Source organism: Miscanthus floridulus, chromosome 8, assembly GCF_019320115.1.
Source record: "Miscanthus floridulus cultivar M001 chromosome 8, ASM1932011v1, whole genome shotgun sequence".
Lineage (NCBI taxonomy): Eukaryota > Viridiplantae > Streptophyta > Magnoliopsida > Poales > Poaceae > Miscanthus > Miscanthus floridulus.
The window spans coordinates 52,976,833-53,048,921 of record NC_089587.1 but is presented as its reverse complement, the minus strand read 5'-3'; the positions used below and the strand labels follow the sequence as shown (position 1 = coordinate 53,048,921).

Here is a 72,089-nt window from a genome sequence, read left to right as displayed (position 1 = left end):
TTTTATAGGCCAAGGAAAAGCACGGGTTACAGCAGGCGAAGAGAGGAGAACAAGAGACCGAGGAAGTCCCTCATGGTCGTCGGGCCTTTCTTTTTCTTTGTGCGGGTCCCACCGACACTGCAGGCGGTGACAGGGACGGCTCCTTGCCGGAGGCCTATCCGCCGACGATGCCACGCCCTGTCATTGTCAGTGGGTCGTGATGTCCCACTATCCGATACTAAAAAACATGATGTTCATCAAGTTACACACAACGGTTGCGTTTGACCAAATTGCTCATACAAAGTACTGACACCGGTTGTTCAAAAGACATATTATTGCTTTCTATACTACATGGCAACTACTACTAGAGAGAGACACTCACACGGTCACACTACAGTGACCCTTCAATCGGATGATCTTTACATGCAACACCCAGCCCAGTTCAGGAAGTAGGCTCGGTGATAGCATATTGGCTTGGCGGTCAGACTGGCAATTCATGACTTGAGGGAATGTTGTCGATTCAGGAATCGGTCGAGGTTCGATGTATGATTCCCGAGATCACGCTTGAGAAAATATACTCCAGATATTGGCAAGGATTGGAACTGAATTCTTTCGCTCTCCCGTTGGGTGCCTGCCTGCCCTTGTCTTCCTCTTCCCTGCCTGAATGTCCCTTTACATTTCTTTGTCCTGCTACATCTGGAGGCGCAATTGATAGCTGCTTTAAGTTATTCCCTGACGATAAAATTTTTGTGTGATGCCTTCGGGTGGTCAAAAGCTTGTGCTTGTGGTACTGCTACTACTAGTAGGGATTAATATTGCATTTTCAGCTCTCTCAAGGAATCGAATTTTTCCTTGCGGAGCCATCGGTTTGTGATAACTTTCACCCTTTCAGCTTACCCTATATTCGACTTGTTCAGCTTCTTTTTTCAGCCGGAACAGTATTTTCTCTCACAACAATTCAGTCAGAACAGTGTTTTTCAGCCAGTTTCAGCCAAAATTCTGCCAGCCAAACGAAGCCGCTTTTTTTCTATTTGTGTATGCTTCCTTATACCATATAGGGACATATAGGAAAGAATAAAAATGCTAGAATCAGGGGGAGTCATGCTCAAGCAAGCAAGGCATGCTAGTACTACCGACTATCTGTATTTCAACCGGTAAGGCATGCTAGTACTGCCGACAAGGTTAAGAAACCAAGATATTGTTTCAAGAAAAAGAAAAAAAAAACACCATTGAATTCACGGCTTAGCCGGCCTCCAGTCTGCTCGGCGCTCCGCTCCGCCTCCGCTCAACTTTGCCGGCTTGCCTCCGTACGACGAGATGGGAGATGGTGATGAGATAGGAGAAGAGTCGACACCCGACAGCCGCAGCACCAAGCAGCCAGCACGCCACGCGACTTAATGTGACTCTTCGTTTCCTCCTTGCGTGGGCCAGCGGGCCAGGATTACTATGTTTACTGGATTTTAGCAGAGGCTTAATTGACTGTCTTGGCCCCTGCCTAGCAAACCTCGTCAATTTCGCTAAAAACAAATCTTGTCAACGGAGAATGCGCACTGTTGCTTAAACTTATCATGACACGTTACTTTTCTCTCGCAACAAATCAGCTTCAGCCGGTTTATCAGCCACAGAAAGGCTTTCGTGCTAACTCCTTTCAGCCTGTTCGGCTGGTGCTGATACGATCGTATACGATCATAGATTATTAGGCTAGTTTGGTGTGAGAGAAAAATAATGTTCTAGCTGAAAATTTACGATCGTTTACGACCAAGCAAACAGACTATTTAGTTGTCAACTGAAGTTAAGGTACTGTTTAGTTGCACTTCATTTTGCAAAAATTTTCAAGATTCCCCGTCACATCAAATCTTTGGACGCATGCATGAAGCATTAAATATAAATATAAAATAAAACTAATTACACAGTTTAGACGAAATTCACGAGACGAATCTTTTAAGCCTAATTAGACTATGATTGGACACTAATTGCCAAATAACAACAAAAATGCTACAATACTATTTTCCAAAAAAATTCACCAACTAAACAAGGCCTAAGATATGTGGTCGCCAAGAGAAGAGGCCTACCTCACTTTAAATGGCAAAGTCATTTGATTCTGCAACTTTGGGAGAGAGGCCTTCTCCTTTTAGCTAATCACAGCACCACACATTTTACCCGTTCACAACTTTAAACATTCAAATAAGTATATCTCACAGATCACGGATCCATATGTGTAATTTGTCTATTCTATCATGTTGCAGACAACATTAGCACCAAAATGAACCTAGTATTAAGTCTGGTTGATGCCAAGACGAAAATATACTGCTACATTACATTACAATGCTGCCGTCTTTTATCAAACGGTCCAAGATTTACTCTACTTACAATCTGGCCCTTTGATTCTGTTCCTCATCGTTACAGCATGTAGCAAGCATATATATATATATATATATATATATATATATATATATATATATATATATATATATATATATATATATATATATATATATATATATATATAGGGAGAGGCTATTCAGTAGCCGGCTACAAAATAAGTTATTCTGTAGCCACCTCCATTTACTATAATTTTATATACTAATTTACCATAATATAAATACATATTTACGATAGTTGGGTTACTATAATACATGGGGATATTTACCATAACGTTATATTAAACCACTTAGTAAGGAGTTACTATAATCTCGTAAAATAACATAGTAATTATCGTAACTCAAAGTGGCTACAGAATAAGTTATTCTGTAGCCAGCTACAGGATAGTAGTTCTATATATATATATATATATATATATATATATATATATATATATATATAGAACTATTAGTCTATAGCCGGCTACATAATACCGTATTTTGTAGCCAGACCAAAACTATCACCAGCGAACCATGGTCACCGGCGCGTGGCTTTGGCTTGGTCGTCCGTGGTCCCCTTCTAATCAATGCTTGCATGGAGTCATGCCGTGATTCAATCCCTTACTCCGTCCATTCATCCACCGCATGGGTCCCTTCTAATCACGTTGCTTCCTTTTTTTCCGGATCAATCACATTGCTTCATTTTCGGCCTGCAACAGACATTCCGTCCGCCGTCCTTCGGCCTGCAGTGCGCTGCTCTTCGCTGCATATGCCGATTCATCCACCAGTGTCGCAGCTGGTGCCGGTCTGGCTCCTGTTCTGGATCTGCCGCCGATTCATGCTCTGGCGACTCCGCCATTCCGGTCTGCTCTTGTTCGTCCGTCTTCATGAGGTGAGCTCCCGGCACCTCCGACGAGCTTCCCCGCGGCGAGTGGCGAGCAGCTGCGTTTGGGGCTGCGGTGTCGTCCCTTGCTTGCCCCTGCACGACGGAACCTGGAGCATGGAGCACCCATGGGGACACCGGCACTTTGAGCAGATCGTCACCGGCCGGCAGCGGTACGTGTTGGGTCTGGGCTCTGGTGAAAAAGGAGCGCCTCGCCATGTTTCCGGCTCTGTGGCACCTTCTGATTTTTCGTTGTTTGTCGTCCCAGAACTTCAGAAGCAGTCCCAGCAATGAGCGCTCATGGATTTGGCATCTGCAGCTAGTTTCTTCCGCTCGTGGATCTGCTGCTCGGTTCATGAAGGCCACGGCCTACATGCTACGTGTGGCCAACGACGAGCTGCACCAGAACGACGGTGTACTATCGCAAGCTTTGATATAAAATTGTTGTAACTATCCATTCTAATTACTGTTCCATACTATTTGAATTATCATGATTAATTTATGGTAAATTTGTTTATTTGTTATGGTAACTGCTCCCTGTATCATCATCATATCGAAACATGGTAACTCCCGATGCTAAGTATGGTAACAATATATTGAGATTACGGTAAATTAATCTAATTGCTAATAAAGCTTTCTTTTTCCTGTATTCGATGTTATAGTAACTAGTTATTAGAAACCATCTGACGTCAATTTGTGCTAAATTGCCGTGCTAATTATCGTAACAAGATCATTTGTGTGAGCCTCGAACATTGGCGCACTAATTATAGTAACTAGAAATTCATCGTAACAAGATCATTTGCGTGCGACTCGAACGTTTGCGTGCTAATTATAGTAACTAGAATATATTTTTCTACTATTTTTTGTGGACAAGGTATATTCTAATATTATCGTAACACGAACATTTGTGTGCGCCTAGTAGACAAATTAAAGCTCATAATCTATTCTCGTAAACTTGCATGCATGGTACATTTTCTATGCCATTACAGTAACAGGCTCGTCTGAATATCATGACGTCAAATCATGCTGACTTGCATTGCGGTAATGGGTAACTTGACCATTCAATTATAGTAAATAAATATATACATTCCTGTACTTGCTGTCGCCTACAGCCATGGACCTGTAATTATCGAAGCAGTTTGGTACCATCTTGTGACGTTGAGATATATGATTCGCCCGGTACAAGCTGGTGCTATATATACCGTATGTACCATTTAAAATATCGTAACCGTCTTATGGTAAAATGGTCTTAATACTATAGTAACTATTTATCATGAACCATTTGACTCTCATGTAATTCTCGTATCAAGAAACTCGAATTCTCGTAATTATTTCATGGTAAACCATTGTCTCAGTTACAATATAGTATAGTTCTAGACTTCATTCATTCTCGTAACTGGCCAACTAGTTACATGGAACAACCAGAACCTAAACAAAGTAACTCATCATGTAATGGTCATATGAAGCCAACTCGAATTCTCGTAATTATTTCGGTTCTCGTAATTCACATTCAAGGTTCATTCTCGTAAATTACACTAAATTCTCGTAAATCATAGTTGTTAAATTCACAAGGATAGCAAAGCATATACTCTAGTAAATCACAATCAATGGTATATATTTTCTAGTAAATCATTTACTTTTTTTTTAACATAGTAAATCATTTACTGAATACGATAGGTTTGTATTTGCTTTTAGTATTCTCGTAATACTTGCATGCATGGCACCAGCTGTACTAGTACACCAGCTTTGCGTATTCTCGTAACACGTCTGTACACGCTTTGCATGCATGGCAATGGCACCGTGTGAAGGCGTGAAAATAATTATTCCAAATATCCAGCGTCATTAATTACTGCAATTACCTGCAGTGTTGATCCCGCATGCATGCAGCTGGAAAGGAAAGCAGTAACGCTTTGGGGCTGGCCGGCTGGATCGGATGGGCATCTGGTGCGCTCGGTTGGCCTGGCTACAGAATAACAAACTCTATAGCCGGCTACAGAATAGCCTCTCCATATATATATACTCCTATTAGTCTTTTGGTTGGGTCGCTTTCCACTATTTTCCACAGATCTATTTTTTAGTTTTTCTAGTCTGTCACATTTAAGATGACAGGAGCAACAGAATGAGTCCAATAATGGCTATGTTTAATGATGTTTATTAGGGTAACAAGACTTCAGTGAACAATTATGGCAGTATACCCGATCTTATATCAAGAAGGAAACAAACAACAAATTTTAGCAGAATGAAAATACAAAACCATATTCTTCGCTGACTGGTAGATTTTGACACGACAAATTCGACCAAACATGACGCCCGGACACTGAACAAGCGAAGCAACAGACTCCATATCCAGAAGCCCAACACAGCACACATGCCGCATTATTCCCCAATAAATCTAAGCGCAGCTCGTAATCAGATAAGATAATGATACTCCATCAGTCTTCGGCTGCTTCGGAGCCTACACACGGAGCACGTGCAGGATAACCAGAAACAGACCACCCAAAAGCAGCATGAAGAGCTGAAAGGCAACCGCCGGCGAGCCCGAGCCAGCGGCAAGCCCATTGACAGCCACGGAGGAGGCGCCGATTCCAACGAACGGAAGGAGACGACGCAGGTGATCGGCCACCATGCCGCGGTTGTCGTACCCTACGCCGAGGTCGTAAGCTAGGGCCACGGAGCCGTCGTACCCTGCGCCGAGGTTGGCGACGCGGAGCGCGCCAGCGATTCCGTCGGCGCGCCCGGTGCCCGCGAGAGTCTGCGGCGCGAAGCTGCCTGAGTTGACGAACACCGCGCCGACGCCGTCGGGGAGCGGGCCAATAAACACCTCGCCGCTTCCGACGCCCGGGCGGGGCTGCCACTGCCACGGGTAGTAGCCGTAGTCGTGCACCGCGCCACCGCCGCCGGGTAGGAGGCCGACGAACACCTCGCCATGTCCGGTGCCGTCGGGGAGCAGATCGACAAGCACCTGGCCATGTCCTGCACCCGGAAGGGGCTGCAGTGCGTAGTAGCCGTAGTCGCCATACGCCGCGACACCGCCGCCGCCTGGGAGCTGGCCGACAAACGCCTCGCCATGTCCGACGCCGTCGGGAACGGGGAGCAGGTCGACAAGCACCTCGCCATGTCCGCCATCCGGACGAGGCTGCAGCGCGTAGTCTCCGTTGTACACCGCGCGGCCGCCTCCGGGGAGCAGGTCGACAAGCACGACGCCACGTCCGGCGCGCGGGCGAGGCTGCAGAAAAGAGTAACCATAGTTGTGGAGCACCTGGACGACTTCGTCGGGGAGATGCGGGCCCAGTAGCGCCACATCGACCAGGCCCATTAGCTGCCGCCAGAACTCGCCGATGTTGGGGTACGCCACGCCGGGTACGGGCTCATGGTGGAGGTGGAACGACACGTCGACAGGCACCACGACATGGCGCGCGAGGTCAGCGAAGTCGTGGAACGCCGCCGCGCTTGGTTCGAAGCCGTCGACGATGGCGCGGCGAGCGGCAGCAGCGCCGCGCTGGACGTGGATCGTGCCGGTGCTCATGTGTGAGTGTGCCTCGACCGCGCCAGCCATGACGAGCTCGGTGAACTCCACCACCGTCGTTGGGCTGGCCGCGTCGCCTCCGTGGTCCATGTTCTCCGGTTCCGTCTCCCGCAATGCGCGAACGCCCTAGGCCCCCGAGCAAGTGGTTGGCTTCCGGCCGGCTTTGGTTGCTTGGAGTGGTTGTTGAGTGGATGGATTGCTTGGCCTCTGCCTGCTCCGCTTATATAGAAAAAGGTCCGTGGAATGGGCCCTTGTTTAGTTCCCTTGGATTTTAGAATTGGGCACTATGTAAAAAGAATATTCCCCATCACATTAAACTTGCGGTACATGTATGGAGTACTAAATGTTGACGAAATCAAAAACTAATTACACAGTTTAGTTGTACTTTACGAGACGAACGTTTTGAGCCTAATTAGTCAACGATTGGATAATTATTATCAAATAAAAACAAAACGCTACAGTAGCTTCAGTGTATGCCGAATTTTGGCGGCGCCGATTCAGCGGGTGAACTAAACAGGCCCTGGGATGGAATCATGGAACTGAGCCCTCGACCCGGATTGGATCTTCTAGACGCGCGCGAGGCGAGGCAGCCGCAGAGAGAGCGCCTTGCCGTGATGGTGATCGATGGGCCCACCCCGGTCGCGATGAGTGAGCCCGAACCCGAGCCCGGTGATTAATACGTACTCCTACGGAGTACTAGCACATCTCCGTGTCTGTTGGTTGTTGTGGCAGCAGAGTGCATAGCTCTGCGTGCGTTGTTCTTGTTCCTCGTCGTGCGCTCCATCCAGACTTGCACCTGGAAAAGGAGGATGTAAAATGTCCTGGACGGAGGAATCGATGCATCAATCCATCTCAGAATAATAATCTGAACTGGGCGGCATCTGCTCTGACGCCAGCGAATACGACCCGTTTCGCACTACGAACGTTTTCCGTGGCCTTGCCGCAGTCAGCCACGCGGGTGGAGTGCACACGGAGGCACGCAAGCTGCTGTCGGCATACGGGCATTGGAGTCTCTCGACCAATGAAAGTGATAAGCTGACGTGCCGATGGTGACAGGAGTGAGAAAATCGCATGGCCCAGGAGGCTGCTACGGATCGGAGTACTGCTTGACGGTGTGCATGTCAAGCCTCGCCTCGCCTCGCCTCCTTGTCCTCGGTTACAAAATGGAAGGGAACTAAATAGGCACCGGAACCATAAGCAGTGATACCTACATACTCCTGTCAGTTCGAATTTTCGGCCAAATGTAGAGACAGATTGCTCGACTCATACTTCCTACTTTGCTCCGAAAATAATAACGCCTTGTTTAGATGCAAAAAATTTTGCAAAATGGCTACTGTAGCATTTTCGTTGTTATTTGACAAATAGTGTCCAATCATAGTCTAATTAGGCTTAAAAGATTCGTCTCGTGGATTTTGTCTGAACTGTGTAATTAGTTTTATTTTTTATTTATATTTAATGCTTCATGCATGCGTCCAAAGATTCGATGTGACGGGGAATGTGAAAAATTTTGCAAAATTTTTTTGCAAACTAAACTGGACCTAAAACAAAAACAACAGGGGGAAAAAAGACATTGCTAGGCGCTGCAGAAAGAAGCTGACAGGGGCAAACAGCTGAGTTGAATCATACAGCTGTCACTGTTAATCAAAAGGTAGCCGCAATCAACGCAGAACTTTCAATCGATGCTGGTGTCAGTGGTATTTCCAACGAATGGCTGCCAAATCGACCGCTAATAGTTGCCCTCTGTGTGTTGGGATTGGACTGCACGCTATGAGTAAAGTGATTCACAAACACACCAGCAGCCATTAACAGGATTTGAACTTTGCCACTACTCTCTTCAGCTAGCTACTGATACCCAAAACATGCTGAGCAACACAAAATGCTCTGCTAGACACTGTGATATCTAAATCTAGGACATTTACTAACAGATACTCAAAAACATGATGTTCATCAAGTTACACACAACGGTTGCGTTTGACCAAATTGCTCATACAAAGTACTGACACCGGTTGTTCAAAAGACATATTATTGCTTTCTATACTACATGGCAACTACTACTAGAGAGAGACACTCACACGGTCACACTACAGTGACCCTTCAATCGGATGATCTTTACATGCAACACCCAGCCCAGTTCAGGAAGTAGGCTCGGTGATAGCATATTGGCTTGGCGGTCAGACTGGCAATTCATGACTTGAGGGAATGTTGTCGATTCAGGAATCGGTCGAGGTTCGATGTATGATTCCCGAGATCACGCTTGAGAAAATATACTCCAGATATTGGCAAGGATTGGAACTGAATTCTTTCGCTCTCCCGTTGGGTGCCTGCCTGCCCTTGTCTTCCTCTTCCCTGCCTGAATGTCCCTTTACATTTCTTTGTCCTGCTACATCTGGAGGCGCAATTGATAGCTGCTTTAAGTTATTCCCTGACGATAAAATTTTTGTGTGATGCCTTCGGGTCGTCAAAAGCTTGTGGTACTGCTACTACTAGTAGGGATTAATATTGCATTTTCAGCTCTCTCAAGGAATCGAATTTTTCCTTGCGGAGCAATCCGTTTGTGATAACTTTCACCCTTTCAGCTTATCTTGACTGAAAAATCTGAGACGAATTTCGGCCCCGTTCGGCTTACCCCATATTCGACTTGTTCGGCTTCTTTTTTCAGCCGGAACAGTGTTTTCTCTCACAACAATTCAGTCAGAACAGTGTTTTTCAGCCAGTTTCAGCCAAAATTCTGCCAGCCGAACGAAGCCGCTTTTTTTCTATTTGTGTATGCTTCCTTATACCATATAGGGACATATAGGAAAGAATAAAAATGCTAGAATCAGGGGGAGTCATGCTCAAGCAAGCAAGGCATGCTAGTACTACCGACTAACTGTATTTCAACCGGTAAGGCATGCTAGTACTGCCGACAAGGTTAAGAAACCAAGATATTGTTTCAAGAAAAAGAAAAAAAACACCATTGAATTCACGGCTTAGCCGGCCTCCAGTCTGCTCGGCGCTCCGCTCCGCCTCCGCTCAACTTTGCCGGCTTGCCTCCGTACGACGAGATGGGAGATGGAGATGAGATAGGAGAAGAGTCGACACCCGACAGCCGCAGCACCAAGCAGCCAGCACGCCACGCGAGTTAATGTGACTCTTCGTTTCCTCCTTGCGTGGGCCGTGGGCCAGCGGGCCAGGATTACTATGTTTACTGGATTTTAGCAGAGGCTTAATTGACTGTCTTGGCCCCTGCCTAGCAAACCTCGTCAATTTGCCTAGCAAACCTCGTCAATTTCGCTAAAAACAAATCTTGTCAACGGAGAATGCGCACTGTTGCTTAAACTTATCATGACACGTTACTTTTCTCTCGCAACAAATCAGCTTCAGCCGGTTTATCAGCTGCAGAAAGGCTTTCGTGCTAACTCCTTTCAGCCTGTTCGGCTGGTGCTGATACAATCATATACGATCGTAGATTATTACTGCTGGCTAGTTTGAAATAATGTTCTAACTGAAAATTTACGATCGTTTACGACCAAGCGAACAGACTATTTAGTTGTCAACTGAAGTTAAGGTACCGTTTAGTTGCACTTCATTTTGCAAAAATTTTCAAGATTCCCCATCACATCGAATCTTTGGACGCATGCATGAAGCATTAAATATAAATATAAAATAAAACTAATTACACAGTTTAGACGAAATTCACGAGACGAATCTTTTAAGCCTAATTAGACTATGATTGAACACTAATTGCCAAATAACAACGAAAATGCTACAGTACCATTTCCCAAAAAATTTCGTCAACTAAACAAGGCTAAGATCTGTGGTCGCCAAGAGAAGAGGCCTACCTCGCTTTAAATGGCAAAGTCATTTGATTCTGCAACTTTGGGAGAGAGGCCTTCTCCTTTTAGCTAATCACAGCACCACACATTTTACCCGTTCACAACTTTAAACATTCAAATAAGTATATCTCACAGATCACGGATCCATATGTGTAATTTGTCTATTCTATCATGTTGCAGACAACATTAGCACCAAAATGAACCTAGTATTAAGTCTGGTTGATGCCAAGACGAAAATATACTGCTACATTACATTACAATCTTTTATCAAACGGTCCAAGATTTACTCTACTTACAATCTGGCCCTTTGATTCTGTTCCTCATCGTTACAGCATGTAGCAAGCATATATATATATATATATATATATATATATATATACACACACACACACACACACACTACTCCTATTAGTCTTTTGGTTGGGTCGCTTTCCACTATTTTCCACAGATCTAATTTTTAGTTTTTCTAGTCTGTCACATTTGAGATGACAGGAGCAACAGAATGAGTCCAATAATGGCTATGTTTAATGATGTTTATTAGGGTAACAAGACTTCAGTGAACAATTATGGCAGTATACCCGATCTTATATCAAGAAGTAAACAAACAACAAATTTTAGCAGAATGAAAATACAAAGACCATATTCTTCGCTGACTGGTAGATTTTGACACGACAAATTCGACCAAACATGATGCCCGGACACTGAACAAGCGAAGCAAGAGACTCCATATCCAGAAGCCCAACACAGCACACATGCCGGATTATTCCCCACTAAATCTAAGCGCAGCTCGTAATCAGATAAGATAATCATACTCCATCAGTCTTCGGCTGCTTCGGAGCCTACACACGGAGCACGTGCAGGATAACCAGAAACAGACCACCCAAAAGCAGCATGAAGAGGTGGAAGGCAACCGCCGGCGAGCCCGGGCCAGCGGCAAGCCCATTGACAGCCACGGAGGAGGCGCCGATTCCAACGAACGGAAGGAGACGACGCAGGTGATCGGCCACCATGCCGCAGTTGTCGTACCCTGCACCGAGGTCGTGAGCTAGGGCCACGGAGCCGTCGTACCCTGCGCCGAGGTTGGCGACGCGGAGGGCGCCAGCGATTCCGTCTGCGCGCCCGGTGCCCGGGAGAGTCTGCGGCGCGAACCTGCCTGAGTTGACGAACACCGCGCCGACGCCGTCGGGGAGCAGGCCAATAAACACCTCGCCACTTCCGACGCCCGGGCGGGGCTGCCACTGCCACGGGTAGTAGCCGTAGTCGTGCACCACGCCGCCGCCGCCGGGTAGGAGGCCGACGAACACCTCGCCATGTCCGGTGCCGTCGGGGAGCAGGTCGACAGGCACCTGTCCATGTCCGGCACCCGGAAGGGGCTGCAGCGCGTAGTAGCCGTAGTCGCTATACGCCGCGCCGCCGCCGCCGCCTGGGAGCTGGCCGACAAACGCCTCGCCGTGTCCGACGCCGTCGGGAACGGGGAGCAGGTCGACAAGCACCTCGCCATGTCCGGCATCCGGACGAGGCTGCAGCGCGTAGTCCCCGTTGTACACCGCGCGGCCGCCTCCGGGGAGCAGGTCGACAAGCACGACGCCACGTCCGGCGCGCGGGCGAGGCTGCAGAAAAGAGTACCCATAGTTGTGGAGCACCTGGACGACTTCGTCGGGGAGATGCGGGCCCAGTAGCGCCACATCGACCAGGCCCAGTAGCTGCCGCCAGAACTCGCCGATGTTGGGGTACGCCACGCCGGGTACGGGCTCATGGTGGAGGTGGAACGACACGTCGACAGGCACCACGACATGGCGCGCGAGGTCAGCGAAGTCGTGGAACGCCGCCGCGCTTGGTTCGAAGCCGTCGACGATGGCGCGGCGAGCGGCAGCAGCGCCGCGCTGGACGTGGATCGTGCGGGTGCTCATGTGTGAGTGTGCCTCGACCGCGCCAGCCATGACGAGCTCGGTGAACTCCACCACCGTCGTCGGGCTGGCGGCGTCGCCTCCGTGGTCCGTGTTCCCCAGCTCCGTCTCCCGCAATGCGCGAACGCCCGAGGCCCCGAGCAAGTGGTTGGCTTCCGGACGGCTTTGGTTGCTTGGAGTGGTTGTTGAGTGGATGGATTGCTTGGCCTCCCCCGGCTCCGCTTATATAGCAAAAGGTCCGTGGAATGGGATGGAATCATGGAACTGAGCCCGACCCTGATTGGATCTTCTAGACGCGCGCGAGGCGAGGCAGGGAGAGCGCCTTGCCGTGATGGTGATCGATGGGCCCACCCCGGTGGGGTCGCGATGAGCCCGATCCTTCCCACTGCAGTCTGCAATCGCAAACCCGGCCGGGACGACGCCCGGCCCGACGAGCGACGAGTGGAATTTCGTGGCTGTTTACGCACGCCGTGGGCGGGCGTTCTTGTTGCTGTCACGCCCTGATACCGATAGTCTAATGATATACTAGTCTAAATGAACTCACAAGCTGCCACAGCACTTGTTGGACGACTATTAGGTCGCTGACACGCTGGCCCGTCGTCACTTCGTTTGGACTCGCTTTCTGGGCGCCTCCTCCTCATGTTCGGGCCCGCACCCGCCCCGGCGCACAGGCACAGCACGCCACCCGTTGTGTGCGCGCCCGCCGTGCGTGCAGGCAGCCACCGCGCACTGGTGTGGCACGCCGGGATGAGGACTCGACGCGGTCGGGGTTGAGGTTGACATTGACACCTCCCCGTCCCTCGCGCGCGAAGAAAGCCGCAGCAGCGCGCAGGCACAGCACGCCACCCGTTGTGTGTGCGCCCGCCGTGCGTGCAGGCAGCCACCGCGCACTGGTGTGGCACGCCGGGATGAGGACTCGACGCGGTCGGAGTACTACTGGTTGAGGTTGACATTGACACCTCCCCGTCCCTCGCGCCCGAAGGAAGCCGCAGCGGCGCGCAGGCACCGCGCCACCGTGTTGCTGCTCTCGACCTTGTCTCCTTTCCTCCCACTTTCCCGTATCTGGGGGCCATCAAATCCGTAGACCGGTAGCCCCGTCGTCCAGAATTCATGTCCATGCAACACTACGACCTCTCGCTAGCTATTTGCTCGGTGATTGACAGCCACGAAATTCCACTCGTGTCTGTCCGTAGGGGGCCGTTCGATTAAATAACAATCATGACAAAATACATGTACAGTCAAAGTGTATATATAACAACCAAATAAATATTTTGTGTTATAACACAAAACAAAACTAAAAACTAGAAAAAGAACGCAAAATATTTTAGAGAAAAAAAGAAACGAAATTAATTAGCCCAAGGTCTCTCATATGACGATCAATCTAATTCTTGGGCAAGAAAAAAAATCACGGTAATAACAGGAAGACTAATTCCCAATGATTTAGGTGTTAATGGAGATCAATTTAAAAGGTCAGTAAACAAGAAAGCACTAATTATATTTACATTTAACTATCTGATTAAAGGGTTATTGTGGGAGCAAATGAGATGGAGAAAAATAATAGAAAGTGTCGGGTTTATAAACCCGGGGTACCCAATAGACCCGCTTCCCTGCAAAAAACTTGGTCCAGCAAACGGCGTTGGGACAATGCGCGCCTCACAGGCCGGCCCAGATACATAATGATAGGCCAGGGCAACGATCTGATCCCCAACCGAAAAGCCTGGCCAAGGTGGGGACACAGTCCAACTTCGACCTCCTTTTCCAACCGGGAATACGTCGGACCTCTGCTTGTGATTCTTCCCCGACCGACACGGTCGGGGCCAACTGGGAACGACCGACCAGGGACGCCCGCTCGGTGAGGGCCCAGGGATAAGGTAAGACGCTCAAGTCAACCGCAATACCGAGGACCGTACCCTACCATGCCCTGCGCACCTTCAGGACGGTGCCACCAGGACATGCCAGACGGGCACTATGCAACCTTCCAGACGTGTCATAGCACAAACATTATTGTAGGCGCCGACGTTTGCGTACCAGGGCCCTGTTTAGTTGCACCCCAAAATGCCAAATTTTTCAAGATTCCACGTCACATCGAATCTTTGGACGCATGCATGAAGCATTAAATATAAATAAAAAATAAAACTAATTACACAGTTTAGACGAAATCCACGAGACGAATCTTTTAAGCATAATTAGACTATGATTGGACACTAATTATCAAATAACAACAAAAACGCTACAGTAGCGTTTTGCCAAAAAATTGGCATCCAAACTGGCCCCAGGCGAACACGGTAGAGTCTGCCACATGCGTCTGACATAAACAGTATTGTGGGCGTCGACGACCGTCTCATCGGGAGTCTGGACTTCGTTGCCGACCGGCTTGGCGTACTGTGCCTCCGTGAGGAGGCGCTCGTCCCAGCGTCCATTGGAGGAGGAGCGCTCTCCACCGGCCTCAGGCCGCTCGACGACTCCAGCGTCGAGACACTCTCGCTTCCCCTCGAGCCCATGCTGGGCTCAAATCCCACGACCGGCAAGCCAAAGGAAGGGAAACGCAAGGAGGAGGCGGCCAAGAAAGGAGACACGGTGAGCAAGGATGACGACGACTTCCCTGACACCGAGGAATACCTCGTGATCTTTGGGGGATCCGGCACCATCCACTCCAAGCGCCAGCACAAGGTACGCTACAGAGAGGCATGCGCCGCCGAGTCGGCCGTCCCCTCTTTCCTTAGCTTGTCGGACTCCCCGATCACTTTTGATCGGAGAGACCATCCTTCCCACGTCGCCCGACCGGGTCGCTACCCGCTCATCGTCGACCCCATCGTCCGCAAGAAGCGCCTCACCAAGGTGCTGATGGACGAAGGCAGAGCCCTCAACATTCTCTACGTCTACACCCTCGACGCCATGCGCATCCCCCGGTCGGAGCTCCACCCAGTGAGCTCTCCCTTCCACGGCGTAATCCCTAGGACACAGGCGACCCGCTCAGGCAGATCGACCTGCCCGTCACGTTTGGCGACCGAGCCAACTTCCGCTCGGATGTCCTGACCTTCGAGGTGGTGGACTTCCTAGGATCCTACCACGCCATCTTGGGGCGGCCATGCTACGCTAAGTTCATGGCGATCCCCAACTACACCTACCTCAAGTTGAAGATGTCGGGACCGAACGACGTCATCACCATGGGTAGCACCATTTCGCATGCCTACACGTGCACCGTGAGCATTACGAGCTTGCCACTGCCGTCATCAACTCCACTGAGCTCCCGGAGCTTGGGAATTCGTCGACTCCAGCAGTCCTAGACTGCAATGAGCCGACATCCTCGAGTGCCTTCCACCCGACTGAGGAAACCAAGGCGGTGGGGATCGACCCCATCGACCCGACCAAGACGGTGCGGATCAGGACCAAGCTCCAGGCCAAATAGGAGAGCGAGCTCGCCGACTTCCTACGCGCCAATCATGATGTCTTCACGTGGAAACCTTCTGACATGCCGGGCATACCAAGGGAGGTCGCCGAGCACGCACTACGCCTCATCCTGGGCTCAAAGCCCACCAAGCAACGCATGCGTCACTTTGACAATGAGAGGCGCAGGGCTATAGGCGAGGAGATCACCAAACTCCTAGCAGCCGGATTCATCAAAGAGGTATACCACTCCGATTGGCTAGCCAATCCTGTTCTTGTTAAAAAGAAGACTGAGAAATGTAGAATGTGTGTTGATTATACATGTTGGCCCTTGGTATCTACCACGCATCTAATGGTTCTAATTGTGTCCAAAGGACCATTTTCCTTTGCCACGCATAGACCAGATAACCGACTTCACCTCAGGATGCGAAATCCTCTCCTTTCTGGATGCCTACTCTGGCTACCACTAGTGATTCGGTCGACGCACCCGGTGATCAGGAGAGTCTGCTGCGCGAAGTTGCCTAAGCCATCCAACACCACGCCGACGCCATCGAGGAGCGGGCCAATAAACAACTCGTCGCTTTCGACGCCTGGACGGGGCTGCCATGGGTTGTAGCAGTAGTCGTCGTGCATCGCGTCGCACTGCCGTCGCCAGAGAGTAGGCCGATGAACACCTTGCCATGTCCGGCGTCGTCGAGGAGCATGTCGACAAGCACCTCGCCATGTCCGACAACCGGATAGGGATGTAGCGCGTAGTAAACGTACTCGTCATATGCCCCGCCGCCGCCGCCTGGGAGCTGGCCGACGAACAGCTCGCCATGTCCGGCGTCGTCGGGGAGTAGGTCGACAAGCACCACGCCATGTGCGGCATCGGACGGGGCTGCATCGTGTAGTTGATGTTGTCGTCATACTTCGCGCCGCCGCCGTCTGGGAGCAGGCTGACGAACACCTTGCCATGTCCGGTGCCGTCGGGGAGCAGGTCAACAAGCACCTCACCACGTCCGGCACCCAAACGTGACTACAGCGCCTAGTCTCCATAGTACACCACGCCGCCTCCGCTGGGGAGCAGGACGACAAGCACCTCGTCGTGTCCGACACCCGAACATGACTGCAACGTGTAGTCCCCGTTGTACACCGTGCCGCCACCACCGGGGAGCAGGTCCACAAGCACCACGCTAGGTCCGACGCCTGGGCGAGGCTACAACACAGAGTAGCCATAGTAGTTGTCGTGCACTGGCATGACTCCGCCGAGGCGCTTGAAAGCTCTAGTTTGGTTTTGGTGAATTGATGAAACCCTAAGTGCTAACCTAATTTATCAAGTGATCATGACATAGGTAGCACATTCCAAGTGGCGAAGCAAATGAAGATTATGACATGATGATGGTGATGCCATGGTGATGATCAAGTGCTTAGACTTGAAAAGAAGAAAGAGAAAAACAAAAGGCTCAAGGCAAAGGTATAAATGATAGGAGCCATTTTATTTTGGTGATCAAGACACTTAGTGAGTGTGATCACATTTAGGTTCGATAGCCGTACTATTAAGAGGGGTGAAACTCGTATCGAAATGTGGTTATCAAAGTGCCACTAGATGCTCTAACTCATTGCATATGCATTTAGATCTAGTGGAGTGCTAACACCCTTGAAAACATTTTGTGAAAATATGCTAACACACGTGCACAAGATGATACACTTGGTGGTTGGCACATTTGAACAAGGGTAAGAAACCTCACCGGCGGAGTGTTTGCCCGTAGAGTGCAAACAGTCCGATGGTGCCATCGGCGCCCTTTACTGAAAAGACGGAGGTCACTGTAAGTGACCGGACGCTGGTCTCGGTAAGACCGACGCGTCCGGTCAGTTGAAGCAGCGAAGACGCTGGCGTCGGTCTCTAACCGGACACTGGGTCACTTAGTGACTGGACGATGGAGGGGTGTGTCCGGTCCTGCTAACATGGCAGCACACAGAAGAGATGCCGAGTGACCGGACGCTGGGTGAGTCCGGTCGAGCATGATCGGACGCGTCCGGTCGTGATTTCTCGCATCTGGATGCTTACTAGAAATGATCGGACGCTGAGGTCCAGCGTCCGGTCACTTCACAGCAGCGCGTCCGGTCATCACTTGACCGTTGGGATCAGGCGCTCAGTATTTGAAGAGAGGGGACACGTGGCATGCATCGCACGACCGAACGCTGGGGTCCTGCGTCCGGTCGATATGACCGGAGCGTCCAGTCACCCCGTGTTGTGCCCAGTGAAGGGGTATAATGGCTCTATTTCGTGGGGGCTTCTATTTAAGCCCCATGATCGGCTCAAGCTCACTCTCTTGGCCATTTGCATTGACATAGCAACCTTGTGAGCTTAGCCAAAGCCCTCCCACTCATCTCCATCATTGATTCATCATCTTTGTGAGATTGGAAGTAAATCCAAGTGCATTGCTTGAGTGTTTACATCTAGAGGCACTTGGTGTTCGTGTTTCGCTGCGGGATTCGCTTGTTACTCTTGGTGGTTGCTGCCACCTAGATGGCTTGGAGTAGCAAGGATCGTTGAGCGGAGGTTGGTGATTGTCTCCGGCTCCGATCGTGGTGATTGTGAGGGGTTCTTGACCTTTCCCCGGCAGAGAGCCAAAAGATACTCTAGTGAATTGCTCGTGGCTTGTGTGATCCTCATCTTGTGTTGGTTGTGCGGCACCCTATTGAGGGTTTGACGTGTGATGCCAATTAGCGCGTGAACCTCCAAGTGAGTGAATCGCCACAACGAGGAGTAGCTTGTCGACAAGCAAGTGAACCTCGGTAAAAAATCATTGTGTTCATCATTTGATTCCGAGGTGATTGGTCTTCATTAATATTGATTCTTGTGATTGATTGGTTCACTCCTCAACACGACGGTATAACTATCTTGCTCTCTCTCTTTACATTACCGCAAACTAGTTATCGAGCTCTTTAGTGTAGCTAGTTGTGAGAGCTTATTAGTTTGGTTAGTGTGGCTCTTTAGTTAGTCTTTGAGAGCACACTAACTTAGTGTAGTGCCATAGCTATTGTGTGGTTAGAGACAATAGAAACTAAAATTGTGGTAGGTGGCTTGCATTTTTAGTAGGCTAGTGCAACACTTGCTTCGCGTCATAATTGTCTAATCGGTTTGTTAAGTGTTGTTATAGAAATTTTATTAGGCTATTCACCCCCCTCTAGCCATTAGGACCTTTCAGCGTTGCGCGCTGACAAGCACCACATCGACCGGGCCTGGCTGCCGCCATGACGCGACGACGTTGGCATACGCCACGTCGGGTCCGGGTTGATGGTGGAACACGGCGACAGGGACCTCGCCACGTCCCACGGCGGCGTGGGCATGACACGCGAACTCGTCGAAGCCTGCGCGACAAGCCACAGCAGCGCCGAGCTGGCCGTGGAACGTGCTGGTGCTCATGTGTGCCTCACCTCCCTGGATCGCACAGTCCGTGCCGCGGTCGGCGGACCCCCACCGTCGTCGGCCTCGCCGCCTCGCGCTCCGTGGTCCATGTTCTCCGGTTCCGTCTCCGGCAATGCGCGAACGCCCGAGACCCCGAGCAAGTGGTTGGCTTCCGGCCGGCTTTGGTTGCTTGGAGTTGTTGTTGAGTGGATGTATTGCTTGGCCTCCGCCGGCTCCACATGGCACGCTACTTATACAGCAAAACGTTAGTGGAATGGGATGGAATCATGGAACTGAGCCCGACGCCGATGGCCCGACCCGGATTAGATCTTCTAGACGCGCGCGAGGCGAGGCAGACAGAGCGCCTTGCCATGATGGTGAAGTCGTAGTGGTCTTCCTCTGCTGAATCCATAATTGTTTAGCTTTCTGTAAGCTTATGTCTGTACAAAAGATTTCTAAGTTTGGATGCATCCAATGTTAATGTGCTAATTTGATATTGGTCGAAAGGGTTGCATGGATTACCTTGGTTTTGGAGGCATTTCTAATAACGCCTCCATCAATGTTTGAAGGCAAATTTCAGAGTGCCTCTAAAAAGTATTGTAGGCAACCAGAAAATGCCTTTAAATGTTGATATTAAAAGGCATTATGGAAAAACGCCTCAAAAGATCTTTTACTTCAATGTTTTAGCCGGCGTTTTAATAAATGCCTCCAAAGGTCTTTGAGGGCGTTTTGACCATTTTTAGAGACATTTGTAAACGTCTTGTACAATGAGTCATGTTGTAGTGCAGATTGCTCGACTCATACTTCCTACTACGGCAGCACAACTCTATTATTTTGAAGCTCAATGAACATTGGAGCACACATGACATGACATGACAGATACTCAAAACACGCCTAGAATGGCGCTGTTCGGCAGGACTGAAAAATAAGTCAAAATACTATTTCGGCTGATTGTTTTGAGAGGAAATATTGTTCTATCTGAAAATACTGTGCAGGTGAACAATGTTTTTGTGTGTGGGCTGGCCAGCCCAGCCTTAGCCGGCCAGCCAGCCGAACACTCGGAATGTCAACCTAGGCCTTGTTTAGATTGCAAGTTTTTTCACTCTTTCTCCATTACATCAAATCTTTGGACATATGCATGGAGTATTAAATGTAGATAAAAAAATAACTAATTACACAGTTTCATTGTAAATTACGAGACGAATCTTTTGAGCCTAGTTAGGCCATAATTAGACAATAATTATCAAATACAAACGAAAGTGCTACACTGCCAAATACTGATTCCTAACCTCAATGTAAACAAGGCCCTAACAAACCTTGTCAATGGACCATGAATGACTAGTCTGTCGTAGTCTCGTAGAAAGGCTTGCGTGCTAACGGCTTTACTTGTCCCACTTTGCAACTGAAGTTAAGATCTGTGGTCGCCAAGAGAAGAGGCCTGGCCTGCCTCGCTTTAAATGGCAAAGTCATTTGATTCTGTAGCTTTGGGAGAGAGGTCCTTTTAGCTAATCGCAGCACCACATTACCCGTTGACGACTTTAAACCTTCAAATAAGTGTATCTCACAGATCACGGATCCATATGTGTAATTTGTATATTTTATGACATGAAGATCTTCAAATAACTGTATCTCACGAACCACAGATCTAATTTTTAGTTTTTCTAGTCTGTCGCATTTGAGATGGCACGAGCAACAAAATGAGTCCAATAATGGATATGTTTAATGAAGTTTATTAGGGTGATAGTTCAGTTAACAAGACTCAATAATAGCTCGATCAAAAAGTTAACAAACAGCAAAGGTGTAACATAATGACAATACAAAGACCATATTCTTCGCTGACTGGTTGATTTTGACACGACAAATTCGACCAAACCTGATGCCGGGACACTGAACAAGCGAAGCAACAGACTCCAGATCCAGAAGCCCAACACAGCACACATGCCGGATTATTCCCCACTAAATCTAAGCGCAGCTCGTAATCAGATAAGATAATCATACTCCATCAGTCTTCGGCTGCTTCGGAGCCTACACACCCAAAAGCAGCATGAAGAGGTGAAAGGCAACCGCCGGCGAGCCCGGGCCGGCGGCAAGCCCATTGACAGCCACGGAAGAGGCGCCGATTCCAACGAACGGAAGGAGACGACGCAGGTGATCGGCCACCATGCCGCGGTTGTCGTACCCTGCGCCGAGGTCGTGAGCTAGGGCCACGAAGCCGTCGTACCCAGCGATTCCGTCGGCGCGCCCGGTGCCCGCGAGAGTCTGCGGCGCAAAGTTGCCTGAGTTGACGAACACCGCGCCGACGCCGTCGGGGAGCGGGCCAATAAACACCTCGCCGCTTCCGACGCCCGGGCGGGGCTGCCACTGCCACGGGTAGTAGCCGTAGTCGTGCACCGCGCCACCGCCGCCGGGTAGGAGTCCGACGAACACCTGGCCATGTCCGGTGCCGTCGGGGAGCAGGTCGACAAGCACCTGGCCATGTCCGGCACCCGGAAGGGGCTGCAGCGCGTAGTAGCCGTAGTCGCCATACGCCGCGACGCCGCCGGCGCCTGGGAGCTGGCCGACAAACGCCTCGCCATGTCCGACGCCGTCGGGAACGGGGAGCAGGCCGACAATCACCTCGCCATGTCCGGCATCCGGACGAGGCTGCAGCGCGTAGTCCCCGTTGTACACCGCGCGGCCGCCTCCGGGGAGCAGGTCGACAAGCACGACGCCACGTCCGGCGCGCGGGCGAGGCTGCAGAAAAGAGTACCCATAGTTGTGGAGCACCTGGACGACTTCGTCGGGGAGATGCGGGCCCAGTAGCGCCACATCGACCAGGCCCATTAGCTGCCGCCAGAACTCGCCGATGTTGGGGTACGCCACGCCGGGTTCGGGCTGATGGTGGAGGTGGAACGACACGTCGACAGGCACCACGACATGGCGCGCGAGGTCAGCGAAGTCGTGGAACGCCGCCGCGCTTGGTTCGAAGCCGTCGACGATGGCGCGGCGAGCGGCAGCATGGCCGCGCTGGACGTGGAACGTGCTGGTGCTCATGTGTGAGTGTGCCTCGACCGCGCCAGCCATGACGAGCTCGGTGAACTCCACCACCGTCGTCGGGCTGGCCGCGTCGCCTCCGTGGTCCATGTTGTTCCCCAGCTCCGTCTCCGGCAATGCGCGAACGCCCGAGTCCCCGAGCAAGTGGTTGGCTCCCGACCGGCTTTGGTTGCTTCGAGTGGTTCTTGAGTGGAGGATTGGTTGCTTGGCCTCCGCCGGCTCCGCATGGCGCGCTACTTACATAGCAAAAAGTCAGTGGAATGGGATGGAATCATGGAACTGAGCCCGACGCCGACGGCCCGACCCGGATTGGATTTAGGATTGAATCATAGTCCCAAACGGTCGGGGAAGCTGCCAGGAAGCCCGCCACAGCTATTTTGAGGCGGTGGTTTTCATTCCGTTTATGAAGGCATCGAGCCGTTTCCCATGATACAAGGTATAACCGCAAGGATGTTGGTTCAACTTCAAGGGGAAGCAGCTGGAAGCTGCAGGGAAAGTTCTAACTCTAATAAAGCTTTGTGAATTGTGAAGGAGCGAGATAATTGTGAATTGTGAATTGTGAATTGTCAACTTCAAGGGCGTTCTTGTTGCTGTCATCACCCTGAGACTGATAGTCTGATACTCTAATGAACTTCACAAGCTGCCGCGGCACTTGTTGGACTGTTATTACGTCGCTGACACGTCACTTCGTTTGGAGTTTGGACTCGCCACATTGTTCATGTAATGTAGCACTAGGACCTCTCGCTAGCTAGCTAGCTATTTGCTCGGTGATTAATACGTACGGAGTACTAGCACATCTCCGTGTCTGTTCGTTGTTGTGGCAGCAGAGTGCATAGCTCTGCATCAGCTGTCAATCAGCCTCCACCGTGTCCTGCAAGCTGAAGGCTATGCATGTTTTGTTTTCAGCGGGTCGGTCCAGAGAGGTGCAGTCAACGCGCGTACACGAGAATCGGCACACCAGTGCTCGATGGGTTGGGTTCCGATTCCGACGCAGCAGGCGTACGTGTCCGGTCTCGCGCGCGGTGCAGCCCGATCCGTTGCTCCTTTGATTAGAGGTTATAGGCTATGATTGTGTTTTCTGCCCTAGGGCTTGGAGGCTGCATGCATATTTATACGTGTTCCTGATATAGCATAGGTTTCTCTTAATCGCATATATGCTCCTAGGAAATATGAAGCATCCATAAAGTTTTGGTAAAGAAAAATATTTCTTCTGAAAAGGTCGCACGAGGGAGATATGCAGCCTGTTCGCTTGTTGGTTTCAGCCAGCCCAAACCAGCCAGCCAACAGTGTTTTCCTCTCACAATAAATCAGCACCAGCCAGCCCAAACCAGCCCAGAAACCAACCAGCGAACAGGCCGATGAACAATTGTCATTCATTACTGAAAAGCTCACAGTTTGTCGACCTATGCATGTGGATATAATTTGCAGCAACTTTCTCAAAATTTATTTATCCCTTCATCCTCTCATGATTGAATTTTTTGTTTGATTTCTCGAGAAGTATTTATTCTCGGCTGTGATTATTTGCCTGCGGCTGCAGCTTATTGCAGTATGTCACGATATTCTGCCCGCACCCGCAATATGAAGCAAATCCTGTAGCTGCACGTCAAAAGACCATCCGTCCATTGGTACGACGAACCTGAGTAACTTGCGTCAATATGTGTTTTTTTTATGAAAATGGCAACAGCATGCGTTTTCATCCAAACACATCAGAAATTATGTGAGTCGCAGCTGTACAAAAATGAGCTCGTGTGGTATGGAATTAGAGGTATGGTTAAGTAAATAGGAACAGTTGAGCAATGTTAGTAAAAGGCAGTGGAGCTGAACGCCAGAGCGTATATTCTTTGCCTGACAGATGAACCTGAAAACGGCTACTCCACTGTATCCAAGACGCAGAAGAAAACAAATCGTGACGCCGATTTGAACATAGGGGGCCGTTCAATCCAATAACAATCATACATGCATGACAAAATACATGTACAGTCAAAGTACACATAAAAGCCAAATAAATATTTTGTGTTATAATACAAAACTAAACTAAAAACTAGAAAAAAAAGAACGCAAAACATTTTAGAGAAAAAAAAACAAAATTAATTAGCCCATGGTCTCTGACACTCATATGACGATCAAACTAATTCTTAAGCTAGAAAAAAAAATCCACGGTAATAACAAAAGACTAATTTTCAATAATATAGGTGCTAATGGAGATCAATTCAGAAGGACAGTAAACAAGAAAGCACTAATTATATTTAACTAACTAATCAAAGGGTTGTTGTGGGAACAAAAGAGATGAAGAAAAATAATAGAAACACTATTATTTAATTATATAAGATGCTATAAGAGATTAATATGGAAGAGGACAAGAAATCGAAGTACAAATAACATCATTAACTAGTTAATTAAAATATTCACATAGACAATAAATATATATGGTAAAATTGTATTATTTATTTTATAAGTATTGAGTAAAAAGATATGTTTTTGTTATTAGGGGCCCCTGCTAGGCCCCTGGCTTCCCCTCCCCCCCAAGGCAGAAAAATTATCAACCCTCCTATCTCCATAGGTTTTGAAGGACGGCTCATTCTCAAGGCATAACAAAGCTACCTTTATATAGTGTAGGGCTTCTTTCAAATCCTCAGAATCTGTGATGCTAAGAAGTCCACAATCAAGAACATCCGCGGCCGTGTTCAACTTAAAAAGGGACCATAACTGTTCACGGAAGCATTAAAAGGTCAGAAATAATGGTGTCATGGCCCTCTGGAAACAAATGACATAATGTGACACATAAACGCTGCACGCATCACGTAATCACTTACATGGCCAATCAGGTCGGTGCAACCATAATGTTGAATTTACTGATAGCATAACCAGTTAAGATCTCCAACGACACCATATCTATAGATATCACTTTTTGTTGAAAACTCCCCGTGTTGAGACAATTCAGGAGCAAGATAGCCACTTAAACAAAACAAAAAAAAAAAAACAGAAACCGTCCAAGCACACAGTGACACATAAGAACCAAGAAAGGGAGAGATAAAAAGTAGATGGCTTACACTGTGCCAACCCGTGTTTTCGTGAGTATGTGCCCGATTGTAAACATTAGCCAAGTCAAAATCGGCTATTTTGGCATTGAATACTGAGTCGAGAAGAATGCTGTAAGGCTTCAGATCTCTGTGCAGAATGTCTTTTGAAAGGGCTAAAGCCAGGATTTAGATATACGAGTAGAGGGCAGTCTGCAAGTTTCGTACAATTTTTGTTTAGGTATCACTGTCAAACATTAATATCAGCTTAAAAAATTATTGATCTTAATGTTGGCTTTAAGAAAACTATTTATTTTTAATCTTTCTTTTTCGTCATCTCGGACAAGTACTAATTTGTTTAAATTGAAGATAAAAAAGAGACATTAGTGCTAATTTTGTACCTATAAATCTATAATCTCTAGGATTAGTACAACCAATTATTCCCAATTTATCCATCGACTTCAACTCCGAGCTGAAGAAATGCAAACTGTGCACTGCGAACTGAATAAACTGATGACACCACCGTTACATGTGGCGCGGCTCGGAACATCCTTGTTCTCTTGTGGGGCTTTTGCCGCGTCTACGGCCGCCACATGCCGGCAGATCAGTAGTTCAGAACGGTGCTGCGCACGGTGGGTTTCCGAGCCTCGGACACGCCCGGGGCTGGCCAACCTACTTTGCAGGTCCCGCAGTTGGGGACACACTCCTTGTGTACTTGTGTGTGTGGGTGTGGCGTGCAATGATCTCTCCTCTCGGCTCTCACGTTGTGGACATGTGGGTGCGTCAACCGTGCGTCCAGGCAGCCACCGCCTACTGGTGTGGCACGCCGGGATACGGACTCGACGTGGTCAGGGTACTGGTTCACACCACACCTTCCTAGCGTTCGCACCCGCGCCCGCCCACAGGCACACCACGCGCACCGTGTCGGTGCTCTCGGCCTCGTCTCCTTCGTCCCACTTGCTATCTAGGCGCCGTCAAATCCGTAGACCTACCTCCAACCGGTAGCCCAGTCATCCAAAATTCACTAGCTAGCATCGGCATACCAGATCTCGATGGATTGAGATTCCTTCGATTGCACCGAGCGACAGCAAGAGTTAGATAAGGCCACGTCTCCTATGATCTTATGGGAGCACGCTTCCTCTGACGGAAGTAATGGTGATGGAAGGACATTAAAAATTGAGCGAAGAAATTAACTCGACCACGCCGCTCGACCCCTCTAGCGTTAATAACCATGCCGCAGGAGGAGGAAGTGCTCAATTACACCTATGTTTTTCACCTACTCGCCGATAATAAAACTGCTGAGCACCGTGAAGGCCGGCTCTGTTACGTGTGCGCAACAGACAGTGGCAAACAAAAAATTTCACCCACGAAGAATTGAACCTGGAACCTCAAGTCTCAGGAGTTGCTGCACTAACCAATCAAGCTACGTGAGGTTGTTATCTACAAAGGACCCGCAACCGTATTTAATAGGGGTAGACAGGGAAAACTCTACCCTAATTAATCACTCCTTGGTATGCTAAATGCTGTCCTAAATGACTTTCTTTACCAGTATGGAGGGAGTACTCCCTCCGTATAGGAAAAGGAAGGCGTTCTGGGACTTCTGCTCATTTGCGTAAAGGATGTCGTCGAGCGCTTGCATGCGTGATTTGGGACGGCTTTGCCCCTGCCGCTTCGCACGCCGCGTCGCCCGTTTATCGCTCATTTAATCACCGCGTACTAATAATAGCGCAGCCTCGCTTCGCATGCCGCGCCGCCCACTCGCCTCCCTTTGTCCTCAACCGCTCGTCTATCCTGGCCTGGCCACTTCCTTGCCAACGCTTCCTCACCGACACTGCGCTCGCTGCTTCCTCGCCTACGCCGTGCTCGCCGCTTCCTCACCGACGCTGCGCTCTGCCGCTTCCTCGCTCCATGGATGCAGCGGCGGACTCTGTGATGTTCGGAGGAGTTAGCGCTGGCGGACTCCATGGAGATAACGACAGAGGATGACCTCGAGCAGGAACCCACGATCGTTGCTGGCGCCATGGAGATGACTTCGGAGTCCTTCGTGCCATACTCCTTGCTGCCGGAGTCCAAGCCTTCTCTCTGTGTTCGCTGCGGCACGACCCACGATGACAATGACGAAACGCGAGCGAATGTGTGACTCTAAGCTAGCAAATGAACTCGCTCGTTCCTGTCCAAGCGAGTTGCACGGGGCGTTTAAATAGCGAAACGCGAGCGAGCGCCAGCGCCAACGCGCCTTGCAACGAAAACAAGACACGCGAAAGAAGGAAAAACAAGCGACGGAATGCCAGCGCGCGCGATGCAACGAAAACACACCCACGCGCGCGCAACAGACAGAGGCAAACGCTAAAATCGCACGCGGCAAAAATCGAAGTGCACAGCTAAAACTTACGCCCACGAAGAATCGAACCTGGAACCTCAAGTCTCGGGAGTTGCTGCGCTAACCAATCAAGCTGCGTGAGGTTATTGTCTACGAAGGACCTGCAAGCGTATTTAATAGGGGTAGGCAGGAAAAACTCTACCCTAATTAATCACTCTTTGGTATGCTAAATGTTGTCCTAAACGACTTTCTTTACCAGTATGGAGGGAGTACTCCCTCCGCCCCTAAATGTTAGTCGCCACGATTTGCGTGCCGATAACTTTGACTCGATTTATAAAAAATACGTACAACATTTCTATCTCCAAATAAATTTATTAAAATACTATATTCAAATATCTATCCAATTATACTAATTATGTATTATAAATATTAATATTTTTTAATATATATTTAGTCAAAGTTGTTTCTCAGAAACGAAACGACAGACATTAAGAGGACGGAGGGAGTACCTGCCACTATCTAATCTTTTAGTTTTAAATTATATTTAGCTTGGTAAACTTGTTAAATGAAGGTCAGACCTGGTGCAGTCGTGAGACCTGTCTCACTGAGTCACCAGGTCATGGGTTCGAAGCAGCCTCTCCGTAGATTTTGCGGGAGAAGTTTTTGCCTCGGTTTTTCCCTTCCCCAAACCCCACTCATGTGGGAGCCTCCGGCACTGGGTCTGTTCCTTTTTTTTTTTGGTAAACTTGTTAAACACTTCAACATAGCAACTCTTTTGTAGAAGTGGAATACTGACAGTTCATGTATTGCTTTTGATCTGATTTCAGTGGAACAATCAGTGGCTGTCTTAAGTCCAATTCATGGGTGTTGAGCACCCTAATAACGCATGGCCAGCCGAAGGGAAAGCAAACACGACTCCAGAAGGGCACGAGTAAGCAAGTGGTCAATCCGTCAATGCAATTGATTCCCTATGCTATGCATGCAACCCTGCAGAAACCTCACCATTTTGCGACCTATGTGCGAGTACCATGACGTTTATTGTGTTGCATTCGATGACCTGGATTCTGGACTGAGCGGCTGTGATGATGGTGGATGACTCAGGTGGTAGGGACGCACTGGCATGGTATTGGCCTGAGCAAATCAGGATATGTGGAGTATAGATGAAAGCAAACGTTGGAGAGAAGGCATATATATTACTGAGCTCGGGATATATATCACACATGCATCGGCTTAGATAACCTGTACACATTGATGTTGCAAGGTAAAAGTGATGATCCGCTACAAAAGGCTTGCTGCAAGATCAAAGTCAAAGCATTTTTTTTTGCTATAGTACAACATGTATATAAATTTAAATTGTTAGTTTTTTTTCTCCCGTTACAACTCACGGGCATTAACCTAGTAGATGAAACATTTGGAACATCTGAAAAACACTTGAATATACGTGTATAGATAGTATACCATGTGCAACAGCCAGATATACTTTTGCAACATCTATATATAACACTTGCAACATATCTCTGAAACATCTAAAACACTTTAAACATACTATTGCAACATGCGCTTTCAGCGTACCATCTGCTTGGTGCTTGGATGAATGGAGGCTCATTGATGCGGAGCTCGATGCCACGGAGTGGAGGTGGCCAGTGTGGAGCTCGGCGGCGGCACGAACCTCGACAAGGGCAGGGGCAGGGGCAGGGATAGGCGGATGGAGCGTAGCGGTGACCGGAGGCGTGACTCCAGGCGGGGACACGAGGTGTAGGAGGGTGGTGGGGGCGTAGGCGGGGCCGCACGGCGCGAGCGGAGGTGACGCGGACGAGGTCGGGTCTATCCCGGAGCATAGGCGCGCAGCGCGCTGAGCGAGCAGGCGACGTGGGTGGGGGTGGCGCGTACGAGGCGCAAAGCAAGCGAGCGACTTATACAGCGTTCGTCCAGTGTAAGCAGCATCACTGTAAAGATTGTCTTATTATCATCGTGTTACACTTGCTGTCCTGTTTATTTTTTGATGCAAGATCTAGGATAAAGCATGTATTAACTGGATTGGATAAATAAAGAGGGTCAATTCATATTGCTTAGCACTAATTGATCCATGAACGCATTTGGCAGATGAGATCGAGACCTACACTTGTGTTCGAAGGGATTTGTAGAATTACTCAGGGACGGGTAAAAAGGATTCAGAATATTCAGCGTGCATACACCGCGGATTGCTATTTTCTTCGTTCCTGATCGAGGTCATTTTCTTGGCTCCTTCATTGTTATTCTCTAGCTTCAAAGTGGTTGCATGCTAAGGCATATAGACACCACCAATCCACAAGATTCTGGACTTCTGGTGTATGGAGCGTGCCATGTTTGCTTTAAGATCTTCTCCCTATGCGGACATGAGTAACTAGTGATTGGCAAACACAACTGCATTTACTGTATACAATATGCGGTTAGTTCAGTGCTATGGGCATTTGCGGTTGCCAGTAGCACATATGCAGTAGTCCTGAACAGGATTTGAACTTCGCCACTACTCTCTTCAGCTAGCAACTCGTGGCCAAAATATACTCAGCAACACAGAGTGCTCTGATAATATCTCGTAATGGATGCTTAGTTCAGTGACATTTCACTCAACAAATCTAGGACATGATAAAAAAAGAACAGATACTCAAAACATGATGTTCAAGTTACAGACACGATTGCTTTTGACCAAATGCTCACAGACGTTTTACTGACTTACATCGTCGTTCAAAAAGGAACAGTATAGCAATATGCATGTAAGTACGTAGGAAAGAAAAACGCTTACACTACAGTTGCACAAGGTTTTTTTTTTTTATGGAACCAGCAGCACAAGTTTATTACAACTACAAAAGCACATAACATGATTACATGACAGAGATTCTTCAGCAATAGTACAAGGTTTAAGACAGATGCGGCGTGGTGGGTTTTCAATTGGTAATCTCTACCTGCAACGCCAAGCCCAATTCAGAAGTAGGCTCGGCAGCAGGGGCAGTGGCAACAGCAACGGCGGCGGCAATGGCTAATTTCCGATCATAGTGGCAATTCAGGGCTTCAGAGAACGGTGTGGCTTCAGGATCAATGCATTCAAGAACTGAAAACCAGTTATTCACCCCGAGCTCCCATGTTGATCAGGGAGACTCCGAGCAGGAGCAACGCCAACATGTCAAAGCCTCGCCAGAGACCGCCGTGAAGGCGGAGGAAGCCATGATGAGACGAACGACGGCAGTGTTGCGGCGCATGAGCGCTGCGAGAGCACGTGCACCGTCGAACACCACCGGGACGGTGCAGACGCCGATGGTGAGGTTGGCGCCGGCGAGAACCCCCGTGAAGCCCACGCTGACAGAAAGCAGCACGATGGTGAAGCCGATGGCCATCGTCCTGCTGCTTCCCGGAGTGCTCATCGGCAGGCAGCGTCGTGGCACCGTAGGCGTAGTCCCCTGTTTAATTGAGAAGCAACAAACCAACAAGAGCATTCATGTGACGGAAAGGGGAAATTTTGGAACGCGACATTGCCGGCCCCGTCCAGTGAATTACAACCGAGACCAATCGATCAACCGGCACGGTGACATGGTGAGATCACACAACCAAAAAAATTGATCTGTGCACAGAGAAGACCCGCTCTTTTCCGGCCAAAACTAGGGCCGAATATAAACCGGTACGGATCTGTGCACATAAAAGACCAATACTAGGAGTATGTGGAGTACTATGTTGAACGGCGGGGGAACCACCTGCGGCAAGGTGTACGTGGAGTCGAAGGACTGCATGTTGAAGTGTGCAGAATTAGGAGCGCTTTTTAGCTGAGACCTGCTACTTCTTTGTGCAGTAGCATATGTGGCTTTGGCAAAGGCTACAGATTTTGTAAAGTCTCCATTTATGCCAATTTGCAATATGTTGTAGTTGTGCCATTAGTAGAGTACTCAATGTGTTGTAATGTTGTGGTATTTGAGAGGTTGTATGCAACTGTATGTGTTGTGTGGTTTAAGGACCTGTAATGGCAGCCAATGTGGTACTTTAAGTCACTGTAATGTAATGAACTGTAGGTTGTAATGGACTGCCATGTCTTATGGCTGTAATTAATTATTAGTTTAAGGCAAGTATGAAATGATATTTGGTATGGTGGGAGTGTTGCATTCCCGCCAAGTTTGAAATGGAAATGGACTCTGCAGCATGTTTGAATGGCAGTAAATGGTAGTTTGAATGTGAATGTGTTGATGCTGGGCTGCTGGTGGCTGATTTGGATGTGCGGCTGATTCTGACTGATTCATGTTACTATAGAATCAGCCAAAATCAGCTGGAAACTATACCAGCCGAACACACTCGTTATCTTATCTCCCAGCTCGCTGCCGGCGATTTCTCTGCCTCTGTTGGGGACTCTAGATGACTAGAAAATTATGATGGTCTGAATTTTGGCATATATATGCTGCCCAAATTTTGCTCAAATTTATAATACCAAAATGAATGCATAAATTTGTATCTAATTTGTTGTCAACATCCCTACAAAAATTTGTCAAAACTTTAATCTTTAAATAGGGACAAAATCACAAGTTCTCTAACAAAAAAGGGGTTAAATCACATGGGCAATCTTATACATGCGTCCAAAAGTTAACACTGTTAACTAGACTTCAGGGAGTAGGGGCGGACTCTTCTTTCAGTTCACAAATGCAGGAGTATAATCACAAAGTTTAAAAAATGAGGGCATAGCTAGGATTTCGCATCAAATTGGGCATGAACGCTTAAGCTCCTTGTTATAAAACAAAAAAATGAGGGCACAAGCACTATTACAATTCAAAACTAGGAGCAAAAACGCTTAAGCTCCTTATTATAAAACAAAAAATTGAGGGTACGAGCACTATTTCGCTTCAAAACGGGGGCATAAACGCTTAAGCTTCTTATTATAAAACAAAAAATGAGGACACGAGCACACTTTCACTTCAATATGGGGGCATAAACGCTTAGCTCCTTATTATAAAACCAAAAGTAAGGGCATGAGCACTATTTCGCTTCAAAACGGGGACATAAATGCTTAAACTCCTTATTAAAAAACCAAAAATTGAGGGCACGAGCACTATTTTGCTTCAAAACGAGGGCAAAAATGCTTAAGCTCCTTATTATAAAACAAAAAAAGAGGGCGTGGTCACAATTTCGCTTTAATACGGTGGCATAAACACATAATCTCATTATTGTAAAACAAAAAATGAGGGCAGAAGCACTATTTTGCTTCAAAACGGGGACATAAACGCTTAAGCTCCTTATTATTAAAAAAATAAGGGCACGGACACTATTTCGCTTCAAAATAAGGGCATCAACGCTTAAACTCCTTATTATAAAACAAAAAATGAGAGCACATGCGCTATTTCGCATCAAAACAAGGGCATAAACACTTAAGCTCCTTATCATAAAATAAAAACGAGGGCATGAGCACTTCAATACGGGGGGGTGTTTCATAAACGCTTAAGCTCCTTATTGAAAAACCAAAAATGAGGGCACATGCACTATTTCGCTTCGAAACGAGGACATAAACAGTTAAGCTCCTTATTATAAAACCAAAAAAGAGGGCGCGGTCACTATTTCGCTTTAATACGGTGGCATAAACGCTTAAGCTCCTAATTATAAAACAATAAATGAGGGCACAAGCACTATTTTGCTTCAAAACGGGGACATAAAACGCTTAAGCTCCTTATAAAACAAAAAAGAGACAAAGAACACTATTTTGCTTCAAAGCGAGGGCGTAAACGCTTAAACTCCTTATTATAAAACAAAAAAAAGAGCACGGGCACTATTTCGCTTCAAAACGAGGGCATAAAAGCTTAACTCCTTACTCAAATAAAAAATGAGGGCACGAGCACTTCAATACAGGGGGGCGTAAACGCTTATGCTCATTATAAAACAAAAATTGAGGGCACAAGCACTATTTTGCTTCAATATGGGAGCATAAACGCTTAAGTTCCTTATTATAAAACAAAAAAATGAGGGCACAAGTACTATTTTCGCTTCAAAGCGTGGACATAAACGCTTAAGCTCCTTATTATAAAACAAAAAATGAGCGCACAGGCACTATTTTGCTTCAAAACGAGGGCATAAACGCTTAAGCTCCTTATTATAAAACCAAAAATGAGGGCACGGGCAGTATTTCACTTCAAAACAAGGGCATAAATGCTTAAGCTCCTTATTATAAAATAAATAAATTAGGACACGGGCACTATTTCGCTTCGAAACGAGGGCTTAAACGCTTAAGCTCCTTATTATAAAACAAAAAGTGAGGGCACAGGCTCTATTTCACTCTAATACAGGAGCATAAACGCTTAAGCTCCTTATTATAAAGCCAAAAATGAGGGCATGAGCACTGTTTCGCTTTAAAACGGGAAATCAAAAAATGAGGGCACATGCACTATTTAGCTTCAAAACATGGAGATAAACGCTTAAGCTCCTTATTATAAATCCATAAATGGGGGGCATGAGCACTATTTTGCTTCAAAAGAAGGGCATAAACGCTTAAACGCCTTATTATAAAAACCAAAAATGAGGACACGGTCATTATTTCGCTTGGAAATGAGGGCTTAAACGCTTAAGCTCCTTATTATAAAACCTCTTGTCTCGCTCTGTCATTCGCACCACCTGCCAGATCCCTCTCGTGTAGTGCCGCGTTCTTCCCGACGTGAGGTTCGTGCTAGTGACCGGAGCCCCGTGAGCAGAGCAGCCACTGGATACGGGGAACTGCGAAGTTCCTCTGGCTCTGAATCATCAGCAACCAGCACCGCGCGTCCTCACCGCCGCCGAGATCGGTAACGTTCCTTCTCCTCCGCCTTGCCAATTTATTTTGACTCTAAATTTGGACGGAAAAGATCGCATGATTTCTGTGAAAAGAGACTGAGGTTGTAGCGTGTGAACACGGCGCGCGTGCGCCGGTGGCGGACGACCGGCCGGTTCCGGCCGCCGGAATAACTTCTTTAACGGATTATGTACTTTCTTTCCGTTGCACGAACGCACCATCCATGTTCCGTTATTCTTGCAAAATTTGAAAGAGAAAATCTTCTGCCTTCTTGATGTCGTTTAACAGAGGACTACGGTGCCATGCCGCCGGCGATGAGCACTCCGGGTTGCAGGGCCATGACCATCGGCCTCATCATCATGCTGCTTTCTGTCAGCGCGGGCATGCACTTTGGCGGCTTCGGCTTACTCATCTGCTTTGTGGGGGTCCTCGTTAGCGCTAACCTCGTCGCCGTCGGCGTCCGCATGGGCGACGGACCTGCGCCCAATCCCATCGTTCCAATGGTGTTTGGAGGTGCACGAGCTCTTGCGGCGTTCATGCGCCGCAACACCGCCGCCGTGGGGCTCGTCATGGCCTCTTGTGGCTTCACGTCGGTCTCCGGCGTGGAAGAGCCGGTGCTCTGTTTCGGCATGTTCGCTCTGTCCTGCTCGGGCTCACCCTCGTCAACATCGGAGCCCGTGGTAAATAATCGCTTTTCAGTTCTTGGATGCATTGATTCCTGATCCTGACTCGACAGCGTTACCCTGAAGCCCCTGAATTGTCACTTCTGAGTTCTGACCGCAGTCACTGCCACCACCGCCGCCTCTGCCACTGTCCCTGAATCCTGAATTGGGCTGGGTGTTGCAGGTAAAGATCACCGATTCAAGTGCCACCACCAATGGCTTGTTGAAGAATCTCTGTCATGTCGTGTTCGTGTGCTTTTGTTGTAGTAAAAAAGTTGTGCCACCAGTGTGTAAGTGTTTTTTCTGAAAGACACGTAAGTATTTGCCATGCATGTCTGTCTTTGAGCATTTTGGTTAAATGTAATCATGTTTGTAACTTCAACATCATTGTTGAGTATCTGTTTAGAAATGCCCTACATTGTGCAATGAAATGGTACTCAATTAAGCATGGATTTCGAGATATATTATAGGGCCTATCAGAGTTCGGTACATTTTGGCCATGAGTTGATAGCCGGAGAGATTAGCGGGCTAGTGGCTAAATCTCTATTCCCTCTTCAGGGCCGCTGCATATGTGCTACCCGCAACTGCAAATGCTCGTGGCAGTTCCATGTTCCTCAAACGAATATACGTAGTTTTAGGGGCTCCGGCCCCTCCAGTTTCATAAAAAAAAAATCAAATATATATACGTAGTTTAGAAGTGTAACTGCAGCTCTGTGTGTCGATCACTAGTTTACTCATAGCGTGCAGGTCAAACCCAACACACAAAGTGCTCTGATTGCCTCTTCGTTTCAGGCATAAGTAGGCTGCAACTATGAGATATCGATTTGGCGGTAATTAGTTGGAAATACTAGCACTGATGAAAATGCCTGCGTTGATTGGATCTTCTTTTGACTAACAGCTGTAAGCTTCGGCTCAGCTACGGGCTGCTCCTTTCCGTCATCCATCGGCCTGTGCCTGCAGACTACAGTGCCTAGTACAGCCATTTCGTTTTTTTCCCCCTAATGAAAGTAGGAAGCAGAGATTACTAATCTTGCTCAAACGAATAACGGTAATACCGTACCTGTTCCTGCTTATGCTCCTATTTTTTAAGTTTGGGAAGGCCGTGTTAATGTAATCCCTGAACTGAAGGCAATTGGTAGTCGGTGCGTTCAGCTGCGGACAAAGTATCGCAGCACAAGTTGACGAAAGCTTCGTTTACGGCTTGGATTGTGTTAGGCCATTTGCGTATATAGTTGGTCTTTGATTGTGTGTCGGCCATAGTGCTTGGAGGCTGCATATTCATATCTTTCTCTTATAGCATATAGCATAGGTTCCTCCTGATTGCAGCATAGGTTCTTCGCGTCGAGCGCCGCAAGGAAGGCCGCGGCTCGGCGCCGGTCTGCTCTGCGTCACGCACCGCCAGGGCGACATCACTCGCCCACTAGCCTATGGGTGCGACCTAGGAGAACATGTGCTCCTAGGTTCCTCCTGATATGCTATAATAAGGAACTTATATGCTCCTAGGTTCCTCCTGATATGCTATGATAAGGAACTTATATGCTCCTAGGTTCCTCCTAGGTTCCTCCTGATATGCTATAACAAGGAACTTAAATGCTCCTAGTTCCTCCTGACATTGCACATGTGCTCCTACGTCGCACCCATAGGCTAGTGGGCGAGTGATGTCGCCCTGGCGGTGCGTGACGCAGAGCAGACCGGCGCCGCCGCTCGACGCGAAGCGGACCGGCGATGAGCGCGAGCTTGGTTTGGCGGGCACACCACCACCGGTGACTTCATGGATCTGGAAACTGGAATGCGGGATATAGGATTGTAGGGCTATTATAGTCTTTTTTCTATTCTTCTCGGTTGCTGAACGATATTATTCATCCTGTTCGTTTGGCTGATAAATCATAGCTGAAAGTATTATTATTAATTTACTATGAGAAAAAAATACTATTTATTGACATCAGCTAAGCGAACACAATTACTTCTTCGACGGAGGGAGGAGTATGCTGGGCCGTCAGTCAGTGGAAGCGAGTCCCCTCGGGACTCGGGACAAATGCCGTTTTTTTAAGTTAGTGCTGGTTTAGTTCCAAAAAGTTTTTAAAAAAGTGCTACAGTAGATATTACATCGAATCTTACGATACATGCATAGAGTATTAAGTATAGACGAAAAAAAATAATTACACAATTTGGTTAGAAATCGTGAGACGAACATTTTGAGCCTAATTAGTCCATGATTGAACACTAATTGCCAAATAAAAACAAAAATGCTACGGTAGCCAAATTCCCAAATTTCGCGAAGTAACAGAGCCTTTCTTTTTAGGAACCGTTTGGCCAGGCTCCTGCCGGCTCCGGCTCCGGCACTGTAGCAGGGTGTCGGCCGTTGGGCGGCCGACAGGAGGCTGCGGGAGTCGGAGCCAGCGGAGCTCGAATTTCTGGCTCCGGCTGCTGCGACCGCGTCTGTGAGTGGGGAGGAGAGAGGAAAAAAAAAGGCTTAGATGAACAGTGAAATACGTATAGATGAACAGTAGTTTCAGTTCAGGAGCCGGAGCCGCCCGCAGCCAGCCAAACGGGTCCTTAATCGTCGCTATCGCGCACCATAGCTTCACACTCTCTTTTGGATACGATACGACCCCACAGGTACCGCTGCTGCAGTGCAGGCTCTCTTCACACTCGGCGGACTCGATGCCACGGAACGCGTGGCAACTTTATTTGTGTTGTGTCCCACTTGTGCTGCCGTCGCCACACTGCCATATCCGATCTAGTATTGGTCTTTTCTGTGCACAGATCCGTACCGGTTTATATTCGGCTCTAGTTTTGGCCGGAAAAGAGCGGGTCTTCTCTGTGCACAGATCAATTTTTTTGGTTGTGTGATCTCACCATGTCACCGTGCCGGTTGATCGATTGGTCTCGGTTGTAATTCACTGGACGGGGCCGGCAATGTCGCGTTCCAAAATTTCCCCTTTCCGTCACATGAATGCTCTTGTTGGTTTGTTGCTTCTCAATTAAACAGGGGACTACGCCTACAGTGCCACGACGCTGCCGCCGATGAGCACTCCGGGAAGCAGCAGGACGATGGCCATCGGCTTCACCATCGTGCTGCTTTCTGTCAGCGTGGGCTTCACGGGGGTTCTCGCCGGCGCCAACCTCACCATCGGCGTCTGCACCGTCCCGGTGGTGTTCGACGGTGCACGTGCTCTCGCAGCGCTCATGCGCCGCAACACTGCCTTCACGGCGGTCTCCGGCGAGGCTTTGCCATGTTGGCGTTGCTCCTGCTCGGAGTCTCCCTGATCAACATGGGAGCTCGGGGTGAATAACTGGTTTTTCAGTTCTTGAATGCATTGATCCTGAAGCCACACCGTTCTCTGAAGCCCTGAATTGCCACTATGATCGGAAATTAGCCATTGCCGCCGCCGTTGCTGTTCCCACTGCCCCTGCTGCCGAGCCTACTTCTGAATTGGGCTTGGCGTTGCAGGTAAAGATTACCGATTGAAAACCCACCACGCCGCATCTGTCTTAAACCTTGTACTATTGCTGAAGAATCTCTGTCATGTAATCATGTTATGTGCTTTTGTTGGTGTAATAAACTTGTGCTACTGGTTCCATAAAAAAAAAACTTGTGCTACTGTAGTGTAAGCGTTTTTCTTTCCTACGTACTTACACTGTTCCTTTTTGAACGACGAAGTAAGTCAGTAAACTGTCTGTGAGCATTTGGTCAAAAGCAATCGTGTCTGTAACTTGAACATCATGTTTTGAGTATCTGTTCTTTTTTTTTATCATGTCCTAGATTTGTTGAATGAAATGTCACTGAACTAAGCATCCATTACGAGATATTATCAGAGCACTCTGTGTTGCTGAGTTAATATTTTGGCCACGAGTTGCTAGCTGAAGAGAGTAGTGGCGAAGTTCAAATCCTGTTCAGGACTACTGCATATGTGCTACTGGCAACCGCAAATGCCCATAGCACTGAACTAACCGCATATTGTATACAGTTTTGGGCGCACACGTAAGAAAACTAAAATGATAGGCATGACAATTAAGCAAATTTTCAATGTCATAATAATTAACATAACATTAATTATATAATTACATGTCTGCTACTCAGACTCCCTTCTTGTGTCACCACCTGCTTGGAGCCGGCCTTCAGGGTGCTTGGCAGTTTTATTATCGGCGAGTAGGTGAAAAACATAGGTGTAATTGGGCACTTCCTCCTCCTGCGGCGTGGTTATTAACGCTAGAGGGGCCAAGCGGCGTGGTCGAGTCAATTTTCTCCGCTCAATTTCCCATGCCGTTCCATCACCATTACTTCCGCCGGAGAAAGCGTGCTCCACTAAGATCGTGGGAGACGTGGTCTTGTCGAAGGGAACTCAATCCATCAAGATCTGGTGTGCTGATGCTAGCCAGTGAATTTTGGATGACTGGGCTACCGGTTGGAGGTAGGTTTACGGATTTAGCTTGTTCGCTTGCTCGTATACGATTGTGAATTATAAGCTGGAATAGTATTTTTCTCTCATACCAAACCAGCCAGCAGTAAATAATCCACGATCGTTTACGACGAAACAAACAGGCTGTTGATGGCGCCTAGATAGCAAGTGGGACGAAGGAGACGAGGCCGAGAGCAGCAACACCGTGCGTGTGGTGTGCCTGTGGGCGGGCGCGGGTGCGAACGCTAGGAAGGTGTGGTGTGAACCAGTACCCTGACCACGTCGAGTCCGTATCCCGGCGTGCCACACCAGTAGGCGGTGGCTGCCTGGACGCACGGTTGACGCACCCACAAGTCCACAACGTGAGAGCCGAGAGGAGAGGAGATCATTGCACGCCACACCCACACACACACAAGTACACAAGGAGTGTGTCCCCAACTGCGGGACCTGCAAAGTAGGTTGGCCAGCCCCGGGCGTGTCCGAGGCTCGGAAACCCACCGTGCGCAGCACCGTTCTGAACTTCTGATCTGCCGGCATGTGGCGGCCGTAGACGCGGCAAAAGCCCCACAAGAGAACAAGGATGTTCCGAGCCGCGCCACATGTAACTGTGGTGTCATTAGTTTATTCAGTTCGCAGTGCACAGTTTGCAGTTCTTCAGCTCGGAGTTCGAGAGTGCTCGGCTGACATTAAAACGGTACTGTAGCAACAGAAAAACATTGTAGCAACTTAAAAATAGTGGGAGAAAATACTATTTCAGCTGAAAAAAAAAAGCGACGTCAACCAGCCAGAGCCGGCCAGTCGAACAAGCTCGAAGTTGATGGATAAATTGGGAATAATTGGTTGTACTAATCCTAGAGATTATAGATTTATAGGTACAAAATTAGCACTAATGTCTCTTTTTATCTTCAATTTAAACAAATTAGTACTTGTCCGAGATGAAGAAAAAGAAAGATTAAAAATAAATAGTTTTCTTAAAGCCAACATTAAGATCAATAAATTTTTAAGCCGATATTAATGTTTGACAGTGATACCTAAAAAAAATTGTCGAAACTTGCAGACTGCCCTCTACTGGTATATCTAAATCCTGGCTTCAGCCCTTTCAAAAGACATTTTGCACGGAGATCTGAAGCCTTACAACATTCTTCTCGACTCAGTATTCAATGCCAAAATAGCCGATTTTGACTTGGCTAATGTTTACCATCGGGCACATACTCACGAAAACACAGGCAGGGGGGGCGTTCACAGTGTAAGCCATCTACTTCTTATCTCTCCCTTTCTTGGTTCTTATGTGTCACTGTGTCCTTGGACGGTTTCTGTTGGGTATTTTTTTAAGTGGCTATCTTGCTCCTGAATTGTCTCAACACGGGGAGTTTTCAACAAAAAAGTGACATCTATAGATATGGTGTCGTTGGAGATCTTAACTGGTTATGCTATCAGTAAATTCAACATTATGGTTGCACCGATCTGATTGGCCATGTAAGTGATTATGTGATGCGTGCAGTGTTTATGTGTCACATTATGTCATTTGTTTTTATAGGGCCATGACACCATTATTTCTGACCTTTTAATGTTTCCATGAACAGTATGGTCCCTTTTTAAGTTGAACAAGGCCGCGGATGTTCTTGATTGTGGACATCTTAGCATCACAGATTATGAGGATTTGAAAGAAGCCCTACACTATATAAAGGTAGCTTTGTTATGCCTTGAGAATAAGCCGTCCTTCAAAACCTATGGAGATAGGAGGGTTGATAATTTTTCTGCTGTGGGGGGGGAGCCAGGGGCCTAGCAGGGGCTCCTAATAACAAAAACATATCTTTTTACTCAATACTTATAAAATAAATAATACAATTTTACCATACATATTTATTGTCTATGTGAATATTTTAATTAACTAGTTAATGATGTTATTTGTACTTCGATTTCTTGTCCTCTTCCATATTAATCTCTTATAGCATCTTATATAATTAAATAATAGTCTTTCTATTAGTTTTCTCCATCTCTTTTGTTCCCACAACAACCCTTTGATTAGTTAGTTAAATATAATTAGTGCTTTCTTGTTTACTGTCCTTCTGAATTGATCTCCATTAGCACCTATATTATTGGAAATTAGTCTTTTTGTTATTACCGTGGATTTTTTTTCTAGCTTAAGAATTAGATTGATCGTCATCTGAGCGTTAGAGACCATGCGCTAATTAATTTTGTTTCTTTTTTCTCTAAAATATCTGAGCGTTAGAGACCATGGCCTTTGGGGGTGATCGGCAACCACCACCCCCAAAGGCCAAAAGTGCCAAAGCGAGCTGGCGCTCTCCCTCCGCATCGCGGTCGCGGCCGTGCCCCCGTGCGCCACCGAAAAAACCGCCTGCGCGGTCGCGCACGCTGCCTGTAAGCCCACACGTAGGCGCCGCAGCGGGCGGCGCAGCACCGGCGCCGCGGCCCCCAGCGGCCACGCCAGCCAGCTTTACCTCGGCACGCCCATCGAAATCCGCTTGGCTTGCTCACCTCCTCCTGCTCTCTGCTGTCTGCCCTACCTGCCCCCGTCCCACATCACCCGAGGATTCCCACATGACAAATTCACAATACCGGACGCCGGCGGACCATCTGGTGTGAGAAAAGAAAAGCGAAGCACACAGGTTCGCGGTCACTCGGCCCCACCTCCTTCCTCTCCTCTCCTCTCGCACTCGCCCCCACCTCCTTCCTCCTTCCTCCTTCCTCCTTCCTCTCCTCTCCTCTCGCTTTCTCCTCTCTTGTTCACACTGATCGCCACCGGCCTACGTCCATATTGCTACTACTATATTAGCGCGCCACGCGGAGCCGGCGGAGGCCAAGCAATCAATCCTCCACTCAAGAACCACTCGACGCAACCAAAGCCGGTCGGGAGCCAACCACTTGCTTGGGGCCTCGGGCGTTCGCGCATTGCCGGAGACGGAGCTGGGGAACATGGACCACGGAGGCGACGCGGCGAGCCCGACGACGGTGGTGGAGTACACCGAGCTCGTCATGGCTGGCGCGGTCGAGGCACACTCACACATGAGCACCGGCACGTTCCACGTCCAGCGCGGCGATGCTGCCGCTCGCCGCACCATCGTCGACGGCTTCGAACCAAGCGCGGCGGCTTTCCACGACTTCGCTGACCTCACGCGCCATGTCGTGGTGCCTGTGGACGTGTCGTTCCACCTCCACCATGAGCCCGTACCCGGCGTGGCGTACCCCGGAGGCAGCCGCGCGGTGTACAACGGGGACTACGCGCTGCAGCCTCGTCCGGATGCCGGACATGGCGAGGTGCTTGACGACCTGCTCCCCGTTCCCGACGGCGTCGGACATGGCGAGGCGTTTGTCGGCCAGCTCCCAGGCGGCGGCGGCGTCGCGGCGTATGGCGACTACGGCTACTACGCGCTGCAGCCCCTTCCGGGTGGCGGACATGCCCAGGTGCTGGTCGACCTGCTCCCCGACGGCACCGGACATGGCGAGGTGTTCGTCGGGCTTCTACCCGGCGGCGGTGGCGCGGTGCACGACTACAGCTACTACCCGTGGCAGTGGCAGCCCCGCCCGGTCGTCAGAAGCGGCGACGTATTTATTGGCCCGCTCCCCGACGGCGTCGGCGCGGTGTTCGTCAACTCAGGCAGCTTCGCGCCGCAGACTCTCGCGGGCACCGGGCGCGCCGACGGAATCGCTGGCGCGCTCCGCGTCCCCAACCTCGGCGCAGGGTACGACGGCTCCGTGGCCCTAGCTCACGACCTCGGCGCAGGGTACGACAACCGCGGCATGGTGGCCGATCACCTGCGTCGTCTCCTTCCGTTCGTTGGAATCGGCGCCTCCTCCTTGGCTGTCAATGGGCTTGCCGCCGGCCCGGGCTCGCCGGCGGTTGCCTTTCACCTCTTCATGCTGCTTTTGGGTGGTCTGTTTCTGGTTATCCTGCACGTGCTCCGTGTGTAGGCTCCGAAGCAGCCGAAGACTGATGGAGTATGATTATCTTATCTGATTAGGAGCTGCGCTTAGATTTAGTGGGGAATAATCCGGCATGTGTACTGTGTTGGGGTTCTGGATCTGGAGTCTGTTGCTTCGCTTGTTCGTGTCCCGGCGTCAGGTTTGGTCGAATTTGTCGTGTCAAAATCAACCGGTCAACGAAGAATATGGTCTTTGTATTGTCATTCTGTTACACCTTTGCTGTTTGTTTACTTTTTGATTGAGCCATTATTGTCCACTGAAGTCTTGTTAACTGAACTATCACCCTAATAAACTTCATTAAACATAGCCATTATTGGACTCATTTTGTTGCTCCTGTCATCACAAATGCTGACAGACTAGAAAAACTAAAAATTAGATCTGTGGTTCGTGAGATACAGTTATTTGAAGATCTTCATGTCATAAGATATACAAATTACACATATGGATCCGTGATCTGTGAGATACACTTATTTGAAGGTTTAGGCTCCGTTCGGCTGACCCCATATTTGGCTTGTTCAGCTTCTTTTTTTCAGCTAAAATAGTATTTTTCTAAAACAATAATTTAGCAAGAACAGTGTTTTCCAGCTAGTTTCAGCTAAAGTTGTCAACGGGTAATGTGGTCGTCAACGGGTAATGTGGTGCTGCGATTAGCTAAAAGGACCTCTCTCCCAAAGTTACAAAATCAAATGACTTCGCCATTTAAAAGCGAGGCAGGCCATGCCTCTTCTCTTGGCGACCACAGATTTAACTTCAGTTGACATTTAAAAGCGAGGCATGCAAGCCTTTCTACGAGACTACAACAGAGGCCCGTTCAGCTTACCCCATATTCGACTTGTTCGACTTCTTTTTTTTAAACGGAACAGTGTTTTTCTCTCACAATAATTCAGTCATGGTCCATTGACAAGGTTTGCTAGGTTAACATTCTAGCCGTGTTTTGAGTATGTCATGTCATGTCATGTGTGCTCCAATGTTCATTGAGCTTCAAAATAATAGAGTTGTGCTGCCGTAGTAGGAAGTATGAGTCGAGCAATCTGCACTACAACATGACTCATTGTACAAGACTTTTTACAAATGTCTCCAAAAATGATCAAAATGCCCTCAAAGACCTTTTGAGGCATTTATTAAAACGCCGGCTAAAACATGGAAGTAAAAGATATTTTGAGGCGTTTTTCCATAATGCCTTTTAATATCAACATTTAAAGACATTTTCTGGCTGCCTAGAATACTTTTTAGAGGCACTCTGAAATTTGCCTTCAAACATTGATGGAGGCGTTATTAGAAATGACTCCAAAACCAAGGTAATCCATGCAACCCCTTCGACCAATATCAAATTAGCACATTAACATTGGATGCATCCAAACTTTAAAATCTTTCGTACAAACATAAGCTTACAGAAAGCTAAACAATTATGGACTCAGCAGAGGAAGACCACTACGACTTCACTGCAGCGAGTCAAATATTCAGTCTCGAGAAAAAAAAAACATCTCCAATCCAAAGTCACACAAGCAGTGCTGATAGCATGCAACTTAAGTTCTGAACTGCACTTGTGCAGCCATAAAATTCTTCTAGGTGCTGTTTCTGAGTCCAACAGACAAGCCTTTCAAGGTCTTGACAATAACATGCTCAAATTACAAAACACAAGTACCTATAACTCATAGTCTCATAGTATATAACTACTAGTACCAGAAAGAGAATGGTGACACCACCGCCACCAAGCTTCTTGCCATTATCAAATCCAAAGGTCAGCAACCTCTACCTTCTTCTCCCGCCGCCCCCACCCCGCTGCTCATTCACTCTACTCTAGGTCAGTACACAACAGAACATCAGCTCTACCTCCCTCCCCCCCCCCCCCCCCCCCCCCCCCTGCTCCCTCACTCTACTCTAGATTTCTGCAATACACAACAAAACATCAGCTAGTCACATACAATAAACAAGATATAACAATAGAATCAGCAAGCAGGTAATTAATTTTTTAATACAAAGCTAAACTTCTGAGTTTCCATATAGTCCACCACATAGCAGTGACAGTGTGACACCTATACTACTACAGCTACACCCTTTCTCTGCTTTTGACCAAGTATTCTACAAATTTATAAACATGTCGTCGTCGCCGTTAACATTAATATGTATTCACTGTAGTGAGTTATGGCACTTCCATCAAAGTATTTATCTTGGCACAAAATATAGCATCAGGGTTGATTAAAACCCACTCGACTCCGCTTCATCCATAGAATTTGGAGCGTTGGTGGCTTCTCCGCACGGCGACGCGTGTCTTTGTCTACTTTGCACAAAAGTCCTCCATCTCTTAGGAAACTAACCCGCCGTCCAGGCTAGGACCCACAAATATCATCCACCTCTGTATGTTTTTCATATAAGCCCCTAATGTGATTTTTCGGAACGCCCCCTCCCCCAACCGGCCCGAACCCTAGCCTCCTCCCTCCTCAATCGGTCGTTCCTCCCGACCCTTCGATCTTGGTCTCTCCTCCCCCGCCGCCGCCCCTGCACCTCCGTCCCTCCGTGCCCTCTCCTCTCCAACATTGTCGTCGCTCGAGTATGGAAGCCGATTGGCCTTTATGGCGCGCGAGATCCGAGGGCGCGCAGATCGGGAGGACCTCGCTAGCCCCCAAGGTGTTCATGGTTGGCGGCATAGGAGCAAAGCGTTGGCCCCTCCTGCGCCGCCTCCATGTCGGCATGAGCACCATCATCGCTCGAGCACGGGAAGTCGTGCGACCTCTGGGGCACGGGTGAGCACGTGGACTCCTCTCCTATGGCCGCACGCGCCTACCAGGTCGCCTCCTCCTCCACGAGCACGTCCACAGACGCAGCTGGGGGCGATCTCTGTTCGGGTGAGGGCAACGTGTAATTAGTTTTCCAATTTCTAGGGAAGGATATAAATTGCTTTTCTATTTGCCATATTCCGTAAACACTCTTCCTGTGTTTCGGGTGCTTGAAAACCGCTGAGATGCTACAGTTTAAATTACGGATTCGGAGATGGGTTGCTTGGAGACGAGAGCACTTTTATAACTATCATTTCTTGCAACCATCAAGAAGACACTTGCAAGATTAACTAACACAGGCACTTCTTTATTGATGTTCAGTCCATAGGTAATTTTGTTACTGTTTAGCTCTAGAAAAAAATATAATTTGTGTTTTGTGATTTGTTCAGTCCACAGATGGAGAGGAAGCTCGGCGCCTGGTATGTGCCAACGACAAGGATTTGCTGGAGTCTGTTGATTGGAGGACCAAGGGCGCTATCATAGAGGTCAAGAACAGGGGCAGCCGATGTAAGCATCCATATCAATCTCTATTCCCATTTTCTGTGATGCAGTTAACCTCAGGTTGAATCTTATATGAAATATGAAGCACAAATGCACAATGGATGTTACATAGTATCATTTTACTCTGTTGGACAATGAATTGTTCCTCTGAAAATTGTCAGTGATATGACAACTTTCGCTAATTTCCTTAATTGCTAGGCTCTTTGTAAATTATTACTTCATTGGGGTTTAGTTAGAACATGTTCGAGATGCTACTCCAGACGACTGTGATTGAAATAATATCCCTTGATAGCACCGAGTAGTGAAAGACATTGACTATAATTGATAACTTTACTAATTTGAATGTGCTAAATGAAAAGCCTGCAAAATTGGTTGATAAAAAAATGTTGTATAAACATGGAATGTATGAGTAGTGCTTGAATGTATACTGAATTGGCGATTAACATGTTTTTTATATATATTTTAACTATTTGGTGCTTCCTGTAACTCTATGATGCCTAGCAGCATAGATGATAGGATGCCTATAAGTATCTTTATTTCATTAGATTAGTTACTACAGGATGCACCCTGCTGATAGATGATAGATTTTGCATAGGGCCACATAGATCTGTTGTTGGCCACATCTGTCTATCAGGAACAAGCAGGACAGGCATGTGCTAAACTGAAATTTGATCTAAACAAGGTGGTTCAGTTTTTGTACAGATTGTAAATCGATGAACTAAGAATTGATATTGTTGCTCATCACCATTGCAGCGCTGTATTCATTTGGTTCTTCAGCAATACTATGGTAGAACCTCCTAAATTATAGGGCTCACATACACCTGTCATTGTCCAATGACTTCTGACGCCTATGCATATGTTTCCGGTAACTTAAGAAGTCTGTCGGGTGTCCTCGGAAAACCCGAATCATCCACGATTTCTTCCGAGCAGGATCCATCACAGAGTCATTGCAGTATTACAACAATTTATTCATTAATATACATCAGAGTAAAATAGCGGAAGTCTTACAATAACTTAGTTACAAAACAGTTGTTTCACAAACTAAGTACGATTATTATTACAAACCATAGTAGTGAAGTAGCTTACTAACATAAAACAAAACACGCAATTAAAGTGCCCTGCCCAAGGGCCACACATTTACTCGACATCTTCGATTTGAACAACCGTCATGCAGCACGGTCCAAGGCAGACCTGCCCATGAGGCTCACCTGCAACAAGGGTTAAAGAACCCTGAGTACAAAAGTACTCAACAAGACTAAACCGACGTAAAAACAGAGAAAACTCAGGAATGCAGGCTCGGGGATTCAAGGTGAGGCTTTAGCAAGAATCAAAGTTCTTTTGCGTAAAAGCTCTCTAACAATATTCTTTCTTTCAACATATAACCCTCATCAAGATCACATATGAATCTGCCATGATCCGTATTGAGATCATGAACATCATATTAAACCCTTTCTCAAATCTTCCTCAAGTTTCATTTATTAACTACGATGATGAACAGTGAGTTGAGTCTCCATAACCGAGGAGCAACGACGATTCGAACCGATTATTACCCAGCTGGGGATTCCCAACCATACGACATATGCAGGTCCCTGACCTACATATACCAACCTACCCTCAGATTCTCTAAAATAAGAACGGGTCCGTGCCACCCGAGAATATATTACTTCACCAATCCAGCCCATTGCCACGTGGGTACACGCTACCCTCGCCATCTCTCCACTCCCAGTGCGCGAGTAGCCATTCTCGTAATAGAATAGCCGAGTTAAGGCTTACCGGAGTATGTGGCTAGTACTATAAAGTCTCACCTCATGCAATTCAACAACGGACGATTCTTAATCGACACAGGCGGAAAGAACCCGCTCACAAGACCTCCATGTCTTGTGGCTCTCATACACCGAGTCCGCCTGGTCTATATTTATTACTCCACATGATTATACCTCATGATAGCATAAATAATCAATCGTATCCAAAAATCAATTTATACCTCGTAGGTGACTGGTAATCACCCGACTTTTATCTGTCTAAGCCTGGCTAAGCATAACTAGACCCTCCCTAATTAGAACTGGTAACAAGGTTGATATGGAAGAACAAGGTTGGTAATGTATCAATTAGGTTTCCATTCAACTCCTAATCACATAATGCAGTATTTAAAAGCATAAGCGATATAAATTTGCAAAACTCAAGGTAGGTTTAAATGCATCCGGGGCTTGCCTTGATTGTCGAAAAAGTCTAGTTCCGGAGATGTTCCACATATATCAAACCTGACCTCAACAGGTGGATTAACTCCCTCAACAACTTGGTTGACTACCACGTTCTCAGTTTCGTTCACTACACGTAGTAATAATGCCATGTTTAAAATGATGCGAGATATAAAACATGATGCTTGACGATGGATGCAAAAGTTAATAACTTGAATATAACTTTCCTTCGCGGTATAGTTACAAGCCAAAAACTAACTAAACCTTTTTTATAAACTCAAACACTTACTTTAAATGCCAAGGATCATTTTATGCCTATGACCCAAGGTCATCACTCAATCCCAAATTCAAACAAAACCTAAGTCATTAAGAGTTAAGATTTGTTTTTATTAATTAACAATTAATTCAAAATTATGAAATAAATCAACTTTTTCCAATTGAGCTCAAAATTTTTGTGAAGGCTCATCACATGATAACTAAGTGGCAAAACAATTTTCATAATTTTTGGGTTAATATTTATGTCTACAAAAATCATGGAATCCCATTTATTAATTAATTTGAGCAATTTTTATCACATTCAAAATGTACTAAAAAGTAACATTTAATATTTTTCCTAAATAGTTCACATCTCAGAGAGGTTACACAAAAAATTTCATAATTTTTGGAGCTCTATTTATTTCTACACAAAATAAATAAATCATAGCACTATTTAACCATTTCTGAAAAATAGAAAATTCATTTTCAAACAAACAGTCACTGACAGAGTGACCCCACTCGTCAGTGAGAGCAGCGCGACGTCGAGCCTCTGACCGGCGCGTTCTCACCGGCGGCGAGGTCTTCGGCGACAGGACTTGAACCAACATGACCTCCTTGACATTGCGCACACACCGGTGGCACAGGTTGAAGCTCTAGGTCACTAGAGCGACCTTGCCGGCGACGATGGTGGCTCAACAGAGGACGACCGACGTGCGCCCGGCGATATAGTACCTCACCGGCGAAACTAAGGTCGTCGGCGTACTCAGCATCTCCTAACGGACCTAACCGAGCACTTAATCGGTCCAACAATGCTTCACAGCACAAGCATCGACGCGCGCAGCGGTACGGCGGAGCAAAACTCGCCGGCGTCCCACGGTCCGGTGGCTACGGCGTGGTAGAGATTAAAAAGACCGCATAGGAATGATTAGTGGCCCACCCCGAAGCTGATGCGCTCGAGAACGACAGCTGCGGCGAGTCGAAGCTAAGTCGTCGACGTTGGAGACGATGGTGGCGGCGTGAACTCACGGCGAAGCTCCGTTCTGAGTAAAGCAACCGACCAAACGATCATCGATCAAGCTCATGAGCACCACGAGAGAATGAAGATCAAGAAACAGCAAGTGGGTGATCAGGAGGCGTTAGGTGATGGCGATCATGGTGACGTGCTCAGCTGAGACTAGGAGGGCTCTACGGCTCCGGCGTGAGCTCGTCGCAGCAAGGCGGCGCTGACGAGAAAAATAGAGGGAAGGGAGAGAATGACTGAACGACGCTCAGAGTTATCAAGCGCGCGGAGGGCGACGGGAGAAGGTGCGCTCGACACGTTACGGCAACGCGGACACATTGAAGCAAGAGGTGGCACTCGCGGACGCGCGTAGAAGCCGATGGAAGCATGGCCGACGATGAGAGCTGCTTGCTTGCACTGTTCAAGCAAATTACCGAATTGCCACTCGCTTGATTTCTCAAATTACTCTCAAATTTGTATGAAAACTCAAAAATCTCCAAAAATAAAAGTTGTTCCAAATTCAAAGTTTTACAACTTTGCTTTAATAACCATACCCAAATTATGTCTAGATTTGAAAATGCTAGTTTGAAATCAAAAGGGGACACTTTAAGAATTTATCCCCTTTCAAATTACTCCAAATTTTACATAACTTTGAAAACTCTAAAAACCAACTTTGTGCACATTGACAAGCTCTACACTTTTCCTTTTAGGCTCAACCCCAAAATGTGCTTAGATTTTGAATTAGGTTTTCCAGGGTAGAATTTAAATGCTGGAAATTAGGGTTTTGGAATTCAAATTTAACACTAAGGTGATTGAACTTGATTCATCCATACAAGTCAACACATATAATCATAAAAGTAAACTTATTTTATTGAATGCATTATCAAAGTTCTCACTAACTCAAAAATAATGTGCAATGCATATGATGACATGGCATATTTTAGTGTTTAAAACACTAGAGGTGTTACAACCTTTCCCCCTAAAAGAAATCTCGTCCCAAGATTTAAAATCCTAGGTAAAGTAATGGAAAAGGAAATGTGTCAAGCAAATACATTCAAAACATGACCATAAAATAGCTAAGGTCCCTTTACAAAACATGGTTCGTAAAGACAAAACACAACTAACATTATTCTATATCGACGCAAGAAACTCTGAAAACTGTTCTAGCAAGAAATCTTCGGATTCCCAAGTAGCTTCTTCTTCTTATTGTTGATTCCATTGTATCTTGTAGAACTTGATTGTCCTCCTTCGTGTGATACGGTCTTTCTGATCCAGAACTCGGATAGGATATTCCGAATAGGTCAAGTCAGGTTCAAGTTTCACTCCTTCAATATCAATATTTTGATCAGGCACTTGAAGACATTTCTTTAACTGGGAGACATGAAACACATCGTGTACAGCTGAGAGATGTTCTGGTAACTTCAAGCGATATGCCACCTTTCCACACCTCTCCAATATTTGAAATGGTCCAATATAACGAGGTGCTAATTTGCCTTTAACACCGAAACGATTGACTCCCTTCATTGGTAATACCTTCAGATATATATAATCTCCCTTGTTAAACACCAATGGTCGACGTCGTTTATCTGCATAACTCTTTTGTCGGGACTGAGCTATCTTCAAATTATTTTGTATCTGCCTAACCTTCTCTTCTGCTTCTTTCACAAGGTCAACTCCAAAGAACCATCTTTCCCCGGGTTCAGACCAATTTAGCGACGCTCGGCATCTACGACCATAGAGTGCTTCAAACAGAGCCATCTTAATGCTCTCTTGATAATTATTGTTGTATGAGAATTCAGCCAAAGGCAAACATTCATCCCACTTATTGGAATAGTTAAGGACACAACACCTTAACATATCTTTAAGTATTTGATTTACTCTTTCAGTCTGGCCATCAGTCTGTGGATGATAAGCGGTACTATATAGAAGTTTGGTACTCATCGAAGCATGCAATTGTTTTCAAAAGTTGGAAACAAACTGTGTATCTCTATCCGACACAATGGTCTTTGGTACACCATGTAAGCTCACGATTCGTGCTAAATACATCTTGGCATATTGGATATTGAGATATATACTCTTGACTGAAAGAAAATGTACTGACTTAGTCAGTCGATCTACAATAACCCATATTGAGTCAAAACCTTTTGAGGTCTTGGGTAGACCGACGATAAAGTCCATACTAATATCCTCCCACTTCAAAGCTGGAATAGACAATGGCTGTAACTCTCCAGCGAACTTTAAATGTATAGCTTTTACTTTTTGACAAGTATCACACTTGACTATATATCGAGCAATCTCTATTTTCATTTTGGTCCACCAAAATCTCTGTTTCAAGTCATGGTACATTTTATTACTTCCCGGATGAATAGAGAACCTGGTGACATGTGCCTCTTCAAGAATTGACTGTCGCAACTCAGGAACCTTTGGTACCACAAGACGATTCTTGAACCATAGCACACCTGCATCATCTATTCTGAAGCATGCTGCTTTTCCCTTCCTGACTCTTTCTTTGATATAGGCTATACCCTTGTTTTCTTTCTGAGTGGCAATAATTTGGTCTCGAATAGTTGATTCAACAATTATATTAGTCAAACTACCTTGTTGAATTATCTCTATTTTCAACTTCTCCATCTCATGACATAAAGTCAGATCCATTGTCTTCATGGTCAGGCAATTGCAATGGCTCTTACGACTAAGTGCATCTGCAACCACATTTGCCTTACCAGGGTGGTAATGCACCTCCAAGTCATAATCTTTAATCAGTTCTAACCATCTTCTTTACCGCATGTTCAATTCTGATTAAGTAAAGATATACTTTAGACTCTTGTGATCTGTATAAATATGACAAATATTACCAAGGAGATAATGTCGTCAAATCTTCAAAGCATGGACAACTGCTGCTAACTCCAGATCATGGGTTGGATAATATTCTTCATGTCGCTTAAGTTGTCTGGAAGCATAGGCGATGACTCGACCTTCTTGCATCAATACACATCTAATACCAATACCAGAAGCATCACAATAAACGTCGAATGACTTCTCGATATCTGGCTATGCTAACACTGGTGCAGTGGTTAATAATCTCTTCAAGGTCTGAAAAGCTTCTTCACAGTCAGGTGACCAGACAAACTTGGCTTGATTTTTCAACAATCTAGTGATGGACTTGGATATTCTAGAGAAATCTGGAATGAAACGACGGTAATAACCCATCATTCCCAGAAAACTTCAAACCTGATGAATAGTGGTTGGTAGTTTCCAATCTAATATATCCTTAACTTTGCTTGGATCTACCGCAACTCCTTCAGCTGACAAGACATGTCCTAAAAACTGTACTTCCTTTAGCCAGAAGTCACACTTACTGAACTTGGCATATAACTGATGTTCTCTTAGACGTGTTAGAACAACTCTGAGATGTTCAGCATGTTCTTTCTTGTTCTTGGAATATATTAAGATGTCATAAATAAAGACTACTACAAACTTGTCTAGCTTAGGCATGAACACTGAATTCATCAGATACATGAAGAGAGCTGGGGCATTCGTCAAACCAAAAGACATTACCAGGTATTCATATAATCCATATCTGGTGGTAAATACCATTTTGAGAATATCTTCAGGCTTAATTTTGATTTATGGTAACCTGACCTCAAATCAATCTTGGAGAAAACCTTTGCTCAAGCCAGTTGATCAAAAAGTAAATCTATCCGAGGTAAGGGATATTTATTTTTAATTGTCACTTCATTCAATGATCGATAGTCAACACATAATCTCAGGGTCTCATTTTTCTTTTTCACAAAAATTGCAGGACATCCCCAAAGTGATGAACTAGGTTGGATAAAACATTTATCAATCAACTCTTGCAATTGAGTCTTCAACTCAGCTAATTCCTTGGGAGGCATCTTATAAGCTCTCCTAGAGATCGGAGCTGTTCCAGGCTTAAGATCTATTCCAAACTGAACATCTCTATCAGGTGGTAGACCGGGTAAATCTTCAGAAAAAACATCTAAAAATTCACAAACTACAGGGATATCTCTAATCTCTTTGATGGAAGTTGCACAAACTTTTTCCAATGATCTCTTTAAGATTGGAAGTTGGATAAGAAGCTAAGAATTACTGTCTGGCAAACTCAACCTTATTGTCCTATTCAAAGTATCTACAACAGCCTTATGCTGATACATCTAGTTCATACCCAGGATCACATCTATATCCTGATCTTTTAAAATAATCATGGTAGTGGGAAAAATATGCCCACCAGGTTTATGGGTACCTGGTACACCATTTCCTTATTACACAGACGTCCCCCGGGTGACTGTATATAAAAATTCTCCTTTGTTTCCCCAATTGAAATTTCATGCTTTATGACAAAGGTTCTATTGATGAATATATGAGATGCACCAGAATAAAAAAGCATAACTACAGGATGATCGGCGACAGGAAACATACCCAGCATCACAGGTTCCCCTTCTGGAATCTCCCCAGCTTAAGTATAGAAAACCCGCCCCATCTTCTTTTCATTGTCCTTTTGAGCATTTTGGTTATTGTTCTTGTCCTGAGCTTGACCCTGTTGTTGATTTCCCGGAGCCTTCTAAAAATTTGGATTATACTGCTTAGGATACGGACATTCCCTAGAGAAATGACCTGACTTCCCACAGTTAAAACATGGGTAGTTGTGGCCTTGAGGTGTTGGAGCACGAACACCAGGAACATTTGTCTGTTGTGAGTTTGGGTAAGTTATAGCAGGAAGGACATTTGGTCGCTACCCGGCTTAGAACTGCGACGGACGATAAGGAGGACGGTTGTGATTCATCGGATGATAAATTATCTTCTGTCTCTTTTGATTGCCACCGTAAGACCCAGATGGCACGCTCTTTTTCTTCTTAATTTCCTTATGCTACCGATATTTCTCCTCTGAAGCAATAGCAATGTTAACTGCCTCATGATACGTGACATTTGTGCAGGTAGTCATCATGGTCTGAAGTTTGGTACTAAGACCACGCATGAACCACTTCTTGGCATCCGTGTTAATATGCTCATGTGCATACTGTGAAAGGTGATTGAACTTGCCCACATACTGCATGACTGTTTGATCACCTTGCTTCAAAGCAAGAAACTCATCCAGCTTCATGGCCATAACTCCCTCTAGAATATAATAGGCACGGAAAGCAGTGCGGAACTCGGCCCAAGTTAACCGAGTACCGGCTGGTTGCATGGCCACAAGGTTCGCCCACCAAGCACCTGCTGCACCTCTAAGTTGTTGGGCAGCAAAAATAGGCTTCTAGAACTCAGTGCATGGAAAGAGGTCGAACTTCTGCTCTATGGTACGAAGCCAATCATCAGCTTCAAGTGGTTCATCAGGCTTGGTAAATACTGGTGGTCGTGTATTCGTGAAGTCAACATACGTAGCTTCCTACCTTTGATGATTACGACCACGATTCCCTTGCATCATATTCTAATTGCTTTGAGCTAACTCCCGAAGCAATCGAGCATTATCTACGGTCACATGGACCAGTGCCGTGATAGCATCAATCAAAGTTAGCGGAACCGGTGGTGGATCAGGAACACCACCCTCGTCTTGCGAAGAACCAGGAATATCCAAAGCCCGAGTACGAGGCATCTGTTCATGACAAACCAAACTTTACTCACAAACATTTATTGAAATATTAAAAGAGCTTACTACAAACACATTACATTAGGTTTACTTATTTATACACAAGTCTGCACTTAAGCAAGACTAGCCAGCTTAACTAGAACTCACTATATTACAACTCTACTCTTCTCCTTGATCACATCAAACCTCGAGATCAGTATCCATTCCAGAAACATTTCCGCCTTCATTATCACTTTCATTGACCACCACTACTTCTGGATCCTCTTCTTCTTCCTCTTCAGACTCATCATCATCTGCTATGACGACACCTGGGTCCATTGCATCAGCTTGAGGCTCATGATTTAGATTCAGGAGATTGTTCAGCCTATGGACTTCTTCATGCAGATTGGTATAATATTCTTCTAAGTCTTCTACATAAAACTCTAACTCATGAACTCAGGCTCTAGCTACATCTTCTCTATGCCAAGCTTCATTTCTTCCTTCCACCATACGAACTAACATATGCTCACAGTTCTTATAAGCGATGGTGAGACACCTCAATTGATCCTGTAACTTGCCCACCTGGATGACATCCAAGGCCCTATCTCTAGTAGCCTGTGCTAACTCTACTGAAAACCTCTGTACCTCAGCCTAAGGATTAGGCCTAAAGCTACTACTGCTAGCACCATCACTCCTAGGAGCAAGCTGGTGACGAGGAACTCCTTTGGGTCCAACGGACTTACGGAATGTTACCTTGGTACGAGCCATACTATAGAAAGCAAGATTTAATAACAGTAAGACAAACAATCTGAGAAAAGTCTAAAGAGTAGTAAGAATGGAACTTATACTACTCAATCCAAACTAAGAGGGAAAGTAATTAACAAGTGAATTAATCATGATGCATGAATCATCCTTACGAAACTTAAACATCAAAGCTCATAAGGTACATAAACAATAGTTCTTATTATGTAGGGCATAATAAGATTACTACTCCACCATACAAAACCTTTTTAATCAAATAAGGAATGGCGAGAATGAATTAAGATAAGTCAAAAGCAATTTGGACCAAATTAATAGATTAAATTTATTTTCCCCAAATCGTTTTGAAGTTTTTGTAAAACAATACTACATGAACTTTGTAATGGTCGCTCTGATACCATTCTGTGACAAAACCTCCTAAATTATAGGGCCCACATGCACCTGTCATTGTCCAATGACTTCTGACGCCTATGCATATGTTCTCGGTAACTTAAGAAGCCTGTCGGGTGTCCTCGGGAAACCCGAATCATCCACGATTTCTTTCGAGCAGGATCCATCACAGAGTCATTGCAGTATTACAACAGTTTATTCATTAATATACATCAGAGTAAAATAGCGAAAGTCTTACAATAACTTAGTTACAAAACAGTTGTTTCATAAACTAAGTACGATTATTATTACAAACCATAGTAGTGGAGTAGCTTAGTAACATAAAACAAAACACACAATTAAAGTGCCCTGCCCAAGGGCCACACATTTACTCGACACCTTCGATTTGAACAACCATCATGCAGCACGGTCCAAGGTAGACCTGCCTATGAGGCTCACCTGCAACAAGGGTTAAAGAGCCCTAAGTACAAAAGTACTCAACAAGACTAAACCAACGTAAAAACAGAGAAAACTCAGGAATGCGGGCTCGGGGATTCAAGATGAGGCTTTAGCAAGAATCAAAGTTCTTTTGCGTAAAAGCTCTCTAACAATATTCTTTCTTTCAACATATAACCCCCATCAAGATCACATATGAATCTGCCATGATCCGTATTGATTCGAAACGATTATTACCCAGCTGGGGATTCCCAACCACACGACATATGCAGGTCCCCGACCTACATATACCAACCTACCCTCAGATTCTCTAAAATAAGAACGGGTCCACGCCACCCAAGAATACAGTACTGCACCAATCCAGCCCATTGCCACGTGGGTACACGCTACTCTCACTATCTCTCCACTCCCAGTGCGCGAGTAGCCATTCTCGTAATAGAATAGCCGAGTTAAGACTTACCGGAGTATGTGGCTAGTACTACAAAGTCTCACCTCATGCAATTCAACAATGGACGGTTCTTAATCGACACAGGTGAAAAGAACCCGCTCACAAGACCTCCATGTCCTGTGGTTCTCATACACCGAGTCCGTCCGGTCTATATTTATTACTCCACATGATTATACCTCATGATAGCATAAATAACCAATCGTATCCAAAAATCCATTTATACCTCGCAGGTGACTGGTAATCACCCGACTTTTATCTGTCTAAGCCTGGCTAAGCATAACTAGACCTTCCCTAATTAGAACTGATAACAAGGTTGATATGGAAGAACAAGGTTAGTAATGCATTAATTAGGTTTTCACTCAACTCCTAATCACATAATGCAGTATTTAAAAGCATAAGCGATATAAATTTATAAAACTCAAGGTAGGTTTAAATGCATTCGGGGCTTGCCTTGATTGTCGAAAAAGTCCGGTTTCGGAGATGTTCCATAGATATCAAACCCGACCTCAACAGGTGGATTAACTCCCTCAACAACTTGGTTGACTACCACGTTCTCACTTTCGTTCACTACACGTAGTAATAATGCCATGTTTAAAATGATGCGAGATATAAAACATGATGCTTGACGATGGATGCAAAAGTTAATAACTTAAATATAACTTTCCTTCACGGTATAGTTACAAGCCAAAAATTAACTAAACCTTTTTATAAACTCAAACACTTACTTTAAATGCCAAGGATCATTTTATGCCTATGACCCAAGGTCATCACTCAATCCCAAATTCAAACAAAACCTAAGTCATTAAGAGTTAAGATTTGTTTTTATTAATTAACAATTAATTCAAAATTATGAAATAAATCAACTTTTTCTAATTGAGCTGAAAATTTTTGTGAAGGCTCATCACATGATAACTAATTGGCAAAACAATTTTCATAATTTTTGGATAAATATTTAAGTCTAGAAAAATCATGGAATCCTATTTATTAATTAATTTGAGCAATTTTTATCACATTCAAAATGTACTGAAAAGTAACATTTAATATTTTTCCTAAATAGTTCACATCTCAGAGAGGTTACACAAAACTTTTCATAATTTTTGGAGCTCTATTTATTTCTACACAAAATAAACAAATCACAGCACTATTTAACCATTTCTGAAAAATAGAAAATTCATTTTCAAACAAACAGTCACTGACAGAGTGATCCCACTCGTCAGTGAGAGCAGCGCGACGTCGAGCCTCTGACCGACGTGTTCTCACCGGCGACGAGGTCTCCGACGACGAGACTCGAACCAACATGACCTCCTTGGCATTGCGCACACACCGGTGGCACAGGTTGAAGCTCTAGGTCACTGGAGCGACCTTGCCGGCGACGATGGCGGCTCAACGGAGGAGGACCGATGTGCGCCCGGCGATATAGTACCTCACCGACGAAGCTAAGGTCGTCGGCGTACTCAGCATCTCCTAACGGACCTAACCAAGCACTTAATCGGTCCAACAATGCTTCACAGCACAAGCAGCGACGCGCGCAGCGGCACGACAAAGCAAAACTCGCCGACGTCCTGCGGTCCAGTGGCTACATCGTGGTAGAGATTAAAAAGACCGCACATGAATGATCAGCGGCTCACTCCGAAGCTGATGCGCTCGAGAACAACGGCTGCGGCGAGTCAAAGCTAAGTCGTCGACGTTGGAGACGATGGCGACGGCGTGAACTCACGGCGAAGCTCTGTTCTGAGTAAAGCAGCCGACCAAACGATCAACGATCAAGCTCATGAGCATCACGAGAGAATGAAGATCAAGAAACAACAAAAACTGAAGCAAGAATCCCACCCGAACTCCCTGTCCACGGTGGAACTGATCTCGACGGAGCCTTGCCGGAGTTGGAGAAGACAGGGTTACGCCGGGCAAACCAAAGGGGAAAAACTGGGCAAATGGGTGATTAGGAGGCGCTAGGTGATGGCGATCATGGTGACGTGCTCGACTGAGACTGGGAGGGCTCTACGACTCCAGCGTGAGCTCATCGGAGCAAGGCGGTGCTGACGGGAAAAACAGAGGGAAGGGAGAGAACGACTGAACGACGCTTAGAGTTATCAGGCGCGCGGAGGGCGACGGGAGAAGGTGCGCTCGACACGTTACGACGACGCGGACACGTCGAAGCAACAGGTGGCACTCGCGGACGCGCGTAGAAGCTGGTGGAAGCATGGCCGGCGGCGAGAGCTGCTTGCTTCCACTGTTCAAGCAAATTACCGAATTGCCACTCGCTTCATTTCTCAAATTACTCTCAAATTTGTATGGAAACTCAAAAATCTCCAAAAATAAAAGTTGTTCCAAATTCAAAGTTCTACAACTTTGCTTTAATAACCATACCCAAATTCTGTCTAGATTTGAAAATGCAAGTTTGAAATCAAAAGGGACACTTTAAGAATTTATCCCCTTTCAAATTACTCCAAATTTTACATAACTTTGAAAACTCTAAAACCCAACTTTGTACACATTGACAAGCTCTACACTTTTCCTTTTAGGCTCAACTCCAAAATGTGCTTAGATTTTGAATTAGGTTTTCGAGGGTAGAATTTAAATGCAGGAAATTAGGGTTTTGGAATTCAAATTTAACACTAAGGTGATTGAACTTGATTCATCCATACAAGTCAACACATATAATCATAAAAGTAAACTTGTTTTAGTGAATGCATTATCAAAGTTTTCACTAACTCAAAAATGATGTGCAATGCATATGATGACATGGCATATTTTAGTGTTTAAAACACCAGAGGTGTTACAAATCCCAAGCTACTGAGCAAGGATGCTCCCTCTTTTCCGACCTGCTTTGAGGAGGAACCACATTGACTGAATATTGTTCATTGGAGACTTCATAGGAAATAGACCTAGAGGGCCTAGACCGGGAGATGCTGTGAGCCTATTGTAATTCAGCTGTCTGGTCAAGATTTTCTATGGGTGTTTATCAGTTGTCAGAACTTCCTGTAATCCTTTGGATGTTTAGTGTTTTGAACCATCATAGCAAGCAGTATTAATGGGATGTGCCATCTAATTCTTGTATGTTGTTGCTAATGGATCATGTGACAGTAATGGAACCAGATTATTATACATATTTTGTTGTTTGCAAATTCAAAGACCATGATGTTGTTGACAATTTATTCCTGCCTTTTGCTATGTCAACGGTTTGTTCCTGGCAGCTTTTGTGGTGGTGCAGCTGCAGCTTAAAACAGCTGCTACATAATGGCTACTTGGCATGTTGCTGGTGGCTATAGCTGCTTCTGCAATGCTGCAGCCACAGCCAGCACTATATAGCTTCTTTTTTATTCCTGTCTTCTATCTTCAGTTATATGAAGTTCGTATTATCTGGCCTTAATTTGTTATAGATTGTGCAAGAATCTTAGTGTTTATATACACTTCAAAATACAAAAATAGTTTCGTCCTTTTATGAAGCAAGAAAATCTTTGTTCTAATTTGGCCATATAGTTTAATAGTTATGGGTTTTGCCAAAATGATCATGGTAGGGCGCCTGATGTTCTAGTTCAATGCAAGCTATGATTCCAGGCGCCTGATGTTCTAGTTCAATGCAAGCTATGATTCAAAAGGACCTACTACAAAATTTATTTGCCCTCCAGAAAATATATATTTGGTTCTGAGATCTCAGGTCATGCTCAAAAAAGTCTTATGAGAAGCATAGTTGAATGAAAGTAACTGAATTTTCAAAACTGACTTCCAAAAACAGGAACAGAAAGTAAGAGATTCTTACTTTAGTTTGTACTAACAACGAGATGTTATATGTATGTTGCTGGTGCGACCTTGTACAATCTGGGATGATGTAGGTTCCTTTGGTTTTTCTTTACACACCTTCCTCCTTGTCTTGAAGTCCTGGCGTACCACTAAAACTTGCAGATTGCTTTGCCATTACTAAGAGCGAGCTCAACTCTAAAGTTGTGAAGTTCAAACAAAGCGTCGTAAATCATCACAATGGAATTGTATCGAAAGCAATAAAGCGCAAGGCAATTGGTGATATTTCAGTCTTAGGAGTCGAATTAATCAGATGTTGGCGGTACATAGCGTAGCTGCAGCAACGAAGAGCTCCTGTCATGTATACTTAAGCAAAATCTAAGGCAGCAATGATCATAGTAAAATATTTTTTTGGTGTATATTGCTCATCAACAAAGATATGAAACAATACCTTGATTCTTCTTATCTTATACACACCATTGACAAGCAAGACCTTTGCTATATCTCTATTTCTACTCTGTATGGCTAAATGGAGTGGTGTCTATCCATCCTGCATGAAAGGAAATATTATTTAAGAGAACATTCACTGTCCTTGAAAAGGCTTGAGATGATATGAAAATTGGTACACATTTGACTTACATTATCAGCAACATTGACATCAACCTTGTACTTAATCAGTAATTTCACAGTTTGCAGGGTACCAGCTAGAACAGCATAATGTAATGGTGTGGCTCCATCCTGCGCATCAGCAGACTTAATTCAAGGGCCAAAACCAATGTAACAACAGCTAACTTTGCTTCAAGAAGTTTCTCAAACTGAACTTCACTCTTTTTGAAACCATGGACAACAAGAAGGGATCATTCCAGGTACCCTCTTACCCTATCTCTAACAATGGACAGCCTCTTTTTTTTCCTATGACTGCCTTGTGAAGTGAGGTAAAGCCATCCTGTATAAGCAACACTTGTGTAGTTAACTCTGCCTTCCCAGATGGGGCTTCTCAGATATGAAAGAGAAATGGAATCATAAGCACGTAACTTACTCTATCAAGTAAGTTGATGTCAACACCACTGTCCAGAAGCTTGTCCACGAGGGGTATCTGCAGTACCAAACAATTCATCAGGAATTAGATTCAGCATCCAATATTTCAGAGAAGCAGTTAAATCAATGCATTCATTTGATGCCTCACAGATTAAGATCTCAATTTTTCAGCAGCAAATCAAGAAATGCGTCATCATACACAAAAGAAAGATGGTTCCTAGATATTAAGACAGCTAGAGGAGCTTAACTGATGATATTCTAGTGACGTCAGAGGTCTCGCGCTGATCCAAGATAGTCTTTTCTTCAGGCGTTAGGAGAAGCTCGATTTCTAAGCAAACTAAAAATAAGTGGTAGTGTAGAACACCTAAAATGCAATGATCCACTGCTTAAAGTTCATAGGCCTTCATCATACTCATCCACTGCTTGTCCACGATGGCTGCAACACTATATGTAAATCTCACTACAATGAAAATAGGTTGCCTAGTGTCTAAAAAGGAGAATACCAGAAGACCTATTAAAACTGAGCATTCATGTGCGGTATATTGTTCCTATTAAAACTGACAAATAATATAACTGCTAGCACATTTTATTTAACACAGTATGTTCCCCTAGATAAAAAAGAAAAGAAAAAACTGGCTACATATTTTGAATCAAGCAGCATCTCAACTAAGAATTGTATGGACTGGTGGGCGGAGACAGGATTTGGTGGAGGAGCACTTGGGGATCTCGGCAGACACGGCGTAGGCGCTTGAGCATCTCAGCGAACCCAACCCAACCTCCTCGTCGGCAACCTCGGCGTAGGTGGAGGTACAGTGGAGGACCTCCACGTCGGCGACCTCGAAAGCTCTCGCAGCAGCGTCATGGCAGAGTGACTCCGAATCGCGAGCCCTCGCAGTCGCCTTAGGCCAGCGTGTCTCTGAATCGCGTGCGTGGGGAGCAGATGCAGCGCCGGACCGAGGCCGGAACGGGCGAGTCGCGGCCATGGTCACGCGCAGCACCGTCGGACCTGACGTTGCGGCGGGTGTAGTCGCGCGGCCACGATCGGTCGGATCTAGCGGTCGGAGAAGGGCAAGCATATGGTGGTCGGAGATGGCCAGACCATGGTTGGATGCGGAGGCGAGCAGAGACGGACGGGGCGGAGTAGGTGGGAGCAGCTGGGCGGCGGGGGGAGGCCGGTGCCGCGCTGGCGGGGGCCGACGGAGGCGAGCGGAGAAACGCCGTCCGCGCGGTCGGTTGTTGTGGCTGACGATAGGTAGAAGAGGACAGGGGGGTGGTGATTTGGCTGACGCATGGGACCCATATGTAGAGGGGCTCTGTCAAGGTGCTGAACCTGCAGTGGAAAAACGCTTGCAAGGACGCTTAACTTGTCCGGTTAACTTAAGAGCCCCTGTTAAGCATTTTTTTTTCTTACAATGGCAACGCCATCTGAGCCATCAAATACTTCGGTACCGGCGTGTTTTCTAGTTCTTGCTTGCGTCTTCTTCCCAAATTTCCAATATAGCTCAGCTACTCAGGTCCGGCGGTGAGCTCACAGGTTAGATCCACAGAGCTTGGCCTTGGATGCCGCGGCGCAGCCGTGAGAGCAGCGGCGTGCAGCTGTGGGCCAGCGATAGCTCGAGGTAGTGGCAAACGCTGCTATCCAGTATATGTATATCCAATTGAGGACTTGTTTGGCACGGCTTCGGCCAGCTCCGGCTCCGCCTGACAATCACCGCGCAGATCACTGTAGAATACTGTAGCTCGGAGTCGGATTTCTCTCTCCTGCTTTTTTCTCTCACTGTAGCTTGGGTACTGTTCATGGAGCCGGTGGAGCCAAAATTTCGGGCTTCACCGGTGAAGCTGCTGGCTGTGAGAGGGAGAGGGAAGGAGGGAGAAAACTGGAGCCGGTGGAGCCAATATGTTATTTTCATTGCTTGCTTTTAAAAGTAATACAATTGTGTTGCTAACTGGTTGCATTTTATATATGAAGGGATTGAATACAGCGAGGACCATGCCGCAGAGGTGACCCATGCAAGGTTTTAGAAAAAGAAGTTACATGAGCACAGAACATGAGCAGGTCACATCGTTCTATCTCCAATTGTGGTGGCCGATGATGGGGGCGAGGATGAGGACGACACTGCCAGGTTGAGCGATCTCATCGCTCTAGCAGAGGTGGGCTTGCAAGCAGAGGAGGATGAGGATGGCACTGGCAGATTGAGCGAGCTCATTTCTCTAGAAGAGGCGAGCTTGCAGGCGGAGGAGACACGTTCTTCTCTTAGGCCGTAAAGGCCGTAGATGAAGCGGAGGCCGCTTACTACAAGCGACAGGCAGATCAGGGCAATGCGGGTGAGCCTAGCCACATGAACGAGACATAGGAGGATACGTTCTTGTCTCAGGCGGTAGATGAAGTGAAGGCTGCTTACTAGAGGCGAAAGAGAGATCAGGACAATGCAGGTGAGCCCAGCCACAACAATGAGGTTGTGGTAGAGGATTGGTACTCGGACGATGAGTTGCTTACTCAGTATGTTTCTAACTGAGGATTTCGGATTGCACCGTAATGTTCAATATGTAGAAGGTCTGTAATGTTCTATTTTATAAATTTCGTAAGGCACGCATGTATCAGATGTGTTGTATTTCATTATCCTGTCATGTATTGAACTTTTCGTTGTGTCCCATTTGTCATGTATTTGATTCAAAGTTCTGATGCACTGTATCTATGTACTGAACTTTTCGGTTAGCTGACACTTTAATTTGCCTCTTGGTGTAATGCACTTCCATGATCCTATCAAAGTGTTGCTTGTTTTTAATTTTTACAATTCACAATTTTTTTTCTCTAATTTGGAATTGAAGGCGGCAACAAGAAAATTCACCAATATGTTGAGAGGGTAGACAAAAGAATGATTTCGAGATACAAGTGCTACTCTTTTCACCAATACAGAACTAAAGCCTTCATTCCTATATGCATATTGCTCCTGCGTAGCTTGCCATGGCGCGTTCAGGCCGCCACGCCCCAGCCATGGCGCGATAGTCATTGAGACATGAGTAGGGCCTTCCCTTCGACTTGTGTTGCATTGTCGCGATGGTTTAACGGAAAACTAACCAGAATATAAGTTCGACATAAGTTCATGAATACATATGACACTTGGTAAGTTCCACATAAGTGGCATCGCCATATAAGTTCGACATGACAAGATAGGTCCAACATAAAGTACATGGGTCGGCATACATGTTCTATAGGTTCAACAATATAAGTTCTTCAATACATAAGCTCCACAGGACTCGGCATACATGTTCCATAAGTACATGGGTCCAAATACTAGTTGTCGGTGTTTCGAGTGAACACCAACGAGTAAATTTGTATTATTACACGTCTGGCTCGGATGGTGTGCTAAGAAGACATAAGGTTTATACTAGTTCAGGTAGAATGTCTCTATGTCTAGTTCATTACTGCTACTCATGTTACTAGCACTGAAAGTTCATAGTAGGGGTTACAAACGGATGAGAGAGGGACTGGTCCCAAGTCTCTAGTGGTGTGTGTGTTGTCTGATGTTCTTGCGATGTGCAATGCTCTAATGCGGTGCAGTGAATCGATGCCCCTTAGTGGGGTGCCCTGCTTTCTTTTTTATAGGTCAAGGAAAAGCAAGGGTTACAATAGGAGAAAAAAGGAGAACGAGAGGCAGAGGAAGTCCTTTAGGGTCGCCGGGCCTTTCTTTTCCTCCATGCGGGCCCCACTAGCATGGTAGGTGATGATAGGGACAGCCCCACGCCGAGCGCCTATCCGCTGACAATGCCATGCCCTGGTGTTGTCAGGGGGTCGTAACGTCCCACTCCGCTCCCGCGGGCGGTGCGACGAACCAGCGTGCTGATCAGCGGCCGTACAGGGAGTGGGCAGCATAGTGACCACGCGACCGTCACTATGGGCGATATGAGTTCCCTGGAATGACATGTCATGGGGATGGGTTATATTGAGACATGACCGCTCCCTACACGATGCCAGAAGTTTGACCCTGGGTTGTACTTTCTGGCCTGTAGTGGTTGGCTGCGACATGAGCTTCCGTTAGGAACCGTGTCTGAGGGCTGGCTCCGTTTCGGCTGACCCCTGAGGGTAGGATCCACCTTAGCCAACCCTCGAGGGTTGGCTCCGCCTTGCCCGATGTCTAAAAGCTGGCTCCACTTCGTCCGATCCCTCGGACATGGCTCTTGACCGCTCGGATGAATCAACGTTGATGGTTATTAGCTCCTCCTCTTTGGGTACTCTAGTATTGGTCCCCGACACTAGTCCATCATGTCCTCCTGAACTACTACTCCCTAGGAGTGTAGGGGTGCCACGGACGCCTGTGTCTCTTCGGACGTGACGGCAGCATGTTAGGGGTGAACCCAACGTCAGTACGGTCGCGCTGGTGGTACACCCGGTGGTATTGCTAAGTGTAACTAGTACCCTACAATTACAATATAGGCACATTACTTACAATCTTTAAGTCATTGTCACGTATATGGCGAAAGGTTATTTCAAGTACCTATTCCTTGAACTGTGTAGAAAACTATGTTCGAGTACAAGGGTGACATATATGGCAGACCCTCAAAGTCATATCCACAGACCTTGTAGGCCATGATCATGTGAGAGCAAGGGGCATGCATGATCTGAGGGACGTTGCAACTGTACTCTACTTTGTCAAATTCACTCAGTAGTTTCGTCCAACATAACGTTCGCCGCCCAAACTTGTGCCACCCTTCCCCGTACACTAAAGACATGCCAACGAGGTCCATACGGCTCGGTGGTATGCTACTTGGCCAATTTCTTGGGCTCCTTTAAATGTTCTGTTTTAGCCTTTCCAAATCGCCCAAGCTCAGCTATGTTCCTCTACGCAAGTTTCCACCTCTTGACAAAAATATTTGTTGCACTTGTGAAACGAGAACTCAATAATTCCAGACATAGGCAATGATCAAACTCCAGTGAATACACGATTGAAAGACTCTGATGAGTTGGTGGTCATGATACCATACCTAAAACCGCCCTCGTCATATGCTAATGCCCACTTAGCCTTCTGTTCCATCTGCGCCTAACCAGGTCTTTCCGCTTCATTTAGCATCTTGTATAGTTCTCTTTTTGTCTCTTTGAACTGGTGCTCTGTACGTACACAACATAGAGCCTTTACATTATCACAAACCTCCTTCTTCCTCTAACACCACCAGAAATTAGCGACAAAATGTCGCATGCACCATCTGTGCACTAGAAGCGGGAACCCATTGATATGTTCATCTGTAGCATTAAGAAGCCCTGGATGACGGTCTAAGATCAAATATATAGTGCAAGATGGGCCAAGCACTTATACACATAGATGTCACATGAACCATGACCATGATTCATTGTTCTTTCCTTCTACCAAAGCAAAAGCCATGGGTACTATCTGGTCCTCTGGATCAACAGCAGCAGCCATCATCAAGGTGCCCATGTACTTTCTGGTTAGGAAAGTGCCATCAACAAGTACGATTGGCCGACAATACTAGAATGCATTTTTCATCTGCATGAATGACCAGAACACACGATGCAGGACATGTCTCAACAGGTCCTAGAAAAACATCCCTCTGGTATCTATAAACCATTTTAAGCCAGGATTATAGTAACTCATTGCACACAATATTCGAGGAACCCTATTGTACGCTTCCTCCCAACTACCCCAACGAATCGCCAGGGCAATTTGCTTAGTATGCTAAGCCTTTCCGTACTTCACATTATACTTAATGAATTGGGATATGGACTGTTGTAAGGAAGATATCGAAAATATCGTTACTATCATCGATGAGCCCCAATATATGATGGGCAAGGTAACGTGCAGTGAGCTGATGATGATTTTCCTTCCCTTTATTTGATAGACAAGTGTTGGGTTAGACCACTTTACTTATCCTTCACTTGCCATCACTCTGTCTCTTACGTGCATTTAACCTCCACATACAACTATTTTTGCATATCTTGTGGTACCTCAACTTCTGGTTCGAATGAGTGACGGTGTACGGCCTATGGTGATAGACAACATAGTCCTAAAGGAACAGCTTCATCTTGGACATTGTATTGAATATCAACCCCTTGCTAAGAATTTTATTCTCATGGTCATACAATGATTTTCTACATATCTACAGATCGGTGTCACAAACTGTTATATCCGTCATGCTGACATCCATATAGTTCAGAACGCCACTGAAAGGTACGTTCATCGACCTCAATTACATAAGCTCTGTCGCTGTGTAAGGTGGTGGTGGAATGTACTGCTGTACTTCACTAATTCTAGCACATGAATCATAGGGGGTATCATCCTCTGGCAAATCTGTGACTAGTCTACCCTGAGCCGGCATAGCATGAAGTACCTTAGTTGGTACTAGTAATGGCATAGCATGAACCGATACTGGCATGGCATCAACTGGTGTTGGCATAGCATCTCTACCTCCTTGGTCATCATCCGACTCGCCTGAATCACTACTAACTACATCACCGATCCTATCCTCCTCCTCCTGCTCTTGCTCTTCCCGTTCGAACTCGTTCTCATCGAAGTCATTGCTTATACAGCCTATTAGAGTTGAATGAAGCTGCTCCTGCGTCAACTGACCTTTAAACCCATAGTACCCATAGTTGGTTCCACATAGACCCCACATTCTTGTTGAGCATCACCGTCGAAGGATGGCCCCTCCTAGATACCATGCATCCTGTATCCATTCTCCACCACCACCTCAGCCATGGCCACATTGGAACCTTAGATTACCCTATTATAGCGGGACCAGTGGGCATGATCACGCAAGGGCATCAGCACGTAGTGTGCCTTAGTCTTTCTACTATCAAACCTCCCCTTCAGTGTGAAATCACCGTCAAACTTTCCCTTCAAACGGACACAAAGATTGCTGAAACTAGGAGATTCATCAAACCATTCCAATTCTTTTTACATATCCTCAAACATACCATCTTCTCTCCTAACACTTCCTTTATAAAAAAAACTCTGACACAACAATCCATCTACAAAAGCATTTAAAGAAACTTCATCAAGTCGTAGAAATCATCGTGCCTACTAATACCTATACTAACTACACCTATACCAACTCACTATACTAACTAATCTAATATTAATACCTATACCAATAATTCTAACTAACTATACTAACTAACTACACTAATATTAATACCTATACTAAGTAACTTTACTAACTATACCTATCTAGCTAATAATAAAACTAACCACTAAAAACTTAACTTTACTAACTTCACTAAATAACTTTACTAAGTAATTATATAAATCACTATCCAGTCAAACTAAATATGAATGCTAACCCTAGCTAACAAAAACTCGATTGAAGCAACAAATGCATAAGAGCATTACCTCGACAAACAAGAGGGGAAGATTGGGGCTCACCCCAATCCACCAAACGAGACGAGATGGTCGTCGGCGGCAATGGCCGGCCAGCGGCGGGCTGCTTTTAACTACCCCAGTTGGTGCACAGGAACGATATGGGGTGGCAGGGGAGGCAGAGGAGAGAGGATGGGGACATAGGGAGGCGGCGAGACAGGGCGTCGCCGCGCCGGCGACGACGACGGGCGGTGCAGCAGTGGGGATAGAGTGAGGGACGCGCGGCAGTGTGGAGAGAGGAAGGGGCGGCGGGCACGACGTGCGCGGCAGCTGGCGTAGGGCGGCTCAGGGCGTGGCTCCCGCTCCAATCGGTTCGAAATGTGTAGAGTGAGAGAGAGAGGAAGGGGGCCGGGCTGCGGGCCTGTACAAGGGGCTGTCACGCCGTGATACGTGGCGCGACAGCCCGCCCCCTTAGCGGTCAGCGTTGCGGCTGACTGCCACGGTGTCACACTCGCCGTGCCACCATGCATGGCGCCACAGCGTGATTTTACCGCACCATGCGAATAGGCGCGGCAAAAAGTGTTAGATTTGAAAAAAAATATAGAGTGTCAGATTTGAAAATTGTTTAAAAAAAGTGTTAAAAATAAAAAATACAGCCGGCTGTTAGCTGCAAGGATCCTTGCAGCCTACTTCTCAACCCAACCATATAGTGGTTAGCTCTTCAGCATTAATATATGGTCCACATGTCTCTCTCATAGAGTTTCTCGGTTCTTATGTCTAAGCCGGCTGTAAGTTTACAGTCCGCTTCTCCTCTCATCTCTCCTCCACGTCAGCATTCAGGCTGCTTACAGCCTGCTATTATACTTGCTCTAACTGTAATAAAATTTAAAAATTGTGAAAGTTAACTTTGTTCATTGCAGCTCAAGTTATGGCTGTGAAAACTCATTTATCCTCACTCGTACGGAGTTAAGAACTTGAATTTGAGTGGATAAGTTCCGCTGCGCGAAACAAATGCATCTCCTGTTGTTTTGAAAATATACATTTCTTTTTCGAAAACAAACAGACAAATTAAGCGTTATTAGTGCCACTCCAAGTCTCCAAGGAAGATGTAAGAAACTCAGCGTCCACGAGTGCAGCCATTATCAGTCACTTGATAATCACGAAATCATGGCCATGAATGGTTAGAGCATCCCTAATACAGCTACTCCTTTCATCGTGCGATATAGTGTACTATAAAGATTTCAAGATAAATTAAGAGACAATACAAAAGACGTAAGTGCTCTCACTTGATTTCTTAATAAGACGTTACTATTAATGTGATGGTTTGAGATTGATAAATGACAAGTATCAATTAATACTCTCTCCGTCTTTGAATAAATCAATTTTTAGAGTTGTTTGAAGTCAAACTTTTCAAGTTTGATTAAATTTATAGAAAAAACATCAAGGTTTATGGCACCAAATTAGTATCTTTAGAATAAACTATATTTTCATAATATGCTCTTTTATATCACAAATATTTGTATTTTTCTTTACATCCAGTTAAACATAAAAAAAATTGACTTAAGACCGCTCTAATGACAGGGACTGAGAGAGTGCATACTAAATTTGTGTGACTATTTAATGCAAACAACTCTTGTCCCCTAAAATTATTTATGTGTGGATATAATTTTTAATGCTAAAATACATTATAGTACAGGACGGACGGATAGTATTGTACTAAGGTCCTGTTTAGTTCTCAAAAAATTTTACATAGTATCCGTCACATCGAATCTTGCGTCACATGTATGGAGTACTAAATATAGATAAAAAAACTAATTACACAGTTGAGTGAGAAATCGTGAGACAAAACTTTCAAACCTAATTAGTTCATAATTAGACACTAATTACTAAATACAAATAAATAAGCTACAGTACCCAAAACCAAAAAAATTTGGCTTCTAAACGCGGCCTAACTAAGCTGCTGACCAAGTAGTACATACAGAGCAGCAAGGCACATTGTCTGGACCCCACCTAAGCACATGGCATCCTCCTTCGTTAGGTAGCGTAACCGGATGTATAAGCTGCCATATCAAAATAGGCTGTAGGAATTTAGATTTTGGGGTTATTGTAGCATGTTTGTTTTTATTTGGTAAATAGTGTTCAAACATGGACTAATTAGGCTCAAAACGTTCGTCTCGCAATTTCCCACCAAACTGTGCAATTAGTTTTTCTTTTCGTCTACATTTAATGTTCCATGCACAGGCCGTAAACATTCGATGT

General features: G+C 46.2%; 4 protein-coding genes and 1 long non-coding RNA gene across 9 annotated transcripts; 1 reads left to right on the top strand and 4 right to left on the bottom strand.

Annotated features, from left to right (window-relative positions):
- Positions 1-5,408: 5,408 nt before the first annotated feature.
- Positions 5,409-6,919, bottom strand: LOC136472055 (uncharacterized). Its single transcript, XM_066469789.1, has one exon. It carries the CDS (start codon positions 6,836-6,838, stop codon positions 5,678-5,680), a length of 1,161 nt encoding a protein of 386 aa, XP_066325886.1. The 5' UTR covers positions 6,839-6,919; the 3' UTR covers positions 5,409-5,677.
- Positions 6,920-11,148: 4,229 nt separating this feature from the next.
- LOC136472054 (uncharacterized) lies at positions 11,149-12,643 on the bottom strand. Its single transcript, XM_066469788.1, has one exon. It carries the CDS (start codon positions 12,501-12,503, stop codon positions 11,403-11,405), a length of 1,101 nt encoding a protein of 366 aa, XP_066325885.1. The 5' UTR covers positions 12,504-12,643; the 3' UTR covers positions 11,149-11,402.
- Positions 12,644-21,171: 8,528 nt separating this feature from the next.
- Positions 21,172-22,467, bottom strand: LOC136472053 (uncharacterized). The gene has a single exon (XM_066469787.1). The coding sequence runs from the start codon at positions 22,372-22,374 to the stop codon at positions 21,277-21,279; it is 1,098 nt and encodes a 365-aa protein (XP_066325884.1). The 5' UTR covers positions 22,375-22,467; the 3' UTR covers positions 21,172-21,276.
- Positions 22,468-42,048: 19,581 nt separating this feature from the next.
- On the top strand, positions 42,049-43,600 carry LOC136472052 (uncharacterized). The gene has a single exon (XM_066469786.1). The coding sequence runs from the start codon at positions 42,390-42,392 to the stop codon at positions 43,383-43,385; it is 996 nt and encodes a 331-aa protein (XP_066325883.1). The 5' UTR covers positions 42,049-42,389; the 3' UTR covers positions 43,386-43,600.
- A 4,199-nt stretch (positions 43,601-47,799) lies between these two features.
- On the bottom strand, positions 47,800-63,797 carry LOC136472051 (uncharacterized). 5 transcript variants are annotated; one of them, XR_010762229.1, is made up of 8 exons: positions 62,769-63,797; positions 62,522-62,578; positions 62,361-62,428; positions 62,122-62,220; positions 61,934-62,032; positions 61,505-61,817; positions 58,195-58,311; positions 57,035-57,299 (listed from the first exon to the last, which is right to left on the bottom strand). It is a non-coding gene; the product is annotated as an uncharacterized lncRNA (long non-coding RNA). The 5 variants fall into 5 exon arrangements; XR_010762230.1 differs by lacking the exon at positions 58,195-58,311 and adding an exon at positions 47,800-47,866 and having other exon boundaries at positions 57,283-57,299; positions 61,505-62,032; XR_010762227.1 differs by having other exon boundaries at positions 61,505-62,032.
- Positions 63,798-72,089: the final 8,292 nt, after the last annotated feature.

Excerpts from the sequence above, each read along its gene's own strand:
- LOC136472055 (XM_066469789.1), bottom strand. The coding sequence starts at position 6,838 with ATGGACCACGGAGGCGACGCGGCCAGCCCAACGACGGTGGTGGAGTTC.
- LOC136472054 (XM_066469788.1), bottom strand. The coding sequence starts at position 12,503 with ATGGCTGGCGCGGTCGAGGCACACTCACACATGAGCACCCGCACGATC.
- LOC136472052 (XM_066469786.1), top strand. The coding sequence starts at position 42,390 with ATGGACCACGGAGGCGACGCGGCGAGCCCGACGACGGTGGTGGAGTAC.
- LOC136472053 (XM_066469787.1), bottom strand. The coding sequence starts at position 22,374 with ATGGACCACGGAGGCGACGCGGCCAGCCCGACGACGGTGGTGGAGTTC.